The 58,181-nt window shown below is 45.9% G+C and overlaps 4 protein-coding genes across 10 annotated transcripts; 3 read left to right on the top strand and 1 right to left on the bottom strand.

Annotated features, from left to right (window-relative positions):
• The first annotated feature begins 302 nt into the window (after positions 1 to 302).
• LOC125331530 (CCHC-type zinc finger nucleic acid binding protein) lies at positions 303 to 9,655 on the top strand. Of its 5 annotated transcripts, none has more exons than XM_048315645.1 (5): positions 303 to 420; positions 6,807 to 6,926; positions 7,195 to 7,290; positions 7,469 to 7,670; positions 8,589 to 9,655. In XM_048315645.1, the coding sequence occupies exons 2-5, from the start codon at positions 6,824 to 6,826 to the stop codon at positions 8,704 to 8,706; spliced, it is 519 nt and encodes a 172-aa protein (XP_048171602.1). In that variant the 5' UTR covers positions 303 to 420; positions 6,807 to 6,823; the 3' UTR covers positions 8,707 to 9,655. The 5 variants fall into 5 exon arrangements, with proteins under 5 accessions (XP_048171602.1, XP_048171604.1, XP_048171605.1 ...); XM_048315647.1 differs by having other exon boundaries at positions 305 to 420; positions 7,472 to 7,670; XM_048315648.1 differs by having other exon boundaries at positions 305 to 420; positions 7,198 to 7,290.
• Positions 9,656 to 10,539: 884 nt separating this feature from the next.
• Positions 10,540 to 19,834, top strand: ISY1 (ISY1 splicing factor homolog). 3 transcript variants are annotated; one of them, XM_048316126.1, is made up of 11 exons: positions 10,540 to 10,627; positions 11,819 to 11,841; positions 12,505 to 12,556; positions 13,376 to 13,441; positions 13,868 to 13,910; positions 14,076 to 14,188; positions 14,383 to 14,500; positions 15,207 to 15,329; positions 17,173 to 17,276; positions 17,815 to 17,901; positions 19,042 to 19,834. In XM_048316126.1, the coding sequence occupies exons 1-11, from the start codon at positions 10,625 to 10,627 to the stop codon at positions 19,147 to 19,149; spliced, it is 840 nt and encodes a 279-aa protein (XP_048172083.1). In that variant the 5' UTR covers positions 10,540 to 10,624; the 3' UTR covers positions 19,150 to 19,834. The 3 variants fall into 3 exon arrangements, with proteins under 3 accessions (XP_048172083.1, XP_048172084.1, XP_048172085.1); XM_048316127.1 differs by lacking the exon at positions 10,540 to 10,627 and adding an exon at positions 11,343 to 11,379; XM_048316128.1 differs by lacking the exon at positions 10,540 to 10,627 and adding an exon at positions 11,400 to 11,416.
• Positions 19,835 to 22,342: 2,508 nt separating this feature from the next.
• Positions 22,343 to 32,981, top strand: LOC125331740 (haloacid dehalogenase-like hydrolase domain-containing 5). The gene is made up of 8 exons (XM_048316082.1): positions 22,343 to 22,456; positions 24,411 to 24,620; positions 25,274 to 25,386; positions 26,084 to 26,177; positions 27,337 to 27,370; positions 28,273 to 28,447; positions 29,467 to 29,655; positions 30,706 to 32,981. The coding sequence occupies exons 1-8, from the start codon at positions 22,343 to 22,345 to the stop codon at positions 31,100 to 31,102; spliced, it is 1,326 nt and encodes a 441-aa protein (XP_048172039.1). The 3' UTR covers positions 31,103 to 32,981.
• Positions 32,982 to 35,089: 2,108 nt separating this feature from the next.
• On the bottom strand, positions 35,090 to 50,025 carry RAB43 (RAB43, member RAS oncogene family). The gene is made up of 3 exons (XM_048315693.1): positions 49,750 to 50,025; positions 41,282 to 41,465; positions 35,090 to 40,429 (listed from the first exon to the last, which is right to left on the bottom strand). Exons 1-3 carry the CDS (start codon positions 49,957 to 49,959, stop codon positions 40,176 to 40,178), a joined length of 648 nt encoding a protein of 215 aa, XP_048171650.1. The 5' UTR covers positions 49,960 to 50,025; the 3' UTR covers positions 35,090 to 40,175.
• Positions 50,026 to 58,181: the final 8,156 nt, after the last annotated feature.

The raw sequence follows: 58,181 nt of genomic DNA on the forward strand, positions 1-58,181 counted from the left end.
GCCGGCCGCTCGGGTGCGGGCGGGGCCTCGCCGCCACTGCCGAGGCTCCCCCGTGCCCGGGCTCCGCTGAGCGCTGCGCGGGTAGAAGCGGGCGGTGAGTCACGGGGAAGCAGGGCGCACCCAGCGCCGCCATGACCGCCCCGCCCGCCCCCGGCCTGCGCGCGGGAGGCGCGCCCCGCCCACCGTCCGGCCGCCGCCGTTGGGTGTCCCCGTCCGCCGCTCCCATTGGCCGCCCGCAGCGCCGCTCTGCGCCCATTGGCCGAGGCTGCTCCGGCGAGCCGTGCGCACAGCGGCGGGGCGGGGTGAGCCGTGGGGCCGTGTGCACACCGCGTGTGGCGCAGGCAGCGGGACCGGCGGGGCCGAGCGGGCGAGCGGAGCTGAGTCGTGCGGGGGCCGCGGCCGCGGGGAACCGGACCGCAGGTACGGCCGGGAGGCCGCGAGGGAGCCTTAGGGGAGCGGCCGGGGGTTCTGCGGGGCCCCGGGGCGGCAGTGAGGGCACCGTACAGGACGGTGATGGCGCTGGCGCACTCCGGCCTAGCGCGCGGGAAAGTACGGCCGGGCGGGCGCGGGCGCCATTCCCGGCACTGTGGTGCGCCGGGGGGGGGGGCCGTGAAGGCCGCTAAATCCGAGAGGACCGCGGGCCTGGAGAGGGCGGCGGGCGGCGGCGGGTGAGTCAGGTCTGGGTTCCGGGAGAGCCCAGGGAGCCTGCGCCGCTCGGCGGAGGGAGGCCGGGGCGCTGGGCGAGGGGGGGCCCGCTTCGCTCCGCCCGGGCGCGGCCCGGGGAGGTCTCACACTTGGTCTCTTGACCGGGGGTGGGGGGCGGCGGGGCCGGGGCAGCACTGCACGTGGCCGCCTGGGCGTGGGGAGGGGAAGCCCGGCCCGCCCGCCCGTGAGCCAGCGAGTTCGGGGAAGAGAACGTTCTGTGAGTCTGGGGACTGCGGAGAAGGGACTGGAATTAAAATTTTTATTCATTAAATTGTTTTGTTTCTTTTTTGCATTTTATTTTGAGTCTCCGCTAAACTCCCGTCGGCGGGGCCGAGCGGGGCCGTGGCCCGCGCACCACGTGGTTCTCCACGTGTGAGGCTCTGCCGGAGACGAGAGGGTCGAGGTGTCGCAACTGTTTGCTCCGACCACAGGCACGGACGGTGGCCTGCTCTAAATCCAAATGTGACCTATAAATGGATAGGAAAAACAGCCTGTGCCATCTGCAGATCGCGGGCTGTGAGGCGGCCTTTTATTTGAGTTCCTGTCGGGCGTAGTTCTCAAGTAACCGCTGTTAGTCATTTAGGAGCCAGCGTTGTCACAACGGTTTATTAAACCTAATAGTGAGTTCTGCTTTCCTTTGTACACTCAGTGGGATCCCATTGCTACGCAGCCCTGGGGTTGCCTAGTCCGTGTTTCCTTCTTCAGTGCAGACTTGCCTAGAGAAGCAATCCTACATCTGTCCTCAAAGTGAAGAGGTTAAATAAGTTCACCCGGGCTGTGTAACAATTCTGTTAGTTACAGGTTTAAGCTGCCGCTTAATCTGACTTTGTTAATGTCTGGGCTGATTTTTATGTTTAAAGCCTCACATGTTGCTCATGGTGTTTACTTTAAGTTTGAAATTTCATACAGATAGACAGAAAAAATTAAAGGGGATGGTGGTAAAATGTGCATATTTGGTAAATAAGGTTTATCCCTTTCCATATTAACGAGTATGGATAGGCAGAAAGTGCTTCTGAGTCACTTCTTGATGAACTTTTGTTCTCTTTCTTGTTTGTGTCAACACAGATAGCCAAGAATTACTTGTCTAATTGGAGTCATGGTGTCCTTTTGTCCTGGTTTCTGGTTCCTCTTGAGTCTTAGTTAATGTTCAGCAGTCCTGGGTCAGCGTAGCTGTGAAATGTATTGAGGGGTCCCAAAAGGAATGTAGGGATTGGCTTTTCACTTCTCTAGGTTTCCTTGAATTTTTAAACTAGTTTCTTTCAGAATTGGAGTATTGTTATCTGCTGGTCAGAATACTTAATTTTGTATCTTGTTTTAGTGAGAACAGAAGAGGGAGACAGGAGCATCACTAACTCTGTGGTAGCAGGTTTTCAGGTTACAGCGTGGAAATTAACTGCTAAATATTGAGTGGCTTTGGTGACAGTCATGTGTCCTGTGTTCAAGAATTCTTACATGTTGCTTGGGAAACAAAAACTCCTCATATATGGTACTTCCTGTAAAATGAGTAATGCTTTTTGACTTCTCTTTTGAAACTAAATGCTAGACTTAGGGTTAGCAGGCCTTTCTGCCCTTTCAGTGCTCTAGAGGACAGCAGAGCTGTCCTTCCTGTCACGTTGGGGTTTCAGCATGCTCAGCTCTGGGCTGGCTTGTCCAGTTCAGGTGTGGTGGCGTGGGTTGGTCACAACAGCCTGGGAACATCCTGCTGATTTCCCAACGCGTGCCTCTGATAGAGCTGCCTTGCTGAAGGGCTTTACGTGTGCTGGCTCGAGCAGTGGCTTTTATCTGCTCTGTCCTTTGATTGAAGGAGTGAAGTCCTGCTGATACCAACTGCGAGTGCTCTGCTTGTAGGTGAAAAGAAGCACTGGTAAGTAGAGTGAAGAGAGTTGCCCTGTTCTGTTGTGCTTTTGAATCCTAAGGAGCTGGTGGTATCCAGAAGAATCCTGCATAATCTCAGAGGTGAAGTTCGGCTTCTTTTTTACTATGAGGAGCCTGAGTTGTATTTCAGTTTGCTAAATTAACTTCTTCCTTGGAGGGCATCTAGGCTAAAAGCCATAAAATAAGGAGTATTACAGTGGAGTTTTCTGGCAGTTTTTTACATCATTGGGTCTAGAAGGGCTACTAAAACAGATTTGAATATTGCTGAATCTTGTGCATGAAGACTGGAGATTAATAGCACTTGAGTCTTGAAGATGTATTAACTGTAAAGCTGCAGAAAGACACAGTCTTCCCCTTCAGAGCATGAGACAAGAAACTTCTTGTGTCAGAGGTGTCTCCTACAACCAGGAGAATCACAAAGAAACTCACTTTGAAGTTTGGTGCTCAAGTTGCACTCAAAAGCTTCAGTTGTGACCTAGGAAAGCACTGTGGTGGCACAGGGATCTTTGTCATCAGTCCCTGCTGTTTAGCAGTAGGGCCATCACAGAACAAGGTCTAAAATTCAATCTTAATAATGTTTCAGCTTCCAACTGCAGTTAGAGAGCTCTGTAGGATAAGTTTAGGTTAAATGACTGCCTTCTCCCCTTTCTAGAAAGGTAAGGTTTGAGATGAGAAAGCATAACTAGACTCGAGTTTCTGGACAAGTTCTGGGAGCTAATCCTGGATGCAGTGCTTTGCTATATCTTGCAAAATTTGACTTGTCTCAGAAATGCTAGATGAGGCCATAGTTGTGATTTGTTTTCCATTACTACTTTTCCTGCCCTGGTGAGGTAAAAATTTGGTTCTGGTATGTAAGGAGGGAGGGAACGATGACACACGGACAGACAGGACAGGCCGCTTTGTGTAACACATCTGAGCTGCGGAAAACAGTGATAGCTGTGACTGAAAACTTTCCAAGAAGACTTAGGTAGCTTTCTTGCAGAAGGCTTACTTAAGGTGGCCTTGATAGATAAAAGGAACTGCTGGAAACTTGCCTGTGATGACAAAATGGAGGAGTATTGACTAATAGAGAAGTGTTTGAACTTGGGTGGTTTTTACTGTACTCATTTTTTTCTCTTGGAAGTAACTGAAAACTGTAGTGGTGTCCAAAGTGCTTGGAGGCTCTCCATTTAAGGACGTGTCTTCTGAACCAGCCTTTTCTGGATGTTGCTCCTTGAAGGTGGCTGTTGGCTTTCTCTGAAAACTGAATCCTAACAGTTCATGCTGCTGGGGAATTTTGTCCTGTGTTAGGCTTGTTAGAGTGCAGGCAAGTAAAACCAGTGTCAGCTGCAGCTGCCTCTCACTGGTGAAACCATTTGCAGTTCCAGATCCTTTACAGGAAGGATGCAGAAGTGCAAGATGGAAATACTGGTGAAGAGAAACTTCAGGCAAACTGTTTGGATAGTCTTTAAGGTGTCTGAGGATGGAGCAGCATGTTTTGTAATCACACTTGTATGGCAGCTGTAACCTTCCACTGCTCTTGAGCTCAGGGGGAAAAGGGGCCTCTGAAGATAGAGAGTTTTAAATAAATCTCAGTCTTGAACAATCCTTACACAGAGACTGGTGTTTAACTTTAGATTTCTAGTTCAGTTTGTGTAATCTTTACCAATTTGCTGTATAGCAGAGAAAGAGACACTTGAGGTTTTCCTTTTGAAGGGGCAGTTAAAAAGAAAAAAACTCTTAAATCAGATTTAAAACTTCTCTTTGACATTCCTTTGGGGTAGTGAGAAGTAAGCTTTTGTCCATCGTGCAGCTCCTGACCCGGACTGGCAGAAGGACAGACTAGCTGTAGGCTGCCATTAATCTTGGTATAAAAACTACCCACTGTGTATCTGAAGCAGGTCTGGCTCACCTGTCAGATACTTGTCTTTTACCATGTGTTAACCTGACTGGTTCTCTCGTGCTTCATGTGGGGTGCTGCCAGCAGGACTCAGTCCTGTCACGTCGTGCTGGAGTCTCAGGTTCATGGTTGGGAGTGAAGTCTGTTCTGATGTGCTGCAGTTCTGTTACAGCTGGTGCCTACTATTTTGCTCTTTTTAATAGATCTTATGTTGCCATTTGATAAGGTTTTAATGTGAGGACTGTTTAAAAGAGTTGCAATGAACTCTTTATCTGCGTATAATAAATATATATATATATTATATATATATATATATATATATAAAATTTAGAGACCCCATCTTGGCCCTCTTGCAAACTAAAAGCAGCAGCATCCACTGTGGTGCCTGAGCCCAGCTCCTGCAGTTGGCTTTGCTTGTGTTTTTCCTGTTCTGCAGTGTCAACACAGTTGCTATGAAAACAGGGATAAACAATGGCACAGTGAGTGCCAGCTGCTGCCAGCAGAGCAGGCAGTGCTCAGCCCTGGGTGTCCTCAGAAGACGCTTGGAAATCTTGAACGCTGAGATGAAGCAGAGAAGACTGAGTTTGTAATGTGTGAAATCAAGTGAAACTCTTTAAGTGCTCCAGCAACCAGTTGCTTTAACTTTGTTTAGATGCATTTAAGATCTTCTTGCAGCCTTTCACTCCAGAACTTCATTTTGAGGGCAAAAACCATCATCTGGTCCAGCTGGAAGTTAGACGTGGGATTACAGAGATAACATGCTAAAGTATGTATCTCTTGTATTTTAAATTCTCAGCCATCTGCTGTGGTTGGAATAATCACTTCTCTGCAGAAGTCCATCAGAGAGAGGAACTGCTTGGAGAGAGGAGTGGATAAAAAGCCACAGTAAATTTTTGAAACATTGGGGTACTTTGGAAATAGCTAAGTAACAATTCAAGTTTAGATACACACTCTGTATTTAAGAGCTAAATGTCAGGATGCTAATTCTGGTTCCTTCTGGAGCTCATGTGTTGTTCTACTGCTCCTGTAGTGGCTTTCTTCAAGACTCAACTTCTTGATGTTCTGTAATCTGGGATGGCCAAGGGTCTGGGAGGAGGGGAAACATTCTGTAATGTGAATAAACTGCAGGGTTACAGGGGGATTTCCTTGAAGGGGGATCAGGTAAACTGCCAGGCATGCCAGATAATGATTCTACTTCTGTTGGGTAAAGAATAATGAATTGGGAGAGAGCATGTGAGGTATTTAAGCTTCAGGAGACTTCATCAAAACAAAGCTTGATAAGTGTATTTTTAGAACATTGTACTTTAAACTTCTCTTCAAGCACACTTTTAAAAAGACTTCAATTTAAATGTGTAACTTCCTTGTTCTTTTCTGTCTGGCTCTGGAAGTGTTGTGTGAGTGTCCTGCAGCTCAGGGGAGGTGTGGCAGTGTGAGCACAGTGTTGAACCTGTCCCATCCTCAGTGGGCTCTGCAGGCTGGCTTTGCTCATGCAGTGCTGACCTCCATTCCCAATATGGGCAAAGCAGGGATTGTGGTGTCAGACAGACCTGCCTGTCTGATGCTTCCAGAGCATTCTAGGGATGTTTTCCCAGTTAGCCTTCTACATAGTTGGCAAGTGTCTGCTGTCTTAACATCTTAAAACATTTTCTTTCATGTATACCTGGAGTGGAATATGCATCCTGAGCTGTAGGTTAATGACAAGTTGTAATTTTGCTTTTCAGTGTTTACCTGCTGTTAAGGTCATAAAAGACCTAAAATCTTCAAATATTAAGCTAAGGGCTTTTGAATGCTTTTTGGATTAATACTGCCTATTCTTACACTTAGCTTCCAGAGTGAAGCCTGGTTAGTCAGTAGAGGTAGTAGCTGCCAGGGAGATGCTTCAAGAGAAAATGTAACAACTACCAGGAGTAAGTAACTTGTAGAAATTGAGTAACTGGCTTTTGAGTTTAGCTCTCAGCCATAAGGAAGAAGGTGCTTTACTGAAAGGGATGATGACATTAAGGCTGGTACTACAGTAGTTTGGGGAATTTCCTTCTCTTTTTCCCTTTCCCTGAGTGTTTTGCAAGTTCTTGACCCAGAGGTTGGCTACAAAATAATTGAAAGAAAAGTTACATAGCACACTGTCTGTTCAAAGCTGTCTTGCTCCAAGCAAAGTGGAGGCAAACTTTTATCCTCAGCAGTGGTTTCAATGGTCATGATACTATACAATAAAGCATTGACTTAGCTGGAAGTCCTGTATGGTTTGCATTGCCTTTGCTGGGAGGCTGGGAAACCTCTAAATCTCTCATTTTAATGTAGCCTTTGTCTGGGGGCAGAGAAGGTGCTCAGAAATGTCTTTCTTGCTCAGACAGGTGATCTGCAGCCATGAGTAGCAACGAGTGCTTCAAGTGTGGCCGTACTGGCCACTGGGCCCGGGAGTGCCCCACTGGGATGGGCCGTGGCCGTGGGATGAGGAGCCGTGGCAGAGGTGAGTGCTGGCTGTGCTTTTCTGTTTGTTTGGACAGTGATCTCCAGCTGGCTGCTGTGTGTAGTATGTAAAACTGGCTCTGGCAGACCCGAGTGAAGAAGTTGGGACTCAAATTGGTAATAAGAACCAGTGAAATTTACCTCGACCTAAGAGTTTGGCCAGGGGCTCTGAGAATGAAGCTAACTTGTCAATTCAGTTTGTGATTAATTCTTAAAAGTATTCTGAACTTAATACTTATGCCTTTTTTTTTTATTTTACCTATTTCAAGCAGGCTTCCAGTTCATGTCTTCGTCTCTGCCGGATATCTGTTACCGCTGTGGTGAGTCTGGCCATCTTGCCAAGGACTGTGATCTTCAGGAGGATGGTAAGTATCACTAAATATTCCATCTCTTCTGTGCCACAGGCAGAGCTCTGTGGCTGAAGAGAAGGGTGGGTACAGGGATTCCCTGGGAACAGGTTGTGCATGTGCCCTGTTCACAGCATGCTGCCCCTTGCACTACCAAGGTTTTATAGTCTTGTTTGGTATGTTTTTCTTATTGTGGAAGCCTGCTATAACTGCGGTAGAGGTGGCCACATTGCGAAGGACTGCAAGGAGCCCAAGAGGGAGAGGGAGCAGTGCTGCTACAACTGTGGCAAGCCCGGCCACCTGGCCCGCGACTGCGACCACGCAGACGAGCAGAAGTGCTATTCTTGTGGAGAGTTCGGGCACATTCAAAAAGACTGCACCAAAGTGAAATGCTATAGGTAAGGACTGGCAGGAGGCAGCTGCGAGATGCGCCTCAGGTGCTAGATGCATTCTGTGTCTGGTTTTGGGTAGGAAATACAGCTCACACTGTGACTAGGTACCAGTTTCTTTGAACAGTTACCCACTCTTGTTCAAAACTGAGGCTTAAACGCGTATTGGCAAGGTGGAGTACAGATTCCATGATGCATCTCTAGATGGCCACCCAATGCAGGTGTTCAGTCAATTGAGCTGTACAGGAGAAAGGGCTGTGTCCTTTTGCAGAAGGTAGCAGGAGGTACTTGGCTATGGCACAGAGTTGGGTACCCTGTGTGTTCTGCCAGAGCTAACAAACTCCAGCTGTACAGCCCAGCTGACTGGCACAGCCAGCCCTGGCAGGAGCGCACTTAAGATGCCTTGGTAATGGGCACAGTGAATAGAAGTGGGTGTTACACTGGCTTGAAATGCCATCTTCAGAGTGTTGTCTGGTTTTTGAATGCAGGCATATACCAGAAACAGCACGTTCCTGAGAGCAGTATTCTTCACCCCCACCAACATTCCCTTCTGTGGAGGAAGGAGAGAGAACATGGTGTATTTGAGTTAAAACTAATTATTCTCAAAACAAGGCTAAACTGTAGGCATAAGCATTGGGAACAGGCAAAACCCAGTACACAGTTGGGGAAAAAAACCTGCAGACACACAAAGCTGATGATGTACGGTGATTTTGGCATATTCAGTGATTAATGTGAGTTGATTATTTGGGAGCAGTTCATGGCTCTGCTGAAGACAAACCTGCCTCGTGTCAGAGAATTCTGGAACACAGACACAGAAGCCTTGAATGCAGGACTAGTGCTGCATGAAATTGAAGTTGACAGTGTTCTAACAGTAGGATTGCTCCTCTGAGTGTTGTGGCTGTTGTGACACACGCTTTGCTTTTGCAGGTGTGGTGAAACTGGCCATGTAGCCATCAACTGCAGCAAGACCAGCGAAGTCAACTGCTACCGCTGCGGCGAGTCAGGGCACCTTGCACGGGAATGCACAATTGAAGCTACAGCCTAATTATTTTCCTTTGTCGCCCCTCCTTTTTCTGATTGATGGTTGTATTATTTTTCTCTGAATCCTCTTCACTGGCCAAAGGTTGGCAGATAGAGGCTACTCCCAGGCCAGTGAGCTTTACTTGCCGTGTAAAAGGAGGAAAGGGGTGGAAAAATCAACTTTCTGCATTTAACTACAAAAATGTTTATGTTTAGTTTGGTAGAGGTGTTATGTATAATGCTTTGTTAAAGAACCCCCTTTCCGTGCCACTGGTGAATAGGGATTGATGAGTGGGAAGAGTTGAGTCAGACCAGCAAAAACCCTCTCTGGGTTACAGGGAAGTGATCCTATGCAGGAGGAAAGAAATTCTGGAAGTGTCTAAACTTCCTCATAACTTTTATTTTACTACAATGGCCTTGGATTGTCTGACCTCAGTAGCTGTTAACACCAAGTGATATCTGCATCAGGCCCTACCTAGAGCATATAGCTGAGTGGGAGTAAACAAACAAGATGCACATGCCTGTTAATGGCCATGAGAGAGAGAGAGAGAAATCCGAAATAAATCTAAAAGTAACAGTAATTCAGTCAGTGAACGTTAATGTTGGAGATACAGAACGTAATGGGAAGCTTTTGAATAAATATCTCAAAGTCAATCTGAAACCCAGACATCAGTGCTCATAGCATATACAATTTGGAGCTATTCAGGAGTTGCAAATAAATGCATTTTCACAGAAATCAAGATGTTATTTTTGTATACTATATCACTTAGACAACTGAGTTTCATTTGCTTGTAATCGGTTTTTAAAGTAAGATGGTAAGAGCAATTGAAGTCCTAGAACATAGAAAATGTAATTTTAAACTATCAATAAAGCTGGAGGAGGAAGGGGAGTTTGGCTAAAGTTCCTTTTGTTCATTTTTGGTTTTCCTGTACACAGTGCAAAATAACATATTAAAAGGGGTATGTGGAGGTTCAGCTTGGCCTTTTCTTTTGTGCTGTCTCATATGAAGGTCCTGTCTGCAGATGTTCATGGCAGTGGGTAGTGGGGTCTGGATGGGGGGCTGAGTACATCTGTGCTGGTGCAGTTCAAGCATTTTGTGGAAAAACCATTACAGGAGGCACAGGGGCTGCTCAAGGTGCAGGGAGTTCCAAAGTGAGTACTGAGTCCTGTCCAGCAGTTCTTGAGCCTTCACAGTGGCACTGAGAACTTCGAGCATCTGCACTGGCACCGTGTCCATGGTTGTGCTGTGTTGGTTCACTGGGGGTCAGGGAACACTGGCAAGTTACACAGCTGAAAAAGGAGCTGATGAACCGTGGATCTGCACATCCACTCACTCAGTGAAGAGAGAGTTGGCGTGCAGGAGCTCTTGGCTGACCAGCGCTTCACCGTAAGGCAGGACTGGAGAAGGGGTGTCCTAACCTCTGCTGGGAAGATTGGGCTTTGCCTGGAGCCAGAGAGAGACTGCTCATCGGGAATTGGGTGACCGGACAAGGGGGAAAGGGTACAAACTGAAAGAGGGGAAATTTAGATTAAGTAATACAAGGAGCTTCTTCGCTTGTGAGGGTGGGGAGGCCTTGGCACGGGGTGCCCAGAGAAGCTGTGGCTGCCCCTGGGTCCCTGGAAGTGTCCAAGGCCAGGCTGGACGGGACTGGGAGCAGCCTGGGGTAGCGGCGGGTGTCCCTGCCGTGGCAGAGGTGGCACTGCAGGCTCCGTAAGGTCCCCTCGCACCCAGCACCTTCCACGGTCCCCTCAGCGCCCTCACGGCGCTTCCCGGCAGCGCGCACGCGCGGCGCGGGGTCACGCGCTGACTTCTGCGCGTGCGCTGCGAGCGGGGCGCGCGCAGGCGTCCTGGGGAGAGGGGCCGGGTTCAGTTCCGGGGCTCGGAGCCGCTGCGTGCGCGGAGCGTTCGGCGGGACTGAGGGGCGGCGGGGCACGGCGGGACCATGGTGAGTGCGGGGCACAGCGGGGCACGGCGGGACCATGGTGAGTGCGGGGCTGCGGGGCAGGGCGGGACCATGGTGCGTGTGGGGCTGCGGGGCACGGCGGGACCATGGTGAGTGCGGGGCTGAGGGGCTGCGGGGCACGGCGGGACCATGGTGAGTGCGGGGCTGCGGGGCACGGCGGGACCATGGTGCGTGTGGGGCTGCGGGGCACGGCGGGACCATGGTGAGTGCGGGGCTGAGGGGCTGCGGGGCACGGCGGGACCATGGTGCGTGTGGGGCTGCGGGGCACGGCGGGACCATGGTGAGTGCGGGGCTGCGGGGCACGGCGGGACCATGGTGAGTGCGGGGCTGAGGGGCTGCGGGGCACGGCGGGACCATGGTGAGTGCGGGGCTGCGGGGCACGGCGGGACCATGGTGAGTGCGGGGCTGCGGGGCACGGCGGGACCATGGTGAGTGCGGGGCTGAGGGGCTGCGGGGCACGGCGGGACCATGGTGCGTGTGGGGCTGCGGGGCACGGCGGGACCATGGTGAGTGCGGGGCTGAGGGGCTGCGGGGCACGGCGGGACCATGGTGAGTGCGGGGCTGCGGGGCAGGGCGGGACCATGGTGAGTGCGGGGCTGCGGGGCAGGGCGGGACCATGGTGAGTGCGGGGCTGCGGGGCACGGCGGGGCTATGGTGAGTGCGGGGCACAGCGGGGCACGGCGGGACCATGGTGAGTGCGGGGCTGAGGGGCTGCGGGGCACGGCGGGACCATGGTGAGTGCGGGGCACAGCGGGGCACGGCGGGACCATGGTGAGTGCGGGGCTGCGGGCCACGGCGGGGCTATGGTGAGTGCGGGGCTGCGGGGCACGGCGGGACCATGGTGAGTGCGGGGCTGCGGGGCACGGCGGGACCATGGTGAGTGCGGGGCTGCGGGGCACGGCGGGGCTATGGTGAGTGCGGGGCTGCGGGGCACGGCGGGACCATGGTGAGTGTGGGGCTGCGGGGCACGGCGGGGCTGTGGGGAGTGCGGGGCTCCGGGGCACGGTGGGGCCGTGGTGAGTGCGGGGCTCTGGGGCCGCTCTGCACGTGTTGTCCCCTGGTGCCACTGCCCGGCGAGGGGCTCGGAGGGGACCGGCCCCGGGCTGGGACCGCTGAGGGCGGGGAGCACGGCGGGGCGGGGGTGACTGAGGCCGCTCTGTTTGTGTCTTGCAGGCTCGGAACGCGGAGAAGGCCATGTGAGTGCGGCGGGGGCACTGCAGGGCGGGCTCCGCTTGCGGCGGGGGTCACCTCGTCTGAGGCTGCGGCTCGACCTGGTCTCACACATCCGTGCCCGCTGGGTGTACCTGATCTCGCACATCTGTGTCTGCTGGCTGTGACTGGCTGGCCCGTAGAACTCGCTGTTCAGCCTCTTTTAAAGCACCGACAGTTTAATGATGCTTTTGGGTACTTGGTTGTTCATGTGCTGGTCCAGAGGCAGTGGGAGTAGGAGGGCATCTGCACACAGGTGCCTGGTGCTGCAGAATTCCTGTAGCTGTGCTGGGTGGTTCTGTGCAGGACTGACCTTGGAGCAGTGTACTTGTACCCCTGCAGGCCGGGGGACAAGTGCACTGAAATATGTTGTAAAGGACCCTTGTGGTTTTAGGCAGTTCCCATTTTGGGAACAGGGATGCCAGGCCAGATAGGAGGAATCTGTCAGCGCTGCTTTATTTGAGAAATGAACCACTGAGGATTTCTAGTGTTGAGATGTCGTTAGCTGGAAGAGCTAGGGGTGCTCAAAGAATGTGTTCAAGCCTTTGTTTTGTACAGACTGTGATTAAGTCCATAATAAACATCCAGAGCAAAACTTGTTCTGGTTGGAATGTGGACTGGTGAAAGTAAATGTGCTTTCTTCTCTTTAGGACGGCCTTGGCAAGATTTCGACAAGCCCAGCTTGAGGAAGGAAAAGTCAAGGTGAGATGTAAAAGCTCTGGAGGTTTGGTAGCTCAAGTCAGGGAGGAAGGCAGGCCTTGTTCAGAGCTGTGTTGGGCCACAGGCCAGGCCCAGGTGTCCTGTAGGAAACTGACTCCTGTTGGAAGGAAAATATTTTATCTGACTGCCTTTCACAGTCACTCAACCAGGAAACTTCTCCACTACAGTTGCTCTGAACTTTTTTACTTTTCTCTTTCATATTGTATATTATGCAGAGAAAGGGGGTTTAATACCTGTTAATAAAAGGTAGAGCTTTTAGTAAAAAGGCAGAGCCTTTTAATAGAAGGGGAAAGGGACAAAATAACTGCACACAAATCCCTAGAAGCAACATGAAGTATTAGTTTGTGTAAGCGAGCCACTGGAATGTGAAGAAGGTATTCTGTATAAACTGGAAAAAATTACATTAGTTAGTAGTAGCAGTTGAGAAAGGCTTAACCTTAAGCAGGTGGTGTGTGCTGAAAATGTTGAAACTGTCCTGAATGGAACATTTGTTGCATTGGAGAGAATTGTAGGGTGTTTTAAAAAAAAATCAGGTGAGATATTTTGGTTTGGATAAAGTGGATTTAAGTAGGTTTTTATAGTCTGTGATAGTTTAATTTGTCAGGGCTGTAAATCATTATTGTTTTCCACTTACTAAAAATCCATGGGAGCAGAAAAAAAAGCTTCAGAGGTTTTTTTTTTACTAAAAAGCCTTGGAGCTTGGTAGCATAATTTGGGATTAATTGAGCAGTAAAGCCTGTGTGAAATGCTGTGTGTCAGTGCTCAGCTGAATTCGATGGCGTGTGGTTTTCTGTCAAACAGGAGCGAAGGCCTTTCCTCGCATCAGAGTGTAATGAGCTGCCCAAAGCTGAGAAATGGAGGAGACAGGTAATGTCAGCCTGTGGATTTTCTAATTCTGTTGGGAGGTGGAACTTCAGCACTTCCTCTTTAGACAGCCTGCTTACAAAGGGTTTTCCACACTTGTCAGTACCCTGACAGTTAAATCATAGAATATCTTCTAAGACTGTACAGCTCAGGGTTCAGAGCAGGTCCTACCACATCAGATTGCCCCAGGGCCATGTCCAGTTGAGTTTTTAACATCTTCAGGGATTTGGATTCGAGCTTTTTGGGGCTGCTGTTCCAGTGTTTGGTTTTCTTAAGATAACCCTTGAATTTAATTAGGATTTGTCCAGTTTCAACTTGTGTTTTGCTGGTACTTGTCTTATTGTCATGCACTTCTCAAACAATTTGGCTCTGTCTTCTCTGTACCCTCCACCAACTTAGAAATGAATTTCTGTGTTCTTATTTGACCAGATCATTGGGGAGATTTCCAAGAAAGTGGCACAGATTCAAAACGGTAAGATTTTTCTAACTATGTTTTATTTTTTGAATCTCCAGTCATAAGCAGTTACAGTAAAAATCCCATTTCGTGTGAACTACACTGTTTCCATTGAGTACATTCTGAAATTCTTCTGGTGCTTCTGTGAGCTGCCTGATTTATTGTCCTTTTCCTCTTTGACAGCTGGGTTGGGTGAATTCAGAATTCGGGACCTGAATGATGAAATAAACAAACTTCTGAGGGAGAAAGGACACTGGGAATACAGAATAAAGGAGCTGGGAGGTCCTGATTATGCTGTAAGTGTGGAATATGTTGTACTTCATGGTTGTTCTGCTTACAAGCAAAATGACTGCTGAGAAAAATATGCAACATTTAGTTACCCATGGATGGCTTGGCCAGTGTTTATTAGAGGGGATCTTTCTTCAGTCCCTAAAAATGTTTGTTTGTGTTAGAACAAAGTTTTAAACTATGAACTCTGTTTATTTTCCAGCGAATTGGCCCGAAAATGTTAGATCATGAAGGGAAAGAAGTTCCAGGAAACAGAGGCTACAAATACTTTGGGGCTGCAAAGGATTTGCCAGGAGTTAGAGAGCTTTTTGAAAAGGAACGTAAGTAAAGAGCAGCTCTTCCCAGACATGAATCTGTGTAGTAGAACATCTTGAGTAAAATGCTGTTGTAGTTTGTGGGGAGTGCTGGTAACAGCATTTCTGAACGTCCTAGCTCAATGAAACACTGAGCACAGGTAATTAATTAAGTGCTTTTTCTTTGGGCAAAGAGCACCCTTGGCTGTTTGCAATTAAGGAAATCTAGAAAGGAGTAAACTGGGTTTAGAAAGGTTTCTACTGGGAGTTCCAAATGATAAGGACTGATGTCCTATGGGAACTTCCCAGCATAACAGGCGAACTTTATTGAGAAGCTGTAAATAGTACTTGGAGTTCAGGACCAGAAAAAAATGGTGAAAGAGGGAAAGCTGGGTTGAACATCGTTTTAGAAGCAGCTTTCATAACAGAAAAAACAATGTAAGGGGATGAAACTTGGTCATGGAATGAGTGGGAACAGCTTGGGCCTGAAAGTGAGGCAAAGACAAATTATGGGAAGTACTCCAGGATGTGGTGGAAGCATTGGGTCGTGTACTGGAACTGGCTTGTGCGGGCCAGAGGGTGACACCAGTGCTCCCAGTGCTGGCAGCAGTCCCATCGTGCGGGGTATTGGCTGCAGCCAGGCAGCTGTGGATGCTGTGAGGTTGGGGAGGGGCTGGGGACACTGAGCAGGTGATGGAGGTGACCTGGGTGGGTGACAGTGGTGTTCTTGCAGCCCTGCCACCCCCACGGAAGACTCGGGCTGAGCTTATGAAAGACATCGATGCCGAGTACTACGGCTACAGGGATGAGGATGATGGGATCCTGGAGCCCCTGGAACAGGAACATGAGAAGAAAGGTATGTGACATTCCAGAGCTGCACAGGTCAGCCCAGGAAGGGGTGATGATGGACTCTGAAGATAAGGAACCTCTTTCTTTCCCCTGTGGGCCTTGTCTTGTGCTTAGCTGTCAGACTTTGTCACATGCATATCCAAATCACTGTAAGGCATTTCAGGGGGCAGGTGCTTTAGAGTTGACTTTCACCTTTACTGCTGTAAATGATTTAATATTTTAGCAAGTCATTCACTACTGAAACAAAAACTCCTTCCCTCCCCTCCTTTTTCATGCTTAAGAATGTAGAACAGTGGGTTGCAGCAAGATCTGTGGAGCCTAAGCAGTTCTCTCCCTCCCTCGTGAAAACTGACCCTATCATCTGTTTCCTGTCTCACCTCATTATTTATTCATCCATAAACATAGCTGGTTACTTTTCTGGGAGATTAGAGGGGCCTGTTGGAAACCCTGCAGTCTAGGTGGGCTGTGTTAATTTATCGATGTCATCTCTATCAGGGCTCCCTCACATCTGAGTATTTTTTCCTTTGAAACCTCTTCTTTCTCTATAGATAACACTTACCCACGTGTCTGCTCACATAGTTTTCTAGCATTGTTTCTACTGACTTCCCTGGTGAAGACACCAGGATTATGAGTCTTAGTTCCTGAAACTCTCTTCAAAACTCAGCACTGTGTGCCATTTTCTGGGATTTGTGTAGCTCTAAGCAAGAGGGCACAGACCAGTTTTAAAGTTTCCTAAGTAGTTCTCTTAGTGCTTTTGCTGAGCACTGGCTGATCCTCACAGTTATCCCTTCTCCGTGGGTGAGGCATTCACAGAATTCAAGGTCATGCCTTGTTGGTTAGATGGGAGGGCAGGGAGGAAGGGGGCTGAAGGAAATGCTTCACTTATCAGTGTCCTGCAGCAGAGCCTGGAGCCCTAAAGCCTGGGAAGGGGAGCTGGCTGCAGGCAGTCCATAGTGCAGGAGGGGAAGTTGTGTGGTGAGAGTCCCAACAGCTCCCACTCAGGGTCTGTCCTGCACATCCTGCTTGTCTGGGAGCTTGCAGTTTTTACCTTGTTAAGTAAAGTTTTTGTGAAACAAAGTATTGAAAAAAATTTCTTAATTTGGGGTTCCTTTTCTCGTAGGGAACCACACACAAACCATGTGCCACTGGTTAGGTCTTGCCCTCTCAGGGAGAGCATTTTAATGTGTGATCTGTGAGAGCTTGGGGAATGCCTGCTGGCTCCTGTTGCTGTAGGCATTTCCTACTGCCAAGATGCATTAATCTGGCACCTCTGTAGCATCTTATGCACTGGCCATGTCACTTGTTAAGCTTCTTAAAACTTGTTTTAGTGCTCTTACTGTCACTCTGCTGTAATAGAGATGCAGCAGCCTGGCAGCTTCCACTTAGCAGCAAGGTACAGAACTGGGATTGTGCTAAAAAGTAAGAGAAATACCCTCCAAGATGGAAAAAGAGACTTACGTGGGTGGTCAGTGTAAGGAGCATTATCATGTTTAATTAGCCTCACGGTGATCAGCACCCCTGTAGCTGCTGACAGGCTACAGAGCTGTAAGAGCCACTTAGCCTGCTCATGTGACCCTGCTGCTCAGGTCAGGAAGTAGGTTGGTATTTATCTGTGACATTTAGAGTCCAAAATGTACTCAAATGAAGGCATTAGCAAGTACCACACTGTGACAGTGTATCAGCATACACTGATATATTTTATTACATACTACATCAAGGTTCTACAGGGTGTGGTACTGATGTAGAGGATTTAGGCAAGAAGTTTAAGTCCATTGGAAAAGCTCTGGCAATAAGACCATGCTGCTCTAATGGGCTCTCAGCTACATCTGCCATTTTCCTTTGCTCCCCAGTTATAGCAGAAGCAGTGGAAAAATGGAAGATGGAGAGAGAAGCACGACTCGCAAGAGGTGAGGAGGAGGAGGAAGAGAACATCTATGCTGTCCACGAGGAAGAGGTAGGGGATGGCTCAGGTGATGTGACTTTTCATGTGTCTTCTGTGCTCCCTTCTTGGACGTGGTGTTACTCTGCCAAAGGCCTGTTTGCTGCTGTCCTGCCCCTCTCTCCACCTGACCCACTACACAGTTGTCCTTGTTTAGTAAGAATCAGTAGGAGGGGAGTGCACATGGCTCAGGTTCAGGAAGTGCTGGAGGCTGGCAGCTGGAAGTCCTTTCAGTGGAGTGAGAAACACTTGCAGTCTTCTTGCTTAGCTGGCTCCTCTTCTGTTCACAGCTTCGCTGTGGCAGCCACAGTTATGGAAGGGGAGGATTCATGCCCATGCCACAGCAGAGCAAAGGCTATATTAGAAATGGAAGCAGTAATGCTGAAAATGTCAAGGAGCAGGATCTGCATGTGATCCTTGTCGAGTTCCTGTGGTGCTGGATCCCCTTCACCCATTCCCATGCTCAGGTTCCTTCTGGCAAAGCAAGTGAAAAATGTGGGTTTTTTATTATCTCTATATAAAAAAAAATTGATGTGATTTTTTCACTTTTTAGTCTGATGAGGAAGGTGGCAAGGAGAGAGAAGGTGAAGACGGCCAACAGAAATTTATTGCACATGTTCCAGTGCCAACTCAACAGGAGGTAAGACATAACAGCACTCAGCTGCAGAGATGCACACTTGCTTTTGCAAGACACATCTTAATTTACATCAGGTCATCAGTAAAAGTGCCCTAAATTTGTTATTTCTGTGACTTGACTCTGCAGCTCTTGCAAATGCTACAACCCTTTTCATCTGAGAATTTCCAAAACCTTCTTAAGTGTTCCATAAATTGGGAAGTGCTGTGGTGCTATTATCAATAACTAGGATTGCCTACTACATCTGGACTGTGCCTTTTTTCTGATAGTCCGACTTATTTTGTAATTTAATGGGATGATTTTTGAATTGCAGGGTTTGCTCTCATCAGTTTTCTAAAATTATTTTGGTGGCATGACCTTGAACTGACTATAATATTTTGAAATTGCTTTAAGGGTGTATATTACCTGAACAGTAACAGGTTGTTTGAAGAATAATTCAGGCAAAAATGTTCTGGAGTTGCTTAGCTGATTCTCTTTCTTAGTGACAAATCACTCCATACCTGCTGCCTACAGGATTATGCCTTCTAGATGCTAAATTACTAAAAACTAAGGTTCAGCACACTCATTGTGAGAGATGCTGTGTGCAGTTTGGACAAATGTAAAACATTACTGAGTTAAAACAGGTCTTGCAGGTTGTTGTTAGTAGATCTTTGAAGTATGTGCTTCATAAAGAACCATGTTGGCACTTCTGGCAAAATGCAGGGCAGAGGTTCCTGGCTGTGGCTGATGTGAAGGGCACACTCACTAACTGTGACTTCAGAGCTGTGGGCTCTGTGGCATAGCCCCACGTGTTCTGCATTTCCTAAAGCTCTAGCTGAGAGAATTGTTTGGAACAAAACCCAAGTGACTGAACTGAGATCAGAATGGAATGGCAGCTAACAAACACCCTGAGTAACAAGGGTGGCAGCAGAGATCAGAGAGGAGGCATCTGTTTTACTGCTTCTTTTGACTCCCAAGAGCTTCCGCTGAGTATTGAAAAAGATTCTCCTGACTCATCTTAGTGCCACTGCTTTGACACCAGTTCACAGCTCCAACTTTCACAGGCTCTTTCCTGTGGTTTTCTCCTTCCTGTGTTTTTCTATAGCTGAGCATCTGAGGTTTCAGCATCTCAATTGAGCTGAATCCATCCTATTTTTATCTCTGCAGATTGAGGAAGCTCTTGTACGGAGAAAGAAGATGGAGCTGCTCCAGAAGTACGCCAGTGAAACCCTCCTGGCACAGAGCGAGGAGGCAAAGACACTTCTAGGACTGTAACATTGCACCAGCATGGCCTGGTTTGTGTGTAATCCCTCTGAAAGCAACAGGTTCCTAAGTTCTGGTAGCAATGGGTTTAGCTCTGAAAGTCCCTTTGGATGTGGAGTAAAAGGCTGGAATTACAGTGTGGTGTGCAGAAGGAGAAGCCTCATTCTGCTTTCTCCACTAGGATGACTTGCATTCACTCCAGTGCTGGAAAAGGTCAAATCTCGGTGAACTTGTCTCTGCACCCAACAACTGTCTTCAGTGCTTTCAGTTTGGGAAAGGCTCTGTGCAGTGGGGCCTCTTGCAGGTAGAACCACACCCAGTGATCTCCTAAATGCTGAAGGAAAACCCATGGTGTTCCTGCCATCGTGTCTGCTCTGTCCTGACTGTAAGTGTGCACATCTTCTCACGCTGGGTTTTGTTGAGCTGAGAAGGAACAATTACACAATTACACCTGCTTAGTTTACCAGAATAACCTGGAACCTGTCTAGAGGTACCTCGAAGGCAGATCTTACGAGTGACTTTGGAGGAGATTTGGTTCTTTCTAAAACACATGCAATGTCTAAAACCTGTTACCTTTTTTGTGGTTTGTAACTGTGCCTGGATGAACTGCTTAAATGCTGGATATTCCAGCAGCCACTATAAAAAACTTTGCAATACCTTGTTCAAGTCTCTTTAGTAAAACTTAATTCAAACATGATGTCTTGTTTTATTCTAGTTCAAAGGATTGTGGTGATTCCCTAATGGTAGCCAAAGATTGGGATCACAGAGAGCCATCCCTGTAGGGATTTGAAGCTCTGCATCCCTTACTGCTCTTGGCTCGTGTATCCTGGGACAAGAGGCAAGGCAGAGCCTGTTCAGAGTCTTATGGGTGACTGACATTGTTGTACAGGTCTGAATGAACAGCATTTGAAATTGGACATCTGCAGCCATGGAGTGCTTCTGTCCAAGGAATAGAGTATTTAACAGCCAAGTCTGGGAATGTTCAGCATTTCTGGATGCTGTCAGTATTTATCTATTACAATCTATTGTGAATCATCCACTCCAGAACAACCAAAGCTCCAAATTACAGAGACAAGCTTTGTGTTACTTGATGCAAGTGATCAAACAAAAAATTTTGAATTGAAAAAGTGGAAAGCATAGCTGCCAAATTAAAACCTTAAAAAAACCTCCAGAATAAATCAAAAGCTCGATTATTGGTAGCAAGCAAACAACTAACACCACAAATACATTCTTCTCTCTTCCTGTCAGCAGTGCAGCTTTCTCTGCTTAGTAATAAAGCAGCAAACAGTGGTTTTATGGCTTGTAATAATTCGTTGTAGATTTGCTAGACTCTGTGGTGGAGATAACCAAACTAGATTTAAAGGGGAAAAAAACCAGCTAGTTTTTATGGCCTGATACAGTCTGAGGGCTTGGTAATACCAGTGGTAGATCCCTTCTGTCACTATATGAATCTGTAAGATAAAAGAAGACAGAAGGGTAAAGGCAGATCAGGGACAGAGTGATGGTAACAGAAACACAGAAGAAGAATGAACTGAAAGAATGAGAAAAAAACAACAGAATTGTAATTACATTCATGTTCAAAGGAGTATGACCAACATCTTCATGTAAAAGGGAAGTTTATAAGACAGGGTTGATCTCTGCCAACCAACACAGTAGTGGAATAAATGCACAAAAATGCAGTGTGTAACTGTGCAAGGCAAACTGGCTGCTGCCTGGCCCTGCTGTGCCAGATCCTCTCTCTGTAGCTCTGAGTGTGAAGCATTTTTGAGCTGAGTGCTCTTGGCTGCATCTGAGGGAACAAATTGCAGAGTAATTATTTGCCACAGTGGCCTATAGCAAAATGCCCGTGTCCTGCCAGGCTGTGGAATTGCTGATGGAGTCAGGGTGGGGAAGCTGCTGTGGCCACAGCCAGGAAACTCCTGTTTGTCCTGGAGAATGGAGCAGTGGGCAGGCTCTGCCTTCACTCTGAGTGTGCAGCTGTGCTTGGATGTGTGTGTGGTGTCAGGCTTATGGCTCATACCATCTCTGCAGTGCCTCAGCCCTAAACACATCCAGGTTATAGAACAAGTACTTTATGGATTCTTACATGTAGCTTGTTCTGTCTGCTTCAGCGTTCTGCCCTGGGCGTGATCCTGGCTTGAGCACCAAGGGGATAAACTCTAATTGTTCTGTCTGCTGCATTGATTGGGGCCTGTTTTTGTCTCTTAGAAATGCATTTGTGTGTTTCATTGATCGAAGGCCACCTTCCTTGTTCTGTGCCCTGGTGAGCGCAGTGCCATCGCTGAAGGATCGGTTTCTCCCCGCGGTCAGAGGGGTGGTGAGGAATATTTGCTGGCAGCACTAGGAAATAAGTGGATTTACCTAATCTGCATTAGCAGATGAGCAAGATAAACAGAGATGGCTTTGCAGAGTATCCATTAACTAATGACATTTTGTGCTGCTTGTCTCACTTTCAAGTCCAACTGCAGGGGAATGCCTTTGCAGTGCAGAGCCGAGGGACTGTGGTGTTTGTGCACGGTAGGCTTTTTCCCAAAAAATGAATCACAGAATGAGTCAGGCTGGAAGGGACCACTGTGGGGCATCTGGTGCCACCTCCCTGCTCCAGCAGGGCCATCCCAGAGTACAGGGCACAGGATTTGTCCAGACAGTTCTGGAATGTCTCCAGTGAGGAGAGTCCACACCCTCTCTGGACGATCTGTTCCAGTGCTCAGTCACTGCGCAGGGAAGAAGTTCTTCCTCGTGTTCAGGTGGAACTTCCTGGGCATCAGTTCTTGCCTATTCCTCTTGTCCAAGTGGTTGGCACCTCCGAGCAGAGCCTGGTCCATCCTCTTGTCACTCCTCCCATTGCGGTCCCCTCTCAGGCTGGACATGCCCAGCTCCCTCAGCCTTTCCTCCTAAGAGAGATGCTCCACTCCCTTCATCCGCTGGCCAGACAGAACCAGAGAGAATGCTTCTTCTGGTTTGTTATTAAACTAAAAAACAGTTACCTCCTCGGTCGGAACGTTGTGCTGCTCTTGCCGCGGTGCCACCCCCGGTGCGCCGGAGGGGCCGAGCCGCGGGTGCGTGGCGGGGGAGTTCCGAGGGCGCGGAGCCGCTGGCCCGGGGCTGACGTTGGCCCGTGACGCGTGTGACGCTGCCCCGTGAGCTCACGGCCGGGCCGGGCCGGGCCGGGCGGGGCGGTTGCCGGCCCCGCACTCCGCTCGCCATGCGCCGGGCGCTGCCGCCGCTCCGCGCCCTGCTCGGGGCCGCCCGCCCGGCGCGGCTCCCGGCGCCCCGGCACAGCTGCGGCCCCGCGGCCGAGCGGAGCGGGCACAGCGCGGTGAGCGGGGCCGGGGCGGGCGGGCCCAGCGAAAGCGAAACGGGCGCGGGGCGCGGCGGAGCGCGGCCGGGCCACCCGCCGGGGCCGGGGATGCCCAGGGGGGATCCTCGCTGCCCCGGGACGCCGGGACGGGGTTCCCGGGCGCTGCCGGCCGGAACTGCTGTCCTGGGGCTGCGTGTGCTCCTGGTCTCCCAGAGGGAGCGAGGGAAACTCGTTGCGACCGCTGCCGGCTCCATCCGTCCCCTTGGTTGAGCAGCGCGGCAGAGCACTCCTGTCACCAACAGTTTCTTTGGGGTCAAAAGGGAAAAAGAGCTGTTGACTTCACTATCTCCCTGCTTCATTACCTCCCTGTTCGTTCCTTAGTGCTTTTTTCCCCCCGTAATACTTTAATTTTCTTCCTGCTAGTGTTACTCAGTGTAAAATTCTCGTTTGTAATCTGTTGTCTATACATCTGTTATTTATATGTGGCAAAATTAACGTAAAGGATCGCATCTGCTACACAATTATTCCAATGCCACTGTAGTTTCCGCAATTTCCTATACCAGTTTACAAAGCCTGGGAAGACTGCTGTCCGTGTATTAGCAAGCCTTGAGCAGCATCTCTGCAGCAGCTGGGTTATTTCTGACATAGCATTCCTGAAACGGGTGCGGGCTATGTGGGGACAAGGGCTTCAGGGGTTTTGTTCTTTAAAATAAAAGGGTGATGATTCTACAGAGGAGAGAGGAGAGCGCTTCAGGGGGAATTCTTGCATGTAAAGCTGAACAAAAACCCCAACGTTATTAAAGCGGGCTGTGTAGGGGAGCGGATTTGCGTTTGAGTGCCGTGGGCTCAGAAGCGGCAGCAGCGGGAGGCAGCGTGCCGGGTGTGCCGGCAGCTGCATCTCCGTGCCCAGCGGTGCCGGTGGCAGTGCCTGTCCCGCTGCTGTCCCCGCTGCAGGAAAACGTGGCGGGTGGATAATTGATGTGGAACAAAGTGCTGCTGAAGTGGGCAAAGTGCCCTTCTCCTGCACAGGAGACGCGGTGGCTGTGGGTGCGTGCCCTGAGACAGCTCCGGTGGCAAAGGCTGTCCCACCTGCCATGGCTGGATCCTTTCTGTGCCTGTTCCCTCCATCACGCTCACTCTCGGCCCTTAACCCCTTCCTTTTCATCACTCACAGAGGGGATCGTAAGTCCCAAGGTTCCTGGTTTCTGTTTGAGGCTCGGGAGAGAAATGAACTTTCGATGACAGATTTTGTTCCGTACTTTTCCAGCCTGATCCTTAAACAGTTTCATTGCTCAGCAGTCCTCTCTGTGTCTCTGCTCCTTGGCCTTACCACCCAGCTCATCTTTCCTCTCTCTCCTTTCCGGGGCTCACCAGGTCCAGCTCATCACGGCCTCAAAGGCAGGCAAGGCGATCTATTTTTAGTAACTCGAGGAGCACCTTTGTCTGCCCTATGTAAAACTAGGACTGAAGCCATGTGCAGGAGCACAGCACATGTAATCACACTGTAATCTAACCTCTCGTGGAACAGAACAGTTCTACTACATAAACACCTTGAAAGGGACGAACCAAGTATAATACTTGTGTCCAAGACCTGCCTACCACTGAAAGATTTACTTTTGTATATTTTGTTAGTATTCTGTGGAGGTCAAGCCAATCTAAAGCGAGGCTCACTGGCACAGCAGCATGCATTTTGTACCTCTTGGGATCAGTCTAACTTAATTTTTTCCTGTCATTTGACATGTTCTGGTACTATTTGTAGGGCAAAGTAGCGCTCATGAGTCTGTATGCATAAGGCAGAGGGAGTTGTGGTGCTCCTTGTGTCAACGTGCACATTAGAACGTGCAGAGTTAAATATCCCTTGCTCTCACTGGAGGCCTCTGTTCTCAGGGGGCCATAGCTGCTGGAAACTCTATTGAACGTGTGTAAGTACAAGCATAACTAATGTACCCTTTGATTTCATCCCTCCTTACAGCTCAGCGTGCTGCCATCCTTTGGATTTCTCTTTGACATTGATGGGGTGCTGGTCCGAGGGAAGACCCCCATTCCTGCTGCCAGAACAGCCTTTCGAAAGCTGGTGAATTCTCAGGGACAGTTCCTGGTGCCCGTGGTCTTTGTCACCAATGCGGGGAACTGCCTGCGCCAGGAAAAAGCTGACCAGTTGTCTCACCTGCTGGGAGTTCCAGTGAGTCCCTTAAATCCTATTTATTTCATTATCGTGTTGAATGTGTCAGATGTATTACCTTCCATTAAATGCTGCTCGGTTAAACAAGTCTGCTTTTCCCTTAAGGCCCCTGACATGCTTTGCTGGAGGTATTAGAAAGTAAAAAACGCTGCCCAAAGCTAATGGCTTTTCCACTGGTAAAGGTACTGATTTTTCCAATAGTAAAGCTAAAGGTATTTCTTTGCAAAGGTGGTAAGTAGTGATTCACAGGAGCATCTTTCCAGGATAATAATCTTACTGGTTAATACCTGTCAAAGGGGTGGGGATATGTAAGCTAAAAGAAGGTGATAATCTGGTACAATTAAATCAAAGGGCCCAAGATTGGAACCAGGGCAGTTCTGATTCTCCTTCCCTGTTTGTTTCCAAACTAATTTGGTGATTTTATAAAACTAAGAGAGAAAGTCTTGTTTGTGTTGAATAGATCTGGAAGCTGAAAGGGGTATGATGTATAATTTGTCAGTAAGGTTTTTTTTTCTGGCATATTACCAATACATCATTTGCAAAAGGAGAAAATGCTGATTGTTTCATAATTCCTGGAATCTGTTAATTGAATCTGTGTATAAACAACTTCTCTGAAAAACAATAGACTCCTTTTGCTTTTAAATCCCAAACAGATTTCACAAGATCAAGTGATGATGTCCCACAGTCCTCTGCGGATGTTCAAGCGTTATCATGAAAAATGTGTTCTGGTATCTGGACAAGGACCACTTCTTGATATTGCTCAAGAGTATCTTTTAAAAAAAAATTTAAAAACCAACAACTTTCCGTCAAAGTGTTTGCCTTAATCAGGTTCAGGGGATCCTCTGGATCAAGTGAAAACCAAATATTTCAACCCTACAAATGCAGTAATAAATAGTAATGGTAGTTCTTAATATGGTGTAAAATTTATGTTTTGAATGTGGCTTTATACTAAATGCCCAAAGAACTTGAATTATGTTGGTGTCATGGTGGTATCAAAGTTTCGAACTGTAACTTAATAACCTTTACTTTTGCATGAATTTTGCTCATGCTTCCATTAAGTCCCTTCTGCACTTCTTCCTTTAGTGGGATTTGCATTAAAGTTGGTGTAAATCGTAAGTTGTAAAAAATGAATGTGCAACTTTTAAGCATAAGCTCTATTTGAAGTACAGAACTGAGAAAAAGGTATTGGAGGACCATTCCAGTTAATGGTCAAAGTTCATTAGGCTTGGCTAAGAGAGAAGTAGATGAGAAGACTGAAAACGGAATAGAAGAACCTTGGTCTCTCATTTATCAGCAGTGGGATGATCATCTTTTTGTCTCACAGAAGCAAAAGTCTGTCTTTGATGTTGCTTTCATTCCTAAATAATTTGTAAATGGAATGCATTCAGCTGGTTAAAATGGAATTAGCAGTTTGTAAACCTTTTCCTGTGAGCAGCTGTGTGTCCTTAGCTGGTGTGTGCCAGCCTTGGTTTCTGCCAGCCCATCACCATTGACACCCTGCGGGAGAAACGCCCTCTGCTCGATGCAGTTGACCATGACAGGAGACCCAGCATCCTGGTGGGTGTAGATTTTTGTTTTAAACCTCTCTGTTTGCTCATTGCATGACATCTATATCAGGGGTCAATATTTAACTACCAAGCTCATGCTGTTGTTCTTACATTGTATTTTGCCTTTGCTTTTCTGCTTCCTTATTTGTTTTGTCACAGCATTTTCAATAACAACTCTTTACTCTCAGTAGTAATTCTTTAACCCAGCCTTTGATTTTGTAACCTACTGTTGTGGGAAAACTTACAGTCTAATACAGATACCTAATGCAAAATCTGTCTTGGAAAGCTGATTAGCTTCCTCAGAAAGTGTGGAAGATAACACAAGCCTTTCCCTGCAGTAGGGGATGGTGTTGGTATTGTTTCTAAGTTGTGAGATTGCTTTGATTGTAAATGCAGGCTTTGAAGATAAATCGTTTTCCCTCAAAGGACTCCCTTTGTTGTTTATAGCACTATTTAAATGTTAACAGTAGGTACAGTGGTTCCAGCTGTGTTGTGCAGAATTTAAAGCAGAAGTGAATAGCTGTGTGCACTGTCCATGTTCAGGGCCAGCCTACAGAGTGCATTTTCCCCACCTGTGATCAGGACATTCTCTGTGGCTCACAGAATCCATAACTCAGGTGTGTCACCTTTTGCTGGGCTTCTCACCCATGTGGGTGGGGAAGCTCAAGAACCTGTCAAAGTGTTTGTCACCACGGAGAGTAAATGATGAAGTGCAAGCTCTTAATTGTTTACAAACACATTACCCATTATACAGTGCATTCTTCTTTATTAGCAGTGGTAAAGAAACACATCTCAAAAGCTGTTTTTCAAATGTCTTGGTACTGCTGGAGGCCTCTTGCTCCTGTGGAAGAATAAACATCCATACTTTTGTACACGAGCTGTTTAAACAAGTGGAGCTCTGAGGCTTGCCAGAGGCAGCTCAGGAGAAGCAGGAAGCTCGTGCAGGTACAGCACAGTCGCTGTCTGCTGTCCCTGTGCCTGAGGTGTCACTTCAGGATGGAAACACAAGTTTCTGAGTGAACTGACATCAGGTATATACCCACAGAGGGAGTGCATTTCCTGTCCGAGCTGCAGGAGGCAGCTGTGGGAGCTGTGCTTGAATTTATTGTGTTAAAAATAGAAGTAGATGTTCAATCTTACAGAAAATTTTCACTTTTTTCTTATTGCAGTCCCCCTCTGCTGTGGAGCTTCCCAAGATTGAGGGTCAGTTATCTTTATTTAACTTGCAACTTTCCATTAATAAATGAAATGTGTTTATTCTATTTTATAATCATTTTATTTTATAATCTAGAAATTATTTCTAGATTGTTGGGCACTTTAGAAATTTGTCTGAGACAATCCTAAAATTTCCCTGTTAATGACACCTGTCATTAATTTGAAAGCATCGTGTGTTGTAAAGCTGCTTTTTAATGTGTGCAGTTTTCAGCCACGTGCTTTTGAAATTTCAAGGGTACATGAGGTCTCCTTTTCTTTTTATCTGCCTTTAACAGGCTATGGTTGCCCTCCTTTCATAAATGAGGAATGAATTGATGTTTGTTATTCAGAAATAATTGGTCTTGTTCTTACAAGTAGTCAGGATGGAGTTGTAGTATGAGAAGGGTCTTGTTTTCACTCTCGTCTCATCTGAACTACAGGAAAGTAAAAACTGGACCTTAGGATTTAAAAAAATCCGTGTCAGATTATTGCTGGAGACCAAAGCAATTTTTAAAAACAACATTCAAATTTTTGTTCTAAGATGAACAAATCAACATCTCTGGTGGAGTATTTAAATACTGTGTGTAAACAGAGAATTCACAAGTTATGGAAGACTTAGAAATACAATCAGAAGTTAATATTGTAACTTCTGGAGAAACTTCACCAGTAAAACAAAATTCCTAAAACTGTAGATTTTGCAGTGGGGTCTTGTTACTTCTGAGGTTTTCTATGAATGGACAGGCATGTGATATCTTAAAACCCTAAATTAAAGTTAGCGTGGCTATTTGGTCAATTCCTGGTTATATTAAATTACTTGTTCAGTCTCTTTAGGCCAAGTTTTAGACCAAGTGTCAGAGATTCAGTGCTCTGTTAACAATTCCATGACTGTTCTGTGCTTGTGGTTGTCACAGCTGTGGTGCTGTTTGGGGAGCCAGTCAGATGGGAAACCAGCCTGCAGCTGATAATAGATGTTCTGCTGACAAGTGGCTATCCTGGAAATCCCTATGAGCAGGAAAACTACCCTCACATTCCTGTGCTTGCCTGTAACATGGACCTGATGTGGGTGGCTGAGGCACAGTCCCCAAGGTAAGTGCTTTATAGCATTCATATAATTGGGATATATCTGGGGCTTCCTCATTTTTCCAGTAGGATTCAGAGTCGACACTTGAATACAAAATGCTTGGTGGAGCTTCACAGCAGGCCTTGGCTGAATGCAACATCTCTAATGCACTTCCAGCTAATGCTGCCGTGTTGCTGGCTGCATTACTGCGTCCAGGAAATCAGTTACTCGGGAGAAAAGCTGTTTTAAAGCTCTAAACCCTTTTGTTTCCTCACTCCCAGAACAGTGGGGAAAGAGGGCTTTTTTCCTGAGGGCCTCAGAGCCTCGGTTCAAAGGCAAAAATGAAAAAAAATTATCAAGGCCATTGTTTCATTTCATTAGGTCCCTCTTTGGTATTTCTCTTTTCCTGGTAGGGTAAAGGGCTGACCCTGCTGGCTGAAAGCAGTGAGTGCTTTTGAGCTGAGGACAATGCAGTGAGCTCTTCAAGGAACATAAGAAAAAACAAGTAAAACACGCAGAACAAGGTGGCACAACCTCTTAGAGTGGTTTGGTTTGATTTTGCTTTCAGTAAAAGGTGCTTCTTTAATAGGTTTGTGTCCCCTTCTGTGCCCTCAGTCTGTCATTTGAAGATGTGCTGAAATAGAAACTTGTTACTGTGACTTGATTGCAGCCTCAGTCCTGGGTCAAAGATCTGCTCAGATACCTGTCTTTGGAAGCAAAAGCCATCTCTAATTGGCACATTGGAAAAGATACATGTGGATAGTTCCAGGCTACAGCAAGGCAGCCAGGATATCACCAGTGAGCAATTCTAAAATTAGATAAATCTGTTGTTCCACCCCAGCAATGTGGGTTTATTGTGGTGTTTGTTGTTCAGCTAATCAGCACTTAATTTTCAGTGAACCAGCTGCAGAAGTGTTGCATGCCGAGGGCAATTTGATAGTTGCAGGACAGGATTTATTCCTAAAAAATCATGAAATAAAAAAGCCTTGTTTGATGTTTCCAATCCACACTTAATGTAATTTGATTTGGTTGAATACCCGTGTAGGTTTGGGCATGGAACATTCATGGTTTGTTTGGAGAACATTTATAAGAAGATCACTGGCAAAGAGCTGAAGTACGAGGCGTTGATGGGCAAACCCAGCAGGCTGACATACCAGTATGCAGAGCACCTGATCCGAGCCCAGGCCCTGCAGAGGAGCTGGGAGCAGCCCATCCAGACCCTCTATGCTGTGGGGTAAGGTGTGCTGAGCCCCACAGGTACAGCAGGAAATCCCAGACCCTCTGTGCTGTGGGGTAAGGTGTGCTGAGTCCCACAGGTACAGCAGGAAACCCCAGCCCATCCAGACCCTCTATGCTGTGGGGTAAGGTGTGCTGAGTCCCACAGGTACAGCAGGAAACCCCAGACCCTCTGTGCTGAGTCCCACAGGTACAGCAGGAAACTCCAGACCCTCTGTGCTGTGGGGTAAGGTGTGCTGAGCCCCACAGGTACAGCAGGAAATCCCAGACCCTCTGTGCTGTGGGGTAAGGTGTGCTGAGCCCCACAGGTACAGCAGGAAATTACTCACAGTGTAAATGCCAGTCAAAAAAAAGCACACAACTCTTCCCAGTTTCTTTCTCCTACCATTAAGAGCATCTAGCTTTCTTGGTGCTATGGTGTATTTTTTATCATGTTTCTAATCTTAAAAATTAATAATGCTTTGCTCTTTTTATGTGTAATTTCTATAGAAGCACAAAAGGTGTTTTATACACAACTAAGATTTCTCCTGATTTTTTATTTATTTATTTCTGTAATAGGCTGTGTAAATCTAACAAAAAGGGTTTGCATGGGTGTTTGTTTTGTTAGGTTTAGTGGTGTAACACCAAATGGCTTGGAGCAAAGGACAGTTAGAGAGTGTAGAGCTAGACTTTGTCTCTGAGGTCGTTTAGGCTGGTCATATGCCACATCATGGAATCCTTTTCAGAGAAGGAGATAAAGCTGTATTGTATTAAAGACTCTTCCAGGATCTCCAAGATGCTTGGAAATATAATGAGCTCATTCAAAGGCAGCTCATACCTTGATTTTCTCTCCCCTCACCCAATCTGCAATATGGAGAGCGATTCATTTCTGTCATGTCACGCTTCATGAAAATGGTGCAATAAAATAGCCGTGGGGTTGGATTTCTTCCCATCTGCCTGATTCCACATAAAGCTGGGTGAAGTACAGAACAAACTTGTTAAATGGAAACTGTAAAAATGTCTTTTGACAACTAAAGCTGCAGAGCTGACTGAACTCTGTCGTTCGCAGGGACAATCTCATGACGGATGTCTACGGTGCTAACCTCTACAACCGCTACCTGGAGGAGAGCTCCAGCAAAGGCTCCAAAGCCCGCATCCAGGCCAAGCTTGCTGGTGGCAGAGGTCCTGCCACGCTCCCTCAGGACGATGAGATAGGCCTCAGGTGGGAGAAGGAGCTGGCATCTGCGGCTGCTGCCCACTGCAGGTCTGTCCTGGTCTGTACTGGGGTGTACAACCCCCACACCGAGGTGCCCCTGGACACCAGGGACAGCATAGCTGAGACCGTGTTCCACGGCCACAGGGATTTCAGGTTCGACCCTGGCCTAGTGGAGCCAGACCATATTGTGCCAGATGTGGATGCTGCTGTAGACCTGGTCTTCCAACTGGAGAACTTTGCACCTAATTGAGGTGACATGGTTTCTTAAGGACCACTCAGTGCTGTGCTTTTCTTCCCCAAAACACACTGTGCTTTACAAGAGTGCCACAAACCTCTGCCTTCTAAATTTTTTTAACCTCTAAATGAATACAGTCTTCATTAAGTATGCTTATTAGTAGTACATGTACACATTACTGTGTTCAAGTATATTAAATATCAATAATGCTTTCTATAGTGCTTCTAAATACGTAATTTCTGGCTTGACTTGCCCTTTATTGTCTTCCTCTTTGTTACATTAGGTATTCTAATAGCAATATTTCATGGCAGCCTATTCATGTACTGGTACTTAAATCCCTCCATGACAGTACCTTCTTTGGTTTGCTGGAACATTTAGCTTTTAGGTGTTGGGGATCTTGAGAATCTGAGATTGTGGTGCTGGGGTCACTCAGTCCATTCCAGATGGGCTGGTACAGAGCACAACATGTATTAGTGCTTGGCATTTTGCAAGTACTGCATGCTCTCTTCAACCAGAGTGGAGTTCAATCTGTTCCACTTTGGACTTGCTCTCCTGTAACCTGCTGCTGTCTCTCTCTGTGTCTGTTTTCCCATGTCCCTGGAGTTTTATTGCTCCTCTCTGCTGTGACGTGTGAAGCCTTAACAGAAGTGCCCCTTCTGTGGGGTGGGCAAGGTTGAGTTGTTCCCACTGTGCTGGAACTCCAACCACACTGAGCACAGGCCTAGAAGGAGAGCAGCAGACCTGGGTGCCCTCTGTGGCCTTTTGCTCTTTGCCTTTCTATCTGCACTTTTTTTCTTTTTTTTTAGGAATTTAGAACCTTAGAAAGCTTTAGCAATTTTGTTTCAGGTGTTTCTGTAAGTTGGACTTTACCACTGAATGAATCAGTGACTACTGCTCGGCCAAAAAGTGCCTCATAATTTACTTGAAGTCTCATACCACTGTGGTAGTTAACTGGCCTTTAGTGTAATATATTTCATCTCATGTCAATGTTATGTGTTGTTTGGTTCATGGATTTTATAGATGTTCATTTAAAAAAAAAAAAAAAGTAATTTATTTTATGTTATTTTTGTAAAATATTTCTCAAGTTTTCCTCCCAAAGATGTCTTTGAAAATATTTCTGTGTTAATTTGTTGTAACACAGTGTATGTTGTACTTGTGACATAAGCTTGGAAAACATAACCCAATCAATTGCTTTAAAACCAAAGTCAGCTTACACACAAAGATCAATTCACATTAGGGGCTAGTCAGGTTTTTTGGGTTGGGTTTTTTTTAGTTAGTTAGGTTTTTTTTTTCCAAATTCAAATTGTACAAACAAAAGCCTGGGTGTTCATTTCTCCCAGGTTCTTGCAGGGCTGGCTGAAAGCATTGACAGACATGGTGGCATGGAGTGAAACGACCTCCTGGCCAAATCCTTCACTGCTCATGATCCCAGCAGCAACCTCTGAGAGCTCACAGCTGCTGTGAAGTCAGATTTTGTTGTTGTGTTTCCTCTGTTTGCAAAGCACTGTAATCCCCTCTCCACTGTCAGGACTGTTGATTCATCTCCTGTAATGTCTCCTAAGCAGCTTTCAACGTGTCTCGCTGGATCCAGTGTAAGGACACTGCTCTCAACAGTTTATTTCCTGTTTCTTCACTGGAAAAGTATTTACAGCAGCACATTCTTGCCTTTTTATTGGTACAATAAACAGATCTACCTATTTCTTTAGCACTTTTCTGTAGTATACCAAGTATTTGCACAGAATGCCAAATCTAAGTAAAGATTGTGATTTTGTAAGGCCAGGATGATTTGAAGTCACGTTGTTTCAGTCCTAAAGCATGTTGCAGCACTCTCTAACTTCACCAGAATCGGTGAAGCAAGGAATAAAAATGTTGGAAGTTGCTGAAGAACAGAAAATGTTCCGTCTGTTTCTCCTTATTTTTCTCTACAATATGTATGAACACTTCAAAAGGTTCATGAAGGAACTCTGTGTATACCTCTTTAAATTCCATCCCTCATGGAAACATTAACATAAAATGTGTTTATAGCAAAGGAAGACAGCCCCTTTGTCACAGCACTAGTAAAAGTCCTCCAAGCCTCAGGGTCTTCCAGATTCTCCAGCTCCATGAACTGAACTCCAGCTTGGAGAGTGGCACTGTGGGCTTGGCAGACCCTCAAAAAGCCAAAATGCTGAAAAATCCAGCAGATGAAGGAATTAAAGGAAGGTAGAAATAGTGACCTGGATAACAGTGCACTGGTAAGAAGGCACTTGCCAAAAGAGGTGGAAATCTCTTTCCATCAGTGTAAAAGGGAGAAGCTTGGATTCCAGGAGTTCCTTTGAAACTCAGTGCTGTGCTTGTATGCTCTGTAACTTGAAATGGGTACTAACAGTTGTTAGCATCACAGCATAGCTCACGTGGTCTGTATTAAAACCTTTTGTCTAGACGAGGATGAATTCTTGGGTGATGAAATATACCCTGTTTTCAGCATTGACAGAAACAGGCTGCACGTTTGAAGTCTCAGGAGAGAGTGTTTCTGCAGCCACTTGGGGAATAAAACAATTGAGTGCATACTGAAAATAGCACAGGTGGGTTTACTTCGTGTAAAGATTGGTTTACTCTAATTGAGACCACCTGGGACTCAGCTGGTGCCAATTAAAAGTTCTCCTCCTGGCATTGTGTTGGTCTTGTATGCCAAGCTCAGAGTCCAGTGCTGGAATCTAGGCTTGTGCTAAACATGCCTTACAGTTTAACACCCAGCAGGGCTTACACAGGCTCATTTATTGACTTTTTCCTGAAGCAGAAGCAGCACCTGTTGTATGGGTGAGAATCTCAGAATCAGATTTTCAATAGACTTGGGATTGGTGTCTTGTTTTATGGAAGTGTATCTGGGAAAATGCTTTCTGCTTGTGTAACAGCTAACTTCCTGCCCATAGATGTGGAGAAAAAATATTCAGTGAACTTTGACTATAAAAATACAGGGGTTTGGGGGTTTTTTTGCAGGTACAAGCTACAGAGTGAAAGGTCAAATGAAAAATGGTTGTAGTGTGTGTAGATCTCTTGTATCCAAACTATTCCTAGAGAATTCAAGGGAGAGTTCCCAGAAATGGAAAGTCACTTCCAAGTGTTCATCCCCTGCACTTATAACAAGCCACTAAAAGGGCAGATTTAGAAAACAGAAACTCCGGTATAAATGTGCAGAACACGTGAGAAAAGCAAGGTGAGTCCCTCCCAAGAGCAGGCAGGTGTTCATCACAGCACCTGCACTTCCTCCCCCTCACACCAATTCTCTGGAGCACTGCACAGTGCCAGGGCAGCCACAGGGCTTGAGCAGCAAAGGATCTGGCACTAAAGAGACTCAGGGGCACGAAAGAGAATCTGGCACTAAAGAGACTCAGGGGCACGCTCAGCCCCACCCAGCACTCAGAGCAACCAGCTTCAGAGCCTGGCCATTGCACTGGCAACTCCTCAGTGCTCTTCTGATACCTGAGGCTGCTACTGAAGGAGCACACAATGCAGAATCAAGTAATTCAATATTTGGCTCCTGTGGATCACAAATACCCATCTGCTGACGTTGGAATTAAAGAGCCAAGCAAAAAGAAAGGGGTGCTGCTTTGTTTAATTTACAGCACTTCAATAAAATCCAGGATCTAAACGTTCCCTTGGGGAGGTACAGTTGTAACTACATTGTTTACACTTAATTGCAAGCACTGAAAAAGTTATTTGCACTTCTCCAACACTGAGCAATTTGGTTTTCATTTTTAATCTCCCAGACAGCTCTGCTGGAGAGTTTACTAACTGGAAACAATAGAAAGTGCATGCATTTCTGGAAGTGAGGGACAGTTGGAAGGGTAAGTGGAAGTTAGTTCAGCACCATTTGTTTAATTAAGAGTACATTAGGTCATATCTTGTGTAAAAGTTGACCATACATCACTGTAGGATAGGATACATAATTTCTTAAAACTTGATTTTGTTTCTGATCATATACCACCACAAGGTACATGCACAAAATAACAACAAAAGGTATTAATTGCCAAATGTTTACTTTAATTAAACCTTTTTAATGATACACAGTACAATGTATCCACTACTTTGCTAAAATTCACGACAAAAGCAGGTTTCATGTTTAAAAATACTTTTCATAATAAATTCATAAATAGATGAAGGTAAAGTATAAAAAATTACCGTAGTATGCAAGCTTGCTCCCTTGTCTCCTCAAATTCCAAACCATTTAGTCAGTATCGTGATAAGAAAGTTTAAAAGCAAAACAGTTACTGATGATTAGAAATGTACAGCCTGCATCTCTCGAAGAAACCTTGAAAAGCAACAGATTTGTCCTAGAAAATGCAGAACCATTTTAACACTGTTATCATCCAAACCCCTCAAGTAATTTTGGAATGCAGTGTGAATGAATTCAATATGAATTAGAGATTTGTACCTTCCCCCCAACAGGTGTGTGTGAGCCAGACTGGCTGGGATGCTCCCTGCTCTCTGGAGTTGTGGGGTTTTTACCTGTCAGATCTCAGCGAGTGAGGCACAGAAGAGGGAAAAGCTGGCTGACAGCACAGAGCATATCTGACTATCAGAAATCATCTCTCCTTACAGACTTATAAAATAGAAATCTTTAAAAACAGTTACAAAGAACTAAAGTCACCTTCTGCTCAGTACATGCCTGCTTCTATTTCCTGTCTGGCAGGCAGGACAGGGGCTGGTGTCCCCCACTGGCTTGCCCTGTTTTGGGAATGGTTTGTGTGTGTCACACCATTCCAACACAACCCTATGGGGAATCCCTGATACTACACCACCAAACCCTATGAGCAAAGTTATTCTCCTCATCAGTATTATCACTCTCCCAAGAAAGCATTTATTTTGTCAAGTATCAAACTACTTTTCACACTTTATCTATTTTAGTATCATTTATAAAGGGAAAAATCTTACTTATGCACAGCATTGAAATAGGAAATGAACATGAAAAATGCAGAATAATCAGGATGCTCTGCCTTTCACATTAATGATTTTTTTTCCTCTGGTAACTATTTCCCTTCAGTGCAAAACCACTTCCATACAAGTTTTGTGCTTCATTTGCAATGGTACCAAGATGCTTTTGAAGACATTGGGAGGCATCTGTTTGCAGCTTTCATGTCTCTGAAAATCCAGCTCTCGGCTCACTTTTAAAAGTCTTCAAGTTTTCAAGACAAGTTTGCATGCCATGCCCAAAGGACAATCTGCCATATCCTGGTTTTCACATGAGATCCTCTAGGCACCCAAAACAAGCAATAGCTCCACTTGTGGTGAAGTTCTTGGAAATCTACCAGTATTAGCTAATAGGAAATCTGTCAGTGGTATTAGCTGGGCTTCATTTAGTTTTAGAATGTGTCATTAAAGAGACATTAGAAAAGCTTGCTTTCCGGTAAAGTGAGAGTAAGAAAATCATCAGGACTTCTCCTCTGTTCTTAGGACTTTTCTCAAAATTTTGGTTTGCAAAGCAAACGTCAGCAGGTTTCTGGGCTGACATTTATTTGGCTTTATATTTACATAATTACAGATATTTGTACAAGTTCCATCCGTGATGATGGACTGGATGAGAAACTGGAGATAAAACTAGCTTAAAGCAAAATCAATACAAAGGGTAACAAAGGCCAAGCTCCTGGGAACCACATTCTGCTGATGATTTCATTTCAGTATTTGCCTCTGCATTCCACTCCCAAGTGTCACAAGGCAGAGCTCAATGTCCCCTTCTGTGCTTTTGTAATATTTTTGCACACTTTGGCACTGCCAAAAATAAATGATAAATACTAATGCAAATACATGATCAGCCAAGGGGATCTGCTTAAAAGCAATTACTGCACCATGGCCTTGTTAATGTTCAACTGGCAGTGAACAGGTTTCTTGGCAAATGTTTATGCTGTGAACTCTGAACAAGCACTACTGAATTATTCACTCGATGTACATCAGTGTCCATTTGTACCCTGAGAGCTGAAAGTCAGGTTTTTACCCGTAAATCACAGGTTTATTGCTCCTCACTCTCTTCACCCAGGTATCCTTTTGGTTTCAATAGGATTAATGGAGTTAAACCAACAATCTTCCTAATGCCTGAATTCCACAGCTGTGTGTGAGTCACAGGTTTAATAAAGTCTTCAGCAGGGCAGTGAAAAGCTCCACATTTACTGTTTATTTCTGGTCAAGAAGCTCCCAGCCTAGTGAGGACTGTGTTACTGCCAGTGAACAAAGGCAGGGTTTGGTAATCAAAATAAACTTTAACTACTGACAGCCCAAGCACCATCACTCACATCTGCTGCTAACCTAAAAGATAAACCAGGTCTTTAGGCTATTGCTTTGTTCCCTTTTGTTCAGTCAGCAGGGCATGCAAACTTGTACTACACTTGTTATAACACAGAAGAGCCAAGAGTTAAAAGACAAAACTGATTTAAAGCCATAGTTCCAGTTTTCTGCAGCAAATGAAAACTAATTGGAATCGGTGCCTTCATTTAAAGTACAGCAAGCAAATCACTGCTGCTGAATTGCACATTTTCTGACTGAAGCAGACTGACCTGCAGACAGAGCCTCACCCTTCAAGCCTAATTTAAGAGGTACATCCAGGCAAATTGTAATGAAAAGTGTAGTGCCTGGTCTAATTCTACTTATTTACTAAACAAAACTCACAACTAAGCAAATGGATCAGTAACTCCTCAGTTCTCCATCTACTGTAAAAACACAATCATTCACTGGCTGCACTGGAAGCAGGATTTATGTTCGTTTTGCTTCTTGTTCCAGTTTTAAGATGAGTTACTATGTAAACCATGGATTTCAGTCTGAGTAGTAGCAACACTGCTCTTAAACGCATGTGAATTCTTGTCAGCATTAAATAATTTGGCACTAATCCTGCAGGTAGAGGGAGGCTGAGCTCATCTGGGGGTCCCTGTTCAAGCAGAACCATGACCTCCATATGTAAACTGCCACGTGTCATGAGAGAAAGTCAAATGCTTGCAAATATTCTGTACCTTAAGGACCATCTCACCAGCAGGAAAAGCAGTCACCAGGACTGACTTTTAGCTTGGACTGTCTTCACAGTTTCTCCTGAGAGCAGAATATAGGGAATACACCAACAGCTCTGAGGTTTGGACAACTCTCATTTTCAGTGTCTAGCTGGACATTTACTGCCTGTTATCTCTGGATGTAGGAGAGCTGGGAATATCCTGGAAAACTATCCAAAACCACTACCAAGTACTGCAGCTCAGCCTGCCCTTCTGTAGAAAACATTAGAATTGTGAAAACTGTACTAGTTGAAAAATTTAAGGCCTTTTCATTCTCACAACTATAAAATTTGAAAGCTAACCCCTTAGGTAGAAGCAGACAGGCTACAAAGCATACGTTATTCCTCAGTTATCTACCTCACAGTTTAAAAAACAGAAAGAGCAGAGAATGATTTAATATTTGCTACAGGAAGATGAATAGTATTAAAAAATTAGTATCCATTAGCCCTTTCCTAAATCTTCCTAATTTTTATGACACTGGATATGTTGGATGACTAAACTGCTGCAGCCCTAGTAGCAAAACAATTCAAGTCCTTTTTGATCTGGATTTTTCAAAGAGACGAGTGACTTCACTTTGAATGAGTGCTTTTTCAAAGTAAGCTCCTTCAAATTGTCAGGATTGCAGAAACCACTTGCCATCCCTGAACACATTTGCTTTATCTGCAGAGTTAAAGATATTGCTGCTCCTGCTCTCTTTGCAAATCCACTTTTGTAAGGTGCCTGAGAGTGTAAATGCAGAGGACTGCTGCCATCAGTACCTCAGCTGCATCTACAAGATACCCCACAGAGCTGCATCTGAAAGAACTGGATGGAGCTGGATTCTGAAATCTACTTTACTTAATGTAGACTTTTGATCAACTATGGAAGATTTTTCCTGCTGAATGTTTTCAAGAAATGAAAAGCAATAGATAACTTGTGATAGGGAGAGGGAAACATTTGGGTACAAAGCTGGGAGGGAATCACTCAAAAAGACACTTGTTTCTTACAACCAAGAAGTTGCAATGCAAGCAGTTCTCAGCTGTTCTGAGGTCTTCTTCCCCATTATATGCCCACGTAGTATTTAAAGAGGTGGTTTAAAAAACAAAACCAATAAAAAAATCAAATCCACTTATGCCCCTTATGCACTCTGGTAACATAACATCAAATGGATGGCCAGAATGAACCCTGTGTTTGACCATTAGGCACATGGCAAGAGATCTTGGCTACAGTCAGTTCAAGGTTTCTCCAGTTTGTTTCCAGTGGTGCAGGTCTTGACTTGTGGAATGAAATGATGAGACCTGAGGGCAAAATCTCAGTGATACTTCCACCTGGAAAAAGGAGTTATCACTGTGCAAACAATAGCAAATGAAATGCATCCACCCTCTCCTCAAGGCTGTTTTAAATCACTGCCCTGGTCTAATCCTGCCTGACAGCAAATCCCGTGGTAGTGCTCAGGCTGGTTTTGCTTTCTGCTAAAATACTAACTTCAAATGATAACAAAACCTGAGAGAAGCTCCCCCCACCTGGGCCTGTCCCAGTAGTAACTAGCAATCCACATGGCCTAGGACAGGTGACTGCTATTTGGTCCTGTAATCAAAACCTTGGCTATTACGGCCCTTGAAATAGCTTTACCAAAGACACTGTCACTTTCTGGTCACTAGTGGAGTGCTGAGGATTTGAAGAGACACTATCAAGATTGCCTGTTCCAAAAGTGACCTCCTCTGCCAGCAGTCCCATGCTAAAAATGCTTACAGACCTTTGGGTTTGCATCAGTCTCTTCCCCAACCAAATGTCTTCCCACCCCAAAATACCAAGTTCAAAGTCGTTTCCTCCGTTCTTGTAACTCGTATGAAGGTTACAGAAAATAAAATGGTGGGGACAAATGTTGAGTAAGTTTCTCAGAGGGTTTGACTTTTAGGACTACCTCTCAAAAGTCCCTTTTTAAAAATAAGACACCAAAGCAAACAGGATTGTGTCTAACTTCTACAAAATTGCTGGTTTCACAGGAGGAGGAGGAGAATATGGCTACCATGCTACTCAGCATTAGGGTGAAGCACCGTCTAAATTCCAGTAAAGTTAGGGGTATCACCTAGCTCTTATCAGCAACCACACCCCCAGCCTTCTACAAGGGCTTTGCTGTCAAGCCTGATGCTGTCAGTGTTCTTCTCACTGAACATGGGCCCTCCATGCCTCATCATGAGCTCCGTAGCCATCTTCACAAAGGCCTCCTCCACGTTGCTGGAGTCCTTGGCAGAGGTCTCTATGGCACAGATGATATTGTCATAGTGTTCAGCCAGGCTCTGAGCTTCTTCCAGCTGAACCTCTCTAAGGTCACTTAGGTCAGACTTGTTCCCTGGAAGAAAAGAAAACAACAGAGCAATTCACAATGGCTGTTTATGTCACAGGAGGTGCTTGGCAGGAGGTTCTCGGGCTGCCCAAGGAAGCTGCAGAATTCCCATTCTGTACATTTTCAAAATGGGACTGAAAAGGCCCTGACCAACCTGACTCTGGCCTTGCTCCGAGCAGGAGGTTGGACTGGATAATCTCCCCAGCCCTTTCCAACCTGTATTTCCGTATTACCCATAAAGAACAGAAAAAGTAACTGAGGAGTGGTGGCTGTAGACCCTAACAGAAGAGAATGGGCTAGAAATTAAAGTTAAAACCATTCCATGAAAACAGCAGCTGTCTGCTGGTTCCCAGGGAAATCTACAGTGGTACTGCTGTTGTATTAGCAGCTCTACAGGCCCCAAGAGCCACATCTGAGTCCAAAACACTTGCGCTGGAAAGCAGAACTTCTAGCAAAGAAGTGACAGACCCTGATTGCCCCAAAGTCCTTCCACAATTCCTTGTCTGCTGTAGCATGTGTGTGTTCCAACTCACCAAAACACATCCGTTTGCTATGATGGAGCCTCCCTGGGCCCTGGAAACCTAAAGATCTTTATATTGAAATACTCCACAGCAGCTGTGCCTCAGGACTGGGAAATCCTGGGCATCCCACTTCTCCACTAAGGGAGATGCAAAGGACTTGAAGCTGTCTACTTCTTAACAGAAGCCAACCAAAGCAGAACATTCCTGCTTTGGTGAACCAGCGCTTTTGGTAAGGCTTCCAGTCGGGTCCATTGCAGACACCTGAACTTCAACCCAAACCCAATCCCAAACCCAAAGCTGTGGCCATACTAAACAAGCACTGCCATTTCTAACTCACCGATCAGTAACTGCACTATGTTGGAGCCAGCATACTTCCTGACATCCTCGATCCAGCGAGGGATGGACAGGAAGGAGCCTCTCTTGCTGATGTCGTAGGCCAGGATGGCCCCGTTGGCGCTGCGATAGTAACTCTGCGTGATGGTCCGGAACCTCTCCTGGCCAGCCGTGTCCCAGATCTGCAGCTGAAGGAAAACAGCACAGAGTGAGACCAGGAGCAGCTCTCCTCAACCAAGAGAGAGGGTGTGATCCAAGAGCCTTGATCCAAAGCTCCTGTATATGCAGTACACTCCAGCACCGTGGTTATCTAGTCTTTTGTTCATGATCTAAGGATGAGACTATATCCTTGAGAACCTGGATATAAACATATATATTTATACACATATATATGTAATCTGTGCTGAGAACTTGGCTGCTGCAAGTTTGTATCTCACTGGTTTCCTGCCAGCGAGCTCCTTCTGTGGCAGATTTTGAGATCCTCCTGTGTGCCCAGCCCTCGCCCTTTGTCACCCTCTGCAGCAGAGCCAGTGGAACAAGATGCCAGCCTGCAGCCAAGGTCACCTGGTGTGTCACTGAAACTGCAGGTGGGTTTTCACTACCACATCACCTGTGGCACTGACGTGGCTTTGCCAGCTCTGCTCCAGGGGCAGGAACAAAGGGAGCAGGATGTGGCCACATAATCTGAGAGCACTGATTCTGTTTTAGAAGGAAATACGAGACAATTAAAAGAATACAGACAAAAGAGCATGTAAACAAAATGCCAGCAATCCCAGGTTTCAACAAAGTCAGTCAAGGATCTGGTAAGTCTAATCACCTGTCCTTTTCTGGGTGGTAAAATAGACATTACATCTGGGCAGGAAGAAGAAATGCTTGGCTCACATACTTTTGCCTAAATCCAGCAGCATAAGAATTCTGGGTTTGGTGTCAGAGTTTGAGTTCCCAGTACTAGATGTTCCAGAGGAAGAAACCAAATAACTCAGAGCGGACAAACACAATATCCTGCTCATAGGGAATTTCTTTGTAAATCCTCTTGCTTTATAGGTTGTCTAATGTCCTGGAACACCATGCCTTATATTCCAGGATCTAAACTACCATCCATTGTTCTCATCCTCCATATAAATCTCTAATCTTTTTTGAATCTTTCAAAGCTCTTGGCTTCAATATAAAGTCACAATGAACCTATAGAATTTAATTTCATACATTTATACTCTGTTGCACTTTCACTTCTCTGTCGCCAAATGATAAATGAGAGACCAGTGCCTGTCTTTTTGTGCCATTCCTTATGTTCTGCACCTCCACTGAAACAGGACACAAGCAAATCCTTCTGGTGTTTTTAATCCTCCCATGGTATGGACCTTTTATTTATGGTTTCCTCTCTTTCTGAACCTCCTTATTTTGAAGTGTTGTCAACAGCTTAATACAATGTGCCAGTGGTATTTTGCACCAAACAATATAGAATCGTTTTCCCTGTTATTTCTTTTGCACATCAGTGTTTTGTTTGTATCTTCTGACTCCGCTGCATTTTTGAGCAGCAAATTTCACTTTGGGAAAGGCTGTGCTGATAAGATCTCATTTCCTGTGCTAAGCAAGCATTTAGATCCCAGATGATATACACACAGCTTAAAAGGAATCAATCCAATGAAAAAGTACTTCTCAGTTCTGGTAAGAGTTTTCTCAGAGAAGGGGAAAGGACTGTAATGGACTCAGAAAACCACAAAGCAATGATTATTAATGGAACAGATAATGGTTCAGAGCAGTCAACAGCAATTACCAGAGACAAGGAAATTCGGGGCAGGTTTATGGATGATGTCTGTACTTGAGTCTCCCACTAGACCTTTGTGTTTGTTACGTAGTTTTAAATCTCAATGCTTGATTAGGTCAAGTGCAAGAAAAGGCTAATGATGATTAGTCAGCTCTTAGGAAGGGCCTGAGGGATTCTGTGCATACAGACAAATAAGAAACGTTTTAATTAAAAAATAAAAATGTTTTCGCTTACACTTTTCAAGTGGTGTAAATAAAAGTGCAGAGTGACTGAGCAAGCCTGTCCTGGGCCATGTGCTCTGTGGTGGATTTTGAGACCCCCTGTACCAATACATTCCAGAGAATCACAGAATCATTGAGGTTAGGACAGATTTTGGGAGGTGGCAAAGCCAACTGGCTGCTCAGAGTGGGCTCAGAACCTACTACTTCCAGAAAGAATTGCTCCATGGTTTTCCCAGGGACAAAAATGTGTCTGACCAGCCTGCAGCTCCCTGGATTTGTTGTGCTCTCTGAAGATGAGTACAACATTTGCCTTTCTTGGGTCCTTCCTAATTTCTACAGCCTCTCAGTACTGACAGAACAACCTCAAAATGTCATCAGCAGGATCTCAGAGCACTCCCCGACATGTTTTACTCAAACACTTGTGTCTCTGTTCGCAGCACTGAATGTACAACGTGGCTGAAGCCCTCAGTGTCCTGCTGGGAACAGCACAGGGCACAGGTCAGACCTTCTCAGGAGCTCAAGCAGGACTCTTCCTCCCAGCACACATCCTCCAGGTAAGCACTGCAAGCTCGTGTTCCCCTTCTTATCCCTCCTCCTGTGCAAGGACTCCGAGTCATTCAGCTTTTCACACCATCTCCAGTTTGTGGTGCTTTGCTTCCATTACTGAGGCTCCAGTACGCGTTAGACCCTAAACAGAGACTTTTTTTGCAGACATGTGCACCAGCATGTACACACATTTGTCACTGCTCCATCACTTCTGGGGGCAGCAGGAGCCAGGGGAGTGCCCCCTGTTTCAGGCAAAGTCAGTTAATACTGCCATGGGTTAATGACTTGAGGAAGCCAAGCTATGGCAATTCTGTCAGCAAGGACAAAGCAAGCAAATCCTGCACCAGATTACTTAACGTAAAGCAAGTTGTATTTCTAAAGGAAAAATACACCTGGTTTGCTTGACAGCATCTTTGGAAAATTCTAAGAAAAATATTTTCATATAACATGAATCAGTCTGACACATGGTTAAAAATATAATTGAAGAAATTACAAAAATACCACTTCTGATCCTAAGTAAATACTATTTCCTCCAGCCTGTGTACAGAGATAAATTTCACAGAATTCTACTGAAAAAGAACCATGACAACTATGTAAAAATACCAGTCACAACTATAACTTTAACCAACTATTGCATAGTAAAAGTTTTATATAGTATTTCTGTTAAACTATATTTACAAGCATATAAGCCTTGACAAGAAATAACAATTGAAAACTCTTTGGAAAAAAAACGTAGTCTTAGTATTTCTCCTTCCAAAGTCCCTCAGTGTAAGTTACAAGTTAAATACCAAAAGGACTGTACTAGCCACGGGCTACTAAAAAAGATAAGCTCATGTATTCTTTTGTACAAGTGTAACATGTATGTTGTAAATGACACAAAGTTCTTAATTATTTATTTCCTTGATTTGAGTGCTTCAGCTTTGTAAATCACATGATGGTAGCCACGACTGTCACTCAGTAACCTTTTAAAGCAGTTCCTGGTTTTCTAATTACTTTGGCACCTCCTTCGGTGTAAGAAAGAGAGAGAGAAGTCAGGATTGCTGGAGAATTGTGCTGAATTCATTTGAGATCATTCATTAAAAACACCTATGAAATCAGAGGTTGGTGGCAGGCCTGCAGGGGGACCACTGCTAGGAACAAGAGGCCAGGATAAAGAACAGGGAATAAACACTCATTGCTCAGGAGAAATATGACAGAACAGCCAAAGGGAACAAAGGCAAGGAGCCACCTCTCTTGAGCTAATTGTTTCACTACTGAATACCCATTTCCTTACAAAAGCTGGTTATTTTGATCTGCTCTTAGCTTTGAATTTTTTGGACAGCCACGCTCTTCGTGGTGGCACATAAAGGGCAGTGAGAGACACCAGAAAAAAAACTGAAACACGGAGTGTTTCAACAGGATGTAAGGAGGAAAACAGAAGGTGGTAAAATTCATGGAGGTTCTCTGGAAGATCATTCTGGGATGTCTGCTCAGAAGCAGATTTTGAACTACAGAAATAGACAAAATGTTGAAGATGGTGAGTGACAGGTTGGCCAAAGAGCACCGTCAGTGACCATTATCAAATGTGGCTTCTTCTTGCATTGACAAACACATTGTTTATCAAAGGTTAATGCTTAACAGATGGCCACAAGACACATTAAATAATTTCTCCCTCCCTTCCTTCCTACATAATTTATTAAGTACTTTCCTGCTTCTCCTAAAGTATCACAGGAGTTCGGGTGTACTTTCGCTTGTGGAGCAGCATAAATAACGACTAAGTGCATCCTACAGCTGGCACCTTCCTTTACAAAAATGGAAATGCCACTTTTACAGCAATGTAACAACCTCCATAAGATTTCCCAGTAGTGAAATCCTGGACCTAAAGACTATGCTAAATGAATCTTGACCAACTGTGTCTGAATCCTGTCATCTCAAAGGGCAAACAATAATATACACTTCTGTAGGCTGGCAAATCACAACACTTGCTCCTAAAAACATTTATTGAAACGGTCTTGCAACTTAATCCACGCAGTTTTTGCCAAAAGCAACATCTCTGTGGCAGGGTATTTCAACTTCAAGTGATATTCATACACAGACCAGTAGGGATAAACTGCTCCGTTCAAATGTTTCCCTACACCACTTTCAGAGAATGAGGAATCCCTCTTTGATGGGAATGCAGTATTCCCGTTTGCTCCAGGTTATGAATGTCAAAGGAGTTGACAGAGAGCTACACTTTCCTCTGGATATCAAAGAATATTGCTTCCAATAGCTCTGCTTGTATTTGTGTAGCAATGTTATTAAACCCCCAGTCAGGAGACAAGAGAGTTAACAAGTCACAGCTTTGTATTACTTGCAATTTGGCCAGATCATGACACATTATATTTTGGGCCATTCTGAAAGGAATACAGTTTGCAGCCATGAGGCCTGAATCAAAGCCAATAATCTTGATAACATATGGGCTGAAAAAGCTTGTAAACGAAGAAGTGCAACAGCACAGAAAGAAGTATTTGTTATAAAAGGACAGTTTTCAACTGTTCTTCTGCTACTTTCTGAACATTATACTGAGAGAGAAAAACTAAGGCATAGAGGAAAAAATACTTTATGTAAAACACTACAAAATGACAGCATAAAGTAGACATTAAAGACAATTAATCAGCTCACAGGAGGCAATTCATCGAAAGAAAAAGACTTTTGTTACTACTAACCATGATTTATGGACGTGGACTTAGGAATGTCCTTGCCTATCATTATGTAAAATCTTGGTTCCAGGACTTTATAAATATCTTTTCTTACAGTGACATAACAGTTATAAAACATCTTTGTTCTGTTTGCCAGTTTTTTTTCTATCACTCAAAGAACAAGTTATTATTTTATCAATAGGACTTTAATCACTATGCATTAAGTGATTAACACCACTTTTAAACACTTTTGAGTGATTAACAAGACCAACTTCTGGGCACTACAGTCTGTACTCCAGGATTTAGCCAGCTAAGAAGGATGTCTTTTAGAGGAAGCAGTATGCCACAACTTCAACCAGCTAAACAGCGTATGCTAGAACATTTCTTTAAATGTACACAGACTGCAGACATTTCACAAAGCTGATGGGGAAATTCTGGATATATGCTGGCCAGAACTGGCCTTTATGATGAAAATCAAGGTGGTCACCAGAGGTACTTTGAGGTTCCACTGGACCCCAGGGTGTGAGATCTGCCAAAGCCCTGCCTGGCTCCGTGGCAGCAGCAGTTCAGCTCCAACATCTCCAACAGCCCATGGCCCCTGCATATCCCCCTGGACAATGCATCCCACTGCAGCTGGAGATCTTGAGCAGAAGTCTGGATGGCACAGCCAGGAGTACACACTCTTCCTCCCTGGAAGTGGTAAATCTCTGCAAGTCAGGGTGAGCACACTCTGGGGAACCTTTCGAACCAGCAAACTGCTTTATTTCTGAAGAGAAAGCTTCAGTTGTCAGGACTGTCCAGAACAGCTCCTTTCTCCAGCACTAATATCTCTGTAAGTTTAGTCATCTTCAGTAGCTGATGAAGCAGCAGTGTATGGAATACCACGTGAGATGCCTGGAAGAATACAGCTTCAAGGTGCAAGGAAAACCACAAGTTTCATAAATAATTTAAGAAAAAAAAGTTATTTGCAGAACCTTAACCATCAGAATTCCAACATGCATCTTTTCCCTTATCCAAAAACACACATCAAAAGAAAGTGAGACCTAAAATCCTTGGGCTCCAAATGTTTCAGCAGCATTATGTAACTGGAACGGGAACATCTGAAGTCTGAAGCAGAAAGGGGCACTAACACATTTAACCATAAACTGTTTGTTTCAATCTCAAAATAAGTGGTGTTGGGTTGCAGCACTACCCTCAGCCAGACTAAAAATGAAGCTTAGGCCACTGGGGATGTGGAACAAGTAGTGTCCAAGAGCTCCTTGGTTCTTTTTTTGGTAGACACTTTGTTTTGAAGAAACTTCTGAAGATGAGCTTCTAAAACGTTATAAAAACAGGAATTTTCTCATTTCTGCACCACTTGCTAAATAGAAAACAGTAGTGTCTTGAGTAGCATAAACCCCTAATGAAATCAAAGCAGCAGACAATTACCTGGCCTGCTTTTGTAAGGCAAGTAGTGCACGTAGTGTGTGTAAGGGAGCTCAAAAAAGTGTAAGAAAATGCTTCCTTATTTCCTGTTTCCAGTAGCAGGCTGAGCAAACCTAACCCAGATTAGATGGACTGCTCTGAAATCTCAATCCAACTGGAAAAGTCTGATTTAGACTTCACACACCCCCTGCACCTTAACAGACCAAACAAAAAAAACCCTCCAAGCAAAAGTTTTCATATTCAAGCTGTGTCCCTGACTCAGCAGCTGACAAAAGTATCTGTAAGGTAAATCAGCAACAATGTTGGATTAATTTCCCTAAAGTAATGCTCAAAATACTCTTCTTCAGCATGTGCATTCCTAATTTTCTTCTAAGTGCAAGTACAGAACAACCCGAAGAAAAAGAAAGCTTCAAGACCTTGCATTTTCTTACTTGTTCTTCATGAAGTACTGAGAAATAACGCACAGGTTTTGTTACAGACTGCCTCCTGATCCAGGGATATTCGGGTGTGAGTACTGGCAATATGAAAAAGCACACCTAGGAAGTTGGGCTGATTTCCTGGGGTACTCCTCCCCTGCTCCTCAAGTCCCTGGCTGAGACCCCTGGCACCAGGAACAGACACGTTTGTCACTTTCTATGTGCGCGGCATTTAAATGGAGGCAGGTTTCGACCTTAAAGGAGAACCCCCACTCCTCACTTGCCAGAAAGTGTGGAAGAGGCACTGACAGCTCAAACAGAAAACCCGAGTTTCCTTTTCAGCTCCTCAGCCCCAGCCAGACGCGATAGGAGAAGGTGTGATACTACCAAGAAAATAAACACTGTTGCTAGGTGTGGAACTGCTCATCCCTCTCTTTTCCTAAGAAATGTGAGCCTTCATTTCTTCCATTTTCTGCAACTTTCTCACCTTAATATTATGCCCACCAAAGTTCATTCTTAAGAAAAAAAACAACAGAGGACTTTGACACCTACTTTGGTAAACACAGGCCAAAACTTAACTGCAATTGCTGTATTTGTGTGTCACCAAGAGCTTTACAATTCCGTCATCTTTCTCCAGGCAGTGACTGGATTAAGTGCTCTTTAGTCTCACTGTGGGTAAGGATAGTTGTACGACCCTGTCCTGGAGGGGCTGGTGATGGGATTTATCCCCGCAGCCCCTTATAAACCGCATGTTTAAATGCTTTAAACATTTTCTCCCCACAGTTTACTTGCACTTCTGTGCTCAGAGGGTGAGCACAGTTGTAGGGAATCTGTGCCACTGCGAATCTGAGCAAACATCCACTGGGTACATGTCCTAGACTCTTTCTAACCCCGACAGTCAGCTGATTCCCTCCAGCATAAGAAAAGCAGATGTCAAATTTAGAGTTCATTGGTTCTATAAAGAAGAACTGTAAAAACAGCACTTCCTGTGACACCCTGTAAACAGTGTCTTAAGATAATAACATGCCTAATTTAAGAACCTTCTCTCAATCTGCCAGTTCCACATCCCTTTCTGGAAACGCGACAGCCCAGCTGAGCTTTCTTCTGGCTTGTAAACAGACCACGGCCAGAAGCCTGAGGAAAGAGGGGTGCTGCTGCTGCTGCTGCTGCTGCAGCGCAAGGCAGGCTGAGCGTGTCCCCGGGCGCGTTTGCAGCGGGCTTTTGGCGGATCCGGCTACGCAGCCGCTCCCGCCGCAGCCAGCCCGGCGATGGATGCGCTCGGTCCCTCCCGGCCCGTTCGGGGAGCGGCTCCGGGCAGCCGGGTCTCCGCTCGGGGCACCCCGGGGCACCGCGCCGGCCGCCGGCCCTCGCTGCGAGCGCGGCTCGGAGCGCCGAGGCCGGGCCGGAGCGAGCCCCGCCGGGCCCGGGGCCGCGCCGCTCACCTTCACCCGCTTGCCCTGGATCTCCAGGCTCTTCATGGTGAAGTCCACGCCGATGGTGCTGCCCTGGCGCTCGGCGAAGGCCCCGGTCTTGAAGCGCTGCACCAGGCAGGTCTTGCCCACGCTGGCGTCCCCGATCAGCACCAGCTTGAAGAGGAAGTCGTAGCTCTCCTCGGGGTCGGGGCCGGCGCCCAGCGCGGCCACTCCGGGCATGGCGGGGTGTGCTCCGGCCTCCGCCCGCGGCCGAGGGCAGCCGGCTCTGCGCAGCGCCCGCCGCCCGGCACCGCGCCGGGCCCGCCCCGCTCCGCCCCGCACCGCCCCGGTACCGCCCCGGTACCGCCCCGGTACCGCCCCGCACCGCCCCGCTCCGCCCCGCTCCGCCCCGGTACCGCCCCGGTACCGCCCCGGCTCCGCCCCGCTCCGCCCCGCACCGCCCCGGTACCGCCCCGGTACCGCCCCACTCCGCCCCGGTACCACCCCGGCACCGCCCCGGCACCGCCCCGGCACCGTCCCCGGCACCGCCCCGGGCCGGGCTCGGCGGGTCCGAGCGGGGATCGACTGCTCAGGGCACCCCCGGCCCGCCAGCTCCGAGCGGGGATCGGTCACTGCCCGGGACCGGCGGCTCCGAGCGGGGATCGGTCACTGCCCGGGACCGGCGGGTCCGAGCGGGGATCGGTCACCGCCCGGGGCACCCCCGGCCCGGCGGCAGGTCCCCCGTGCCCGCGGGGTCTGTGCGGGTCGCGGTCCAACCAACACAAGGCATCGTGTGTGGGCAAAGAAGCGGTAGCGGTTCTGGCGGTGATGATGAGCCATTGATCGCCGAGGACCTGCACATGCCAGTGCTCGTCCGCATCCTTGCTGGAGTGACGGATTTTTGCATTGTGTTTTCCTGGGTTTGTGTGTTCCCTTTACAGAAATAAACAGGTGCAGTTGCCATTCAGCCTTCCGGGAAGTGCAGCTGACTTGCCTTGCTGGCTTTTCGTTTTCGGGTCTGAGCTGGGTGTGGTTTGTTTCCATAGGCACAGGCCAAGGCTCAGGGCTATGGTTTTTCACCCTTGCAAGGTCCTGTGCTGCTGAGAGACGGCTTTAGAGCTGTTAACATCCTGCTACGTGTCTGACATATGCACGTGTATGTGTGTGACTGGGTTACACCACAGACTGGTTCTATGTGTTAAGGGTGTCTCAAGAGGCCAGAATTATTTGTGTTTTAACTGCTATCTACAAAGCCAAGTGCTCGTTAACAGGTACTCTCCCTTAGGTTACACGGTAAATCAAGATGCTAATAAAAAGAAGCTTTACTAATTAAATATGTTGTCAGAGCACATTTTGTTACTCTGTTATTTTTACCAAAGATTTGGTAAATTTTGCTAAATTCCATCCTCATCGTTTCAGGTTATAAAACTGTGAAATGAAACTGTTTTATGGCAAAGAGTGAGAGTTAAATTGTCCCGTAGGTAGTTGTGCAGGAGGAGAGCAACCTGATTATCTTTGAGCCAGCACAGCCAACTAGGCCAGCTTGGCTTGAATTGCCTCTGAAATCAATCTATTTTTGGGTGGCTCCATGATTATTCCTTTTCAAGTCTGAATATATATTTTTGGTCATCCATGGTAACCTTCCAGCCAAGGGCAGAGGTTTAAGTAGTCCATCAGGCTGGACCAAAGGCCTTCTGTTCCTGGTAGCCTGCAACTCTGAATTAAGCCACTGAATCCTCAGATATTGATCAGCCAGGAAAGAAAAGCTGTTAAAGAGGAAATAAGACATCACTGTCTGTATGCTTTCATGCTAATTATATTTTCAGAGCTGAGAAAAACACTTCAGGAAATTTAGGTTAGTTAGGAGGAAGCAGTGCTAGAGATGTCAGCTTTTAATATTTATAATTCATTGCATCACCTCATTTTAATGGAAAACTAAAGGTGCTACTTCTATGAAGATAATTATAAATCAGGTATTTCATTATTCTTGCTAGAAATCATTGCAAACATGCTGCTTTTCATCATGAGCCTTTAACTGCTTTCAAAATAAAGAATTCCCCAAACAAAACCCGCAAATTGTCACATTATACTGTTAGGCTTCTGTGAGGGATCTGTGATGAGTTCTCTCACGTCGTGAAAGCTCTAAGTAGTGGTTTGAGTGTTGAAATACTTGGTTTTCTTTGATTAATCCCCAGGCTCCACCAGGGTTAACACCTGTTTCATGCAAAGATCAGGAAAAACAAAATGGGTTTGAGTGAATTCCAGTTTGTATCTGGCTGTATTTGAGAGTTTGGCTTGATTCATCAGAGAAGAGTAGAGAGTGCTAGAAGCACTCTGGAGTAGTCTCTCTTTTAGTACTGCTCTAGTAGTACCTAGAAAACAGCACTAAAACCTGGTAGAAAACCCCCTAAACGGGCCTTAGTCACAGTTTCCTTTCCTCTCAGTTCAATAGGGGAAGTGAAATTTCAACTGCACCAAATGGGTTGGGCTGCAGAGCCCTGGGTGCAGGTTGTTGGCAATTTCCACATTGGATTTTGGGGCGGGTGGGACTGGATTGTGTTTCAAAGCAGCTGCTGAAGACTTGATGTTAAAAAGGAAATTAATTAAGTTCTGACTTTCTAAATAAGTTTCTGCAGTGGTCTCATATGAAAGGGACAAAACACAAGGAAGATCCTAAAATCTGTTCCCCGCTCTGCTGCAGCACTGTTTGAAGGAGCCGAGGGCAGGCGTTCTAAGTCAGTTCTGTAACTCTCTGAGGACACAGTACATTTATTGAACCCTCTGCAGCAGCAAGCATTCGTTCCCAGTAACTTCCAGTGGGAATGTAGAACAATCACCAAAACTGTTCATGAAAACCAAGATGACTTGAGTTATGGCCTGGCTTGCACATTGTTTGTACTGTGTTCCAAGATAAAATTTTCCAGCAAATTTCAACATTTTGTCCCTGTATTTACAATGCAGGCATGTTATTTGATGTGGTAATGCTCTTTATGTGGTACAGCCTTTCCCTGGGTAGGTTTTGGTTAAGAGAGACAACATTTTGTCCTCTCTGTGGATGGGGCGTGGACCTTTTAACTCACAAAGGCTGACACAAATGGATGGGTGTTCTGAAGCCCGTCACCAGTGAACAGATGTTCCTGCTGTACAGGAACACAGCAATTCCTGCTGGCAGCCTCTCTTTCCCATGTCTGTGTTCTGTGTGAGCAGGAACTGGGGGGCAGCACGTGGACGGAGATGCTCTTTGAGGTAATGGTGAGAATTGTGTTTAAATGGGAACAATAGGTTTTTCCTGGAGAGCCTTGTGTGCTCCTTTCCACTCAACCCTTTGTCCTTCAGAGCTGCAGTGGTCCCAGCACTTGGAAGACCCCTGGAATCTCAGAAAGTGGTGCCACTTGGACCTACTCTAGCAGAAATGTTGCCTCTGCCTGGTGTTCTGTTGCTGTAGTAGCACAAGAGGCAGCAGAACTGTCAAGTTATAAGGAAATTGCTGACAAATAAATGGGGAAAAAATCAGAGTCCAGAACTTCTCCAACCAAGGATTTGTGCTGAGTACTTCTCCTTGTAAGCCAGCAGAGTCTACCCTTGCTATGGGAAAATTGAAAATGTGTCCCTCGTGGTGACCCCTAGCAATGAAACAGCTTCTGTTCTGCAGTTGTTCAGCAAAGTGTGTGACTTTGTCATGTGTGACGTGCTCCTTACCCTGCGCGGGTGTCGGGTTTGTTATCAGCCAAGTTTCAGAACAAGCTGGGAATAAAATAAAAATTGTAATTGTATTCATGAAGTTTTCCAAGTTGCGCATTTTGAGTGTTAGAAGCCATAAGCTCTTTGCAGCTCCTTTCAGATTACTCAGTTGTGGAGAGTGGCCTCTTTGTCATTTGAAATACTATATTCATATACAGAGCTTAATCATCTTCTGAATGAATGCAATGCAATTCCTCCTCTGCTTGGCTTCTAAGGGCTTTTATCAATCTTAGTCACCCATCCTTTTTCCTTGTCTGTGCTCTGTAGAGGGTGAAAGGCAGTCATTGCACGGGTTTTATCTCACAGACTGTGAGGACACACACACCACTTCAGAGCCATGCCAGTTACAGAACTGATTTCTTAAACACAGCTGATAATCAGCCTCAAACACTGAAGAGTGGCTGATGAAACTAAACCCAATGGCCAATCCTCACAGCCAATCCCCTTGTTTTGGGTATCTGTGCAGTTCCCTGAGCTCCTTGGTGACCTGCATCACCTTGGTTGGAGCTGCACCTTCACGAGTGCAGGGGCAGGGAATAAGTGGATTTGGTTTCATTATTTTGTTTTACTTAATATATATATTTTTATTTTATTTTATTTTATTTTATTGCACTTTGATAGGATGAAGCCATAGTACAAAGTTGTTAGTCTAATTTGAATTTACATGGGAGTTCATCATCACTTTAGGAGAACAGAAAAAATAAAACTTCTGTCAAGTTTCAAAATAAATATTGAACTGTGACTTCGGGAGTTGTAGTAGCAGAAAATTCCAGGCATGTCTAAAAATTATTAATCCCAGTGAAGAAAGCAAATGAAGGTTGTATTGCCCAGTGTCCAGAATTATAATAACCCCAGGTTTCTGTCAATAGAAAGCAATTTATGTCTTGCACCTTCTGACACTTCAGGACAGAAAACCTGTATGGAGACTCTGGAAGGAGCTGGCAGTATTTGGCAGCTTGTCTGGAAAATCGCTCTACCACAGCCCGTTACTGAGCTCTTGGAAAGGATGACAAATTCAGGGAACTTCTGTCCCTGTTGGGTTTTAGCAGCCACTAGGTGCCAATGTTGGTCCAGTTTCAGAGCAGTCGGACAAAGCAGTGACTGGAGGCAAAGGAATCCCTTCGGGGCTCGGAGTTTTTGCTGAGCACAGTTTGTGTCCTTGCACGGACTGAGGCTGCCCCTTTCCTTCAGGCTGTAACTGCTGCTGGTTTAGTTTTAGCCTTTCCATAATTCAGCTGTTGATAAGTGCATCTGAAAATTAAATTAGTGGGTTTTGCAGTGTCCTTGCAAACTCAGGGAAGTCAAAAATACCCTCACTTCCAAGTGCTCTGCTGTCTTGAGGGCAACCTTTGGTGGTGTGGCCATTGCCACGGCATTCCTCTGCTTTGCGCTGATGGGAGAGGGTTGCAAACGTCGAGCTTATTTGGATGTCTCAGGTTCCATAGTCCTTCTCCGTGGCCATAAGAGGCAATCTATGAATCCTTGTCATGAAATAAATTATTAGTTAAGAGGTAAAACCCTTTTGACCCCTAAAGAGGAGACAAGAGAAATGACTCAGGGAGAAAAGGGAGGCTGCAATCCGTCCCTGCCGACACTCCCTTCCCTAGAGATCAAGGTCATTTAAGAAAGGCCTTCATTTGAATTTTTTCCCCTTGGACTAAGATGAATGTTCTGTATTTCTGTATCCCTATTCCTTGATATTATTCTGAGGGAAGAGGTTTCAATTCACTTTTCCCAGGGAATGTCTTGATGCAAAGCAGCACCATTCAGTTTTAATAACTGTAGATTGTTAGAGAGCTCGATGCTCGCTGGTCGAACAAGCCAAGCCAAATGAAATCTGAACAAACTCCTGTCAGGCACATCCCATTTCTTTCACCCAAAATGAAGATGCCAGCTCAGCCAGTAGCTGTGCACCTGCTGCAGTGACATCAGCGGGATAAACATTGGGAAGTGCTCTGGGGAAGGCACTCGGAGTCAGGAGCAAGTTGCCCCTGGGCAGGAGCTCAGTATAAATAGCAGCCATGTGGCCATTATGCAACTGGAGCAATTTGTTGTCACCCCCCCTTTATTGAGTGTAATCTAAATTTCATTGGCGTCAATGTAATGGCAAAATATTTACATGGGTTCTAGCAACAGAGCCACAGCACTGTGGGAAATTGCTTTGTGCTCTGGAGAGAAAAGGGATTGAGATAAACTGCATTGCTGAGATAAACTTAGCTTTACTAAGCACTACAGGAAACTTAGCACCATCAAAGGAGCCATTAGGTAGGAATTGTTAATATTTCAGTGCAGGCGTTTCACCTCTTGGCAGTGAAAGTAAAACCATGTAATTCAGGTATAAATCATGACATGCAGGTGTGTGGACCTTAAGAATCCAGGAACAACAGCAGTTTTGTGAAAGCCTCAAATTCTATTTTAATAATTCCCCAAAGAGTGCACTTAAACATAAGCCAGCATGAGAATGGATGTGTATTGGCTAATTGATTTAGAATACAAGAGTGGCAGCTCAGACCAGCCTATTTCACTGCGTTCTGCATGTATTTTGTACATTGAATTAGTGTTTAGTTCTTACAGTTTATGTTTACTAGTTCAAAAATGGAAGAAACTTCCTGTTCATCTGAGGGAATCCCTATTTTTTTTCGAGTCCTATTAGGCTAGGAATATCCTTGGTCTTCTGCTGTTTGAAACTTTGTCTTGGGTGTGTTTTTCTCTTTTTTATTGGATGAGTCACTCTGGTAGCTATTAATGCAGTTCCATAGCTGGGCAGTGCAAGCAGAAGGTGTGCAGCTAAAATGGAAAATGACTGTCATTATGTGACACATGTCTGATGACGTAGCTGAGGTTTAACTGAACAGAAAGACATATTTTACTTTGAATTAGTCATTTTCTGCATAGTTAAATACTTTGAAAGCGAGCACTAAATCTGAATCCTTAAATGCACAGCTGCTTAGCCAAATGATAAATACAGAACAAGCTCGTTACCTTTGCAATGTATTTTGTTCCTGAGAGCAAAGCTGTGCTTAGTCTCTAGTACGAATTTAGTGTGAATTAATTTAAATAGGTTGCTGAGCACACCTTAGGACAGGTTTACAGTCAAAATCCTGCCAGGTTAGATATGAATGTGAGCTCATGGAGATGAGTAAATTCAGAACTACTTCCTACACTTACACATAAAAGAGGACTGTCAGAACAGGAAAATGCCATGCATCCACCTCCTGGAGCTGCCCAGAGCTCCTGGGAAGGGCTGGGCTGCTTCTCAAAGCGTGTGAGAGACTCCAGGGTGAAACAAAATGCTGGTTTCCGATTGCTTCCTCTTTGCTTTGGAGGGGGGGAAAAAAACTGTCGAGTACATTTAGATCTCATTCATCATTTAACCTTCACCTGCAGGATGTGGGATTTGAAACACGTGAGAAATGTATGTTCTTTAAATACCAACATCCTTAGAACCTGGGGCGGGGTGGAAATCAAGCAAACAGTGAATCCACACCAGTGGTAGGTATTTTTTAGTGAAAATATTGCAGTTTTACTCAGAATAAGCATCTCCTCTAAAATAACTTAAATCCCAGACATGCATTTGTGCTTCTTTTTTGCAAGCAGATGCTGCTGCCAAGGCAGGAGGGCTCGAGCTGGCTCCATTCCCCAAGCCATGTCACTTCCTACACCATCCAGGTGCCCAGCCCTCCCTGGCAGCAGCACTTGGATTGCAGCTGCTGGCAGTTGCCACTGCTCTGCGCGTGGCAGGCAGGTATTTTACATTAAAAATAAAAATCTTTTAAAAAAGCAGGCATATCAGGTGTCCATGGCAATGCCACTGTTTTTCCCTGCTTAGCTCCACCCTTGGCATCCCTTGGGCAGCTCCTCCCCGGCTTCCAGTGACCTCAGCTGCCCGAGAGCAAGTGTGCTGTTGTTTTCTTTCTGGATTTGAGAATTCTTCTGTCTTGTAAATGAGCAGAAGTGCTTTAATTCTGTCTAGTTCTGGTGCAGCAAACAGTGTTTGTAGCTGACCTCAGCAGTCAGCCCCAGAGTGGCTGCACCCAGAGGAATGACATCAGTGGTGCAGAGCCAAACAGTTCGACTCCACAAGGCAGAGCCACTTTTACTGGGCAGAGCTGAGCTGTTTTATTCAGCCTGCTCCGAGCTGAGACAGGGTGATCCTTAGGGAATGAGCTGCCTTGTGTTTCACAGAGCTCCAGAGCTGACTGTTAGCACACTGGTCACAATAATCACATTCTGTTGGGATGGTGGCCCTTTAGCACAGAGGAGATCAGCACTGTGTGATGATGAAGCCCTGCAAACTGCTCTGGTGCATGAGCTCAAAGAGCAGGCCTGGAATAAACTCTAACCAAACCCTGGCAGAAAGCAGGCAGGAAGCTGAACAGAAGTCATTCAGCTTGAGCAATGCTGTTAGCTACAGTGTTCACAAAATACAGAGAGTTTAAAGGCAAAAAGGTGATTGAGGTACAGTGCTATTTAATAAATGAAACCTGCAAATATTCTTCCCACTAACTGAGTTGCAGTTCACACAGAATTGCTGTTCACACAAATCTCCCCGTGTGCTGCAGTGAGGCTTTGGTCAGTAATGCTGACTCTGATGACTTTTCTTGCCCAGTGTGGAAGCAAACCTCACAACTTTTTGTTTGCACTCCATCCCAGCGGTCTCCCCTGTGCTCCCAGCCCATGAAAGCAGATGCAGTTACGGTTTGCCCCTTGCATAAAAGGAT

Source organism: Corvus hawaiiensis, chromosome 11 (assembly GCF_020740725.1).
Source record: "Corvus hawaiiensis isolate bCorHaw1 chromosome 11, bCorHaw1.pri.cur, whole genome shotgun sequence".
NCBI lineage: Eukaryota > Metazoa > Chordata > Aves > Passeriformes > Corvidae > Corvus > Corvus hawaiiensis.

Coding starts and splice junctions, on each gene's coding strand:
- ISY1 (XM_048316126.1), top strand. Junction 11,842..12,504: donor CGGAACGCGGAGAAGGCCAT/GTGAGTGCGGCG, acceptor TCTTCTCTTTAG/GACGGCCTTGGCAAGATTTC. Junction 14,501..15,206: donor AGAGCTTTTTGAAAAGGAAC/GTAAGTAAAGAG, acceptor GTGTTCTTGCAG/CCCTGCCACCCCCACGGAAG.
- RAB43 (XM_048315693.1), bottom strand. CDS start 49,959: ATGCCCGGAGTGGCCGCGCTGGGCGCCGGCCCCGACCCCGAGGAGAGC. Junction 41,466..49,749: donor TCCAGGGCAAGCGGGTGAAG/GTGAGCGGCGCG, acceptor GTTTTCCTTCAG/CTGCAGATCTGGGACACGGC. Junction 40,430..41,281: donor CATAGTGCAGTTACTGATCG/GTGAGTTAGAAA, acceptor CTTTTCTTCCAG/GGAACAAGTCTGACCTAAGT.
- LOC125331740 (XM_048316082.1), top strand. CDS start 22,343: ATGCGCCGGGCGCTGCCGCCGCTCCGCGCCCTGCTCGGGGCCGCCCGC. Junction 25,387..26,083: donor CTTCTTGATATTGCTCAAGA/GTATCTTTTAAA, acceptor GGTGTGTGCCAG/CCTTGGTTTCTGCCAGCCCA. Junction 27,371..28,272: donor GGAGCTTCCCAAGATTGAGG/GTCAGTTATCTT, acceptor TGGTTGTCACAG/CTGTGGTGCTGTTTGGGGAG.
- LOC125331530 (XM_048315645.1), top strand. CDS start 6,824: ATGAGTAGCAACGAGTGCTTCAAGTGTGGCCGTACTGGCCACTGGGCC. Junction 6,927..7,194: donor GATGAGGAGCCGTGGCAGAG/GTGAGTGCTGGC, acceptor ACCTATTTCAAG/CAGGCTTCCAGTTCATGTCT. Junction 7,671..8,588: donor ACCAAAGTGAAATGCTATAG/GTAAGGACTGGC, acceptor TTGCTTTTGCAG/GTGTGGTGAAACTGGCCATG.